This window comes from Tursiops truncatus, chromosome 18 (genome assembly GCF_011762595.2).
Source record: "Tursiops truncatus isolate mTurTru1 chromosome 18, mTurTru1.mat.Y, whole genome shotgun sequence".
Classification (NCBI taxonomy): Eukaryota; Metazoa; Chordata; class Mammalia; order Artiodactyla; family Delphinidae; genus Tursiops; species Tursiops truncatus.
The window spans coordinates 54428019-54500107 of NC_047051.1; positions in this window are offsets into that span (position 1 = coordinate 54428019).

The following is a 72089-nucleotide window of genomic DNA, read 5'->3' on the forward strand; positions in this document are numbered from 1 at the left end:
TCTGTGAGTGAACAAATTGGTGAGTGGTACCAAAAAACATTACGAGGGTATTATTCCATCCTAGGTAGTAAAGTGGAAGGTCTTATGTGAACATGAGAACAAGGTAGTATGATTCATCATTATAAATCATCTTAGTTTTGAATTGCCATTGTCAACCAGCTACTTGAAATTAATTTCATCTTGCTTCTGATACCTCCCCAATCTTGCCACTTGTTCTTCTACTTTCTTCTTTGACTTATGATTACTTTTTATAAAGTGTTAATGAACTATAAAGTAGACAGTTTTATATGGTTTGACATACGTATACAACTGCAAAATTATCTCCACAATCAAGGTAATGTACATGTCCATTATTCCCCCAAACTAGGATTTATGTTTGATTTTTTTCAATTTTCGTATCTCAACAATGTCATTTGTTCTCTACCCTAAATATAGCAACTGAATCCATTAATGGTAAATGTTTCTTCAAGCTTTATGGAATGTCAGACCTCTTCTACAAGGGATAACGTATGCAGCAGTCATACATTCACTACTCATGTATCAAACAAAGACAGGTGATTCTTGTTATTTGCAGCAATTATGTTCTATAAAATTATCATGGACACTGATCTATTGCTACTGGCAAATATGTATATGTATGTAATCTGCATATCTCACATAGATTATAATCTTAAATCATAAAAACAACTCATCCTTGTAAAGTCTATTTTCTTTATTTTAAAACAGGGAAAGTAAGTGACTTGCTAGAGACCATCCCACTAACAGGCACCAGAGCTGTTTTTCACACCCTGTCCAACTGCCCAAGAGCCAGAGCTTCTTGCACTAACTACACTGCACTGCCCCATACCGTCTCCATTTTTTTGGTCATCTGTATATGAAAGCTGAAACAAGAAGGCAGAGTTCAATCCTGTTTGACCTCAGCTAGGAACATATGAATCAAGTGATTCAAATTTTTCATGCTCTGTGCATGTCTGCAATGATTACCAAAGTATAACGAATATTGATTTTGGGGTCACAGATATATATTATAGTGAGCAGGTAAATACACAAAAGTGGAATTTATAAACAATGAGGATAGATTATATTTAGTGAGAGGTCTGTTGCATGGCCACCAAGAAAGCCATGTTTCAAAAGAAACAACCACAATCCATGACATCAGCACTCTTTAGATACATCTGTTCTTTTTTCTTTATCTCCAGGATGATTACATAGAATCCCTTAGTATATTATAGTTATCCATACTGAATATGAATTTGTCACACCCCTTTACATATTGTGATTGACTTCACTGAGAACAAACCCATGGCTAAGCATGGTCTCTAGCCTAGACTCCTAGACAGGAGTCTCTGCCCACTATCATAACTACAGATTAAATCCATGGACTATGCAAGATGATGCTCAAGATGATGATGATGATGTTGAGGATGATGATGATGATGATGACATTATTTTTAAAGTTAAGCAAATTAAATATTCATTGCTTCCTAGAATAGAAGCAAATGTCTCATAGGTGACTTTTAAATTAAGAAATGTTTTGACATTAAACTAATTATATATGGCCACAAGCAAATTAACACAGGTACTTTTTTAGTCAACACCTTTTATTCAATGTACACAAGCAAAAATAAACAGAACTAATGTGTCCATGTCACCAAATTGATGGAAATTTTGCTATAGATTTCAGATGTAATTTATAGCTATGAGATAGAATATTTACTGATACGAAGCCATGTTTTTCATATAAATTGTTCTAATCACTGATATGTAATCTCATTTTTATATAAATTGACCTAATTGCTTATATGAAATCTGATAAATGATAAATTCATCATAAGATTTTTTTTTTTACTTCATTGAAAAGTCTTGGGATAACTTTATTTCAAAATAGAGAATAGGAGAAGACAACCATATTTAACACAGTATATTTCAATGTGAACATTTTTGTCAAATGGCAACCCTAGTTATTAGGCCAAGAAAAACAACAGCAAAGGAATAAATGCCTTCTTATATATTCAAGTGCTCCCTGGGGACTGTGGCCTTCAGTTGAGAACTACTGATCCAGATAAATGTATGCTTTACTTCTCTATTCTTATAGTTCTTGATCTCTCATCAGTATTTTTTAATCTTTTAGGAAATTATGTTTATTCTTTCTTTTATTATCTAACTCTGAATAATGTAAAAACCAAGGGCCCTGTTGTGATCCTTCTGTTTTTCTCCATCTAAACACTGTCTTTATTTAACTTCACTCTAGCACATTTTGAGTTACAATTACATACTGATGAATCTTTATGAATCTTGAATTATTTAGTGTATAGCATAAGACACCTTAACAAAGAGACCCCAAAATAAAATAATTTCAATGAGGTAAAATTTTATTTTTCACTCATATTACAGTAGAAGAGAGTTGAAACTGGTAAGAGAACTCTAGTGCATAAGATATGTTATGTCCCAAGCAGGCAGAAGAGAACACTTCCTAACTAATTCTATGTGGCCAGCATTACCCTATCAAAGCCAGACAAAGACACCAGTGAAAAAGAAAACTACAGATTAATAGCTTATGAATATAGATACAAAACTCCTGAACAAAATATTAGCAAACCCAATCCAACAGCATATTAGAAATATTATACACTATGAACAGGTTAGATTCATTTCAGGAATGTAAGGATGGTTAAAAATCAATCAATCAATCAATCAATATAATATACCACATTACTGAAATGATGGGAAAAAGAAAAACACATAATTATCTCAATTAACACAGAAAAGAAGCATTTGACAAAATCCAACACCCTTTCATGATTAAAAACAATCAGAAAACTAGGAATAGAGGTAACTTCTTCAACATGGTAAAGGGTATTTGAAAAACCCAAAGCTAACAACATATTCAGGCAAACGACTGTAAACTTTCCCACAAAGGTTAAGAAAAAGACACGAATAATATTTCACCACTGCTATTCAAATTGTACTGGAAGTACTAAAATTCAAAAATTCTTAGAGAAAACATAGGAGTAAATCTTCATGACTTTGCATTTGCCAATGTAATTTTACATATAATACAAAAAACAAAGGAAACAAGAGAAAAAGAAAATTTTGGCTGGATCAAAATGAAAAGCTTTTGTGCATCAAGGACATTATCAAGAAATTTAAAAAAAACCCTACAGAATGGGAGAAAATATTACAAACTATATATCTGATAAGACTTTAGTATCCAGAATATATAACAAACTTTCACAAGTCAACGATGAAAGAGCTAAACAACTCAAGTGAAAAATGAGGGAAGAGTTGAAAAAACACTTCTCCAAAGAAGATATACAAATGTTGAACTAGAAATGGGAAGAAGCTCAATCTCATGAATAATTAAGCAAATGTAAATTGAGATACCACTTCACACCCACTAGGATGGTATAATAAAAAAAAAGAAAACAACAGGAAAGCAATGTGTTAGTGAGGACATGGAGAAATTGGAACCCTCCTGCATTGCTAGTAGGAATGTAAAATGTTTCAGTCACTGTAGAAACATTTTGGCATTTCCTCAAAAAGTTAAACATAGAATCATCATATGACTCAATGATGCTACTCTTAGGAATATACCCAAATGAATACAGTTACATACAAGTGCTGTTAAAAATAGCCATGCGGTATTACAGGTGATAATCGCCTAGTCTCACACACACTTCTCAGTTGAGGAAACTGAGTCCCAGAGACTTCCTAAAACGCTCACAATCAGTGAAAATGCAAAAAAAAAAAGCCAATTTAGTCTCTATATTACTGCTGAACACACAGAAAGTGAATTGCAGTTAAGGTCCAATATTTACAAAAAGATACCAAACACTCCTCATGTTCTTATGATAACCAGCAGTCCACCAAGATACCTTTAGTAGGGCTTTTGAAAATAGAGCGGAACAGGTCTTTATAATAAAGCCACTAAGTCCCTACCAACTTCAGAAGGGGAAGGGGGAAGAGGCCTTGTCAACAGTATTTTAGGGACACTATATTTGCTGAAAGGTTACTCTCTCCCTCTTTGTAATTATGTTCCTGTAAACATAGATCCTGGGATCCTCCAGGAAAAAAAATTTGGGAAAATTAAGCATGCCTATAAGAACCATAAACAGGCATTTCCTACCCCATTTTATATCAGTGTGGGTACAAGATTTAAAAATCTACTCTTGTTCATTTTAGAGCAGGGTGATAGGAAATTGCAGAGAGAGGGAAGATCAGAAAGAACGGTTGACCCAAGAGTTGCCACCACTCCTATCATATTGTGAGAGAGTACATGATTTTTTGATGGATCAAATGGACACTGTGGAAAGAAGCTGTAGTTGATTAGTGCTGTAGTATCTTAACAAAGGATCGTCTCAACAGGTGAGAGTTTGTAGCAAAAAAAAAAAGGCTAGGACTGAGAACCACTGGTGATGGGAGCTGAGGTTGGAAAGGAGGAGAGGGAGAAGATGCTGGGTCAACACCAAGTCTTCCACATCAGCTAATTGGGTGGTTGGGTAGCTTTGCAGGTACCCATCATGAACCTATACATGCACCCTACAAGAAGGACAAAAGTGGGATGTTTATCATTCAGAAAATATTGACAGCCAGTCAACGTAAGTCAGAAAAGCAGTAACCACCACCAAGAGGGAAACTGCATATTCACAAGCCTGATAATTAAAAAGATGTGTGTCCAGAGGAACTAGTGTCAAGAAGATCAGAGAAGGAGGAATCCCAAATTCCTTGAGCCTGAATTTAATCTGCATTGGAAAAAAGCAAAACTTTAAATGTGCTATATAGTTGGAGATTTATACTGTCTTAGAATTAGTTTTAACAGCCATAAGTAGCTGGAGAAAAACATAATATGCCCCAAACATATCATAGCTTAAGTAGAGTATATTAGTTATCTATTGTTGCATAACAAACTGTCTCTCAGAACAAAGATTTATCATCTCAGTTTCTGTGGATTAGGAATTAAGGAGCTGTTTGTGTAACTCTGGCTATGTCCTTATGAAGACTCAGTGAAGAATTTGGTTGGAGCTTCTCTCATCTGAAATCTTGGCAGGGGCTACAAGATATGCTAAGATTATGGATAGGGCGCTTAAACAATTTTGAGTAGAATAGAGAAAACTCTTAGGCATATGGAGAAATGAGATTGATTGAATATTTATATTGTGTTATAAAATTACGTTAATTTTGAAAAATAGAGGAGGAATAAGAAAGAAAATTCTTTCAGTTCTCTGACTCAGCATTATCTTTTGCAGTTTCTATTTCTTGAATTACCTTTTCAGCTACCAAAGCTATTCAAATTACCATGGTAATATATGGTAATTATTTTATTTTATTTTATAAATTATTAGAAAAATACACATTAAATGGTCAGAGAAATGTTCCAGTGGATCCTTTCAAAAGAATTCTGAATAGAATATGCAAAATATAAGGTGGACTATTTTGATTAGTATGCATCCCATTATTCTTAAGCTATAAAAATAACAGCTATAACTCTACTGACAATGCTTAGCTTAATGTCCCATAAAACTTCCCTTTCATATTTTGACAAATATTCTAGATATGTATCCTTTGCATAAATTCTTACCAATTAGGTTCTCTTTTTCAAACCTCTAAACACTAAATGGATAAAAATTATGCATTACCTTAGCTTTGGCTTAGTCAAGTGAAGTGTTTTGCTTCTTTAGTGCTGCCAAAAACATACTGCTAAATACTTAGACTACTCATCTTTATTCAATTTTCCACAAAAAAGCTAGCATTTTACCAAAAATTCAAAAAAATGTTAACTTACATCTGGTAATATATCTTAGAAATATGGTTATGACCCAACAGGATAACATGGAAAAGTATAAATCTTAAAATATATTATATCTTTTTTTTAAAATTGCAGTAAGAGCACTTAGCATGAGATTACCCTCTTAAATTTTTCAGTGCAAAATATGGTGTTAACTAGAGGCACAGTGTCATACAGCAGATCTCTAGAATTTATTCATCTTGCATAATTGGAACTTTAAGTTGAATAGCATCTCCCCATTTTCCCCTCCTCCCAGCCTCTGGCAACCACCATTCAACTCTCTGTTTCTATGAATTTGACTACTCATATAAGTGAAATCACACAGTGTTTGTGCTTCTGTGATTGGCTTGATTTACTTAGTATAATGTCCTCTGTGTTAATCCATATTATTGCATATGGCAGAATTTTCTTCTTTTTTAAGCCTGAGCAATATTCCATCACATTTTCTTTATAGTTTTGTTGAGATATAATTGACATATAACATTGTATTAGTTCAAGGTGTACAACATAATGATTTAATGTAGGTATAAACTGTGAAATGATTACCAGAGTAAGTTTGGTTTACATCCCAGCAGCTCATACAGTTAATTTTTTTTCTTGTGATGACAACTTTCAAGATTTACTCTCTAAGCAGCGTTCAAATGTACAGTATAGTATTTTAAGTTATAGTCACTGTGCTGTACATTACATCTCAGAACTTATGATTGGAAATTAGTACCTTTGACAACCTTGATTCCCTTTCCCGACCCTCATCTCTGGCAATGCCAGTCTATTCTGTTTCTATGAGTTCAGCTTATTTAGATACCACATGTAAGTGAAATCATACAGTGTTTGTCTTTCTCTGACTTAACGTCAGTCAGCATAATGCCTTCGAGGTCCATCCACGTTATCAAAAATGGCAAGATTTCCTTCCACTTTATTGCTAAATAATATTCCCCTGTGTGTGTGTGTGTGTGTGTGTGTGTGTGTGAGAGAGAGAGAGAGAGAGAGAGAGAGAGAGATGTTTTTATCCAGTCATTTATTGATGGAAATTTAGGTTTTTTCCATGTCTTGGTGCAATGAACATGAGAGTACAGATAGCTTTCTGAGAACCTGATTTCAATTCCTTTGGATATATACCCGATATGGAATTACTGGATTATATGGTAGTTTCTTTTGAAAATTTTTGGTGAAACGTCGTACTATTTTCCACCGATTCACATTCCCACCAACAGTGCACAAGGGTTCCCTTTTCTCCATACACTTGTTGTTTTTTGTTTTTTTATAATAGCCATCCTAACAGGTGTGAGGTGATATCTCATGGTGGTTTGACTTACATTGCCCTGAGGTTTATTGATGTTGAGCATCTTTTCATGTGCCTGTTGGCCATTTGTCTGTCTTCTTTGGAGAAATGTCTATTCAAGTTATCATTTAATGGGCACATATACCATGTTCTTAGTTTACAGAGAATAATAATTAAATAAAAATCTTGCTTGGTTAGAAGACTAACTGCTGGGGAAAATTTTTTCTAAAATATAGTCATGAGAAATATTAACTTAAAAATGATTTTAACATGAAGAAGTCTTGAATAAGAGATTTTTATATTATTATTTTGTCCTGAATCATATGACAGACCAAATAAATTATAAGACACATTTTATGGAATAAACTCCTTTAAGATCCATTAGCATTTAAATTCCCAGAAAGGGAGGTGAAAATGAGGCAGAATGTCTGAAGACATAATAGCTAATAATACTCCTGAACTGATGAAGATATAACTTCACAAATTAAAAGAAAAAGTCATAAACATTGAGCAAAAACATTCAAATGAAAGCACAGCTACTCAGATTCATCATTTTAAAATTGCTAGAAAGCATAGATGAGAAAATCTTAAGGAATCTAGAGAAATACTACAGGTTACTTACTTTGATCTCATATTTCTCCAAAAAATTGTTGCTAGAAATCAATGAAATAGTATATTTGTAATCCTACATGGAAATAATTCCAACCTTACATTCTCTATCAAGTGAAAATATTCATCAAAGATAAGATAAGATCGGGCTTCCCTGGTGGCGCAGTGGTTGAGAATCTGCCTGCTAATGCAGGGGACACGGGTTCGAGCCCTGGTCTGGGAGGATCCCACATTCCGTGGAGCAACTAGGCCCGTGAGCCACAACTACTGAGCCTGCGCGTCTGGAGCCTGTGCTCTGCAACAAGAGAAGCCGCGATAGTGAGAGGCCCGTGCACTGCGATGAAGAATGGCCCCCGCTTGCCACAACTAGAGAAAGCCCTCGCACAGAAACGAAGACCCAACACAGCAAAAAAAAATTAATTAATTAATTAATAAACTCCTACCCCCAACATCTTCTTTAAAAAAAAAAAAAGATAAAGACATTGTCAAATAAATAAAATATGAGAGAACTTGTTTCTAGTAGGCCTGGTTTTTAAAACTAATAAGATGATTTTTCAAACAGAAGAATTAGACAATATGGAAATTTGGAGATACTGAGAAGAAGGAGACTATTGAAAAGAGTAAATCTAATAGAAAATTGCCTGTGTAAAATCACAATATAACAGAATTAAAATATAGGTCAAAGTCACATAAATCAGGAGGAATGAATAAAGTTAATATTTTCTAATCTCTTTGATTTTTTATGAAGGATATGGAAGTATTGGGTGATATTAACCTTGGATAAGTCAGAGCACATGCTGTTATCAGTAGAATAACAAACAAGAAAATAGTAAAAGATAGAAGGATACGTATTAATAGTGGGTGTTCCAGGAAGAAAGAAAGAAAGAGAGAGACAGAGAGAGAAACAGAGACAAAGACAGAAAGAAGGTAGAAAACACAAAATCTCTATTCAGAGACTTGATGTTATCCTAATTTAACTCAAACATCAAGGTCTTTGATTATTCATGTAGAATTCATTTTGGATTTGTGAGAGCCTCAGGTCACAAATTTTAGCATGCAACTATTATAGTTTATTTTTTTGGTAATACTTTTTGGAATATCATTGTTTTACTAAACAGTTCTCTCCTCTTGTAGGTACTCAATGTAATATTCTAGGAAAAATTTTAAGTTTAGATATTAATAACTAATAATAAGTATGTATCAAAGCCCCCAAATTTCAGTTTTATATTAGAATTGATTCTATATTGAACATTTATTTGTGGAATAAATGTATGTGTTCATTGGACACTTTTTTCTTAGTAGTCCCAATGGATTAAAAAAAAAAGACACCCCTATCAGTGTTGTAATGATACATGCAAATCCTTCCCTTGTTTATAATACATGTATCTTGTAGTAAATCTTGTCGGAGAGCATAGTTTCTATAATGTATTAGCTATGGTGATAACAGACAATTTAAACAACTTCTCTGTTTTCATAAAAGGATTATAAAATAGTGCCTAGTTCATAGAATTTTAAAGATTTATTAGATTATGCATGTGCAGTGCCTAAGTACCCAGCAAAGTGCCTGTCATATGGTAAATCCTCAAGAATTGCTAATTTATTTTATTTTAATTCTTATAAACACCAGCCTCTCCTCACATCAGGCAGTCATTGGGTTATTAACTTACCATCTCAATGTGGTTTTTTTTCACGTTTTGATTTCTACTTATTATTGTATTAATCTTAGGAATGGTGAGACAATTCTTCACTGCTTATATGCCTCTATCTCATTTACCAATAAATTGAGAGAATGTATGAAGAAGTAAGAAAGGTAGAATGAGATTAAAACATGAATTTACATTGAGCAGTCACAGAAGAATTCTGACTAGTTTTCCTGAAAACTCTTCTTTCATTGAGGTATCAATTTTGAGATATCAAAATTGACAGTCTTATTTTTATGTGGCATGTAGTCCTATTATCTCATCCAAGATCTTTGGTCTACTTGAATGCTTTTAGTCTACTTGAATGCTTTTGGTCTACTTGAATGCTGGATATGATTCTACCAAAGCCTCAAACAAATTTCACACAGAAAATAAGTTTCAGAGCCATAATTACAGATATAAAGTCTTTGGTCCTGTTTTCCACTCCAGGGGACTTAACTGCACTTTTTAACGTTGGCCATTCTGACTGGTGTGAGGTGGTACCTTGTTGCAGTTTTGATTTGCATTTCTGTAATAATTTAGAGATGTTGAGCACCTTTTCATGTGCCTTTTGGCCATCTGTATTTCTTCTTTGCAGAAATGTCTATTTAGGTCTTCTGTCCATTTTTTGATTGGGTTGTTTGTTTTTTTGTTGTTGAGTTGTGTGAACTGTTTGTATACTTTAGAAATTAAGCCCTTGTTGGTCACATCATTTGCAAATATTTTCTCCCAGTCTGTAGGTTGTCTTCTCATTTTGTTTATCGTTTCCTTTGCTGTACAAAAGCTTGTAAGTTTGATTGGATCCCATTTGTTTATTTTAGTTTTTATTTCTGTTGCTTTGGGAGACTGACCTAAGAAAACATTGGTACAATTTATGTCAGAGAATGTTTTGCCTATGTTCTCTTCTAGGAGTTTTATGGTGTCATGTCTTATACTTGAGTCTTTAAGTCATGTTGAGTTAATTTTTGTGTATGATGTGAGGGTGTGTTCTAAGTTCATTGATTTATGTGTGGCTGTCCAGCTTTCCCAGCACTGCTTGCTGAAGAGACTGTCTTTTCTCCATTGTATATTCTTGCCTCCTTTGTTGAAGATTAATTGGCCATCAGTGTGTGGGTTTATTTCTGGGGTTTCTATTCTGTTCCATTGGTCCGTATGTCTGTTTTTGTGCCATTTCCACTCTGTTTTGATTACTGTAACTTTGTAGTATTATCTGAAGCCTGGTGGGGTGGAGTGGTTATGCCTCATGCTTTGTTCTTTTTCCTCAGAATTGCTTTGGCAATTCTGAGTCTTTTAGGGTTCCATATAAAATTTAGGATTGTTTGTTCTAGTTCTGTGAAAAATGTCATGGGTAATTTGATAGGGATCACATTAAATCCGCAAATTGCTTTGGATAGTGTGGCCATTTTAACAATATTAATTATTCCAGTAAAAGAGCATGGTATATCTTTCCGTTTCTTTCGAGAATATTCATTTTTAATTGCTGAGACTTGGAGGTAAACATCAGGTTTTAATAATTTTTTCTTAGAAAACTTAAAAACAGTGCACTACATATTGATGAAGGCATTACAATGAATATGAATACAAATACGTCAAATTTTGGTTTACCATGTGATCTTCACATATAAAGGCTCAACAGGAGTAAGTCTTTGAAACAAAGTCACTCTCATTTTTTCCTTTAATGGACTACTTATTCAACTTTATTTTATCCTTAGTTAGTCATGTTTACATTTCCAGTAGTATTCAAAGTCTCAGATATTGGGTACATGTACATATTAAGTCATTGCAAGGACCACCAAAGCTTTTATTCCAACCGCTCTACTGAAACTGTTCTCAGCAATAGTTTTCACATTCTTAAATCAAATAGGTAGTTTAAAATCTTTATTAAAATTACATAGCTACTAAGAGACTCAGAATGTCTGCAATATCGCTAAACCTCTAAATAATTATGCTGTAGATTTGCTCTAATAAAGATTTTTCTATGTTGTGGAAGTGTGATTAGATATCATTCTTAGAGTGATAAAGGAAAAATCAAAGTTTAAAAGCTGTGATGATGTGTGGCTAGGGTCAGTTAGACTTGTAAAGACTATATTTAAATAATGTGGATCTTTGCTGTTAGAATTGTGTATGTAATGTAAAGATCAAAGGACATGGGTTTTTTTGGAAATTAATTAGTATTGATTCAAAATGTTAAGGAAAATAGAAGCCTTTGAGATTCAAGCATCTGACTGTAAATATGAGGGCCGTGGTGTCACATATCCTCTAAGGGGATTTTGAAGAGAGGACAGGTTTGCAGAAAGTGAAGGACAAAGTAGATTATGAGGATGATTTAATGTTATCTACTCAGAGATAGAATGACAGCATTGTTTATTATACAAGGCTGGGCACTTAGAAAGTGACAAGAAATTCTAAAATAATTAGAATTACATTAGACTAAAACAGTTTTTTTTTTTTTTTACTTGATGAACATAGAAATCATCCTTTTTGCATAAAGAAAATTTTTTCAAAAACATATACATTTTATTAAAGAGCAACATCAACAACAAATCTTTTTATATTGTGTACCTAGACAGGTAAACAAAATAATTATTCTTGGAACACATCACCTACCTTAATCAATTTCTTACCCATATCTGTCTCTAATAATGTGTTGCTATTTTTTGAAGAGTGTTTTTTTTTGTAATTTGTTCTTTTACATATATATATATATATATTTTTCTTTTTCATAAAAATGCCAACCAGTTTCTTTCAAGTTACATTTTGTGGTTAGTGAACAAATTGTTGACGCTTTACATTGACTTTTCTCCTTAGACGATAATATTTTAGTCACTTTTTTTTTTTTTTTTTTGCGGTACGCGGGCCTCTCACTCTTGTGGCCTCTCCCGTTGTGGAGCACAGGCTCCGGACGCGCAAGCTCAGCGGCCATGGCTCACGGGCCCAGCCGCTCCGCGGCATGTGGGATCTTCCCAGACCGGGGCATGAACCCGTGTACCCTGCATCGGCAGGCGGACTCTCAACCACTGCACCACCAGGGAAGCCCTTTAGTCATATTTTTGAGCTATAAGTTCTGTATGATAAAATACAAATGCTTTAGTATATAGTTCATTGAGTTTTGACAAAATATGCCATATATAAAAAATAAGCCAGTTTATGGCTATTATGAATAAATTATAATTTGAAATTAAACATTTAATATTTATATACAGCATAATCTTCCACTTTTAGCCAAATGATTGTAGAATGTAGTATGTTCAGTTTTCCAAATAGTCACTATAATATTACAATGGAACTTTCAAAGAAAACCTAACTCTAGTATAAGCTAAACAAAGCAATGCACATATGACAGGTAGTCTATTATTTATCGTAATGTAGATTTTATTCAGCAGCACAATTCTGAACATAGCATACCTTCCAGATACATAACACATTGAATATGTATCAGCCTGTAATGGGAGTTTCTAACAAAAAAACAAATGTTTGACCTACATGTCATATCAACTAAATATCCAAGTCAAATATACAAAATTTTGCCTGTGACAACTTTTGTTTCTTCACTGAATGGTAACTTCAACAGCATCTGCATTATAAAAATCCATGAAAATTGATTTGTCACATTAAAGAAAACTGAAGCAAATTATGGAAATTATTCTAAGCCTACTACTGCTTGATATCTTAATTAAGACAGTATTGTATAATTAATGTCACAGATATATTTTCAAGTTTATGAATTTGTGACTAAGTGAATCTATTCCTAAAACAGAAATTATGACCTTTATGTGGCTTATTCCCAAATTTGACCTCTAGCATGCCACTTTTGCACATACTACATGGACCTTCTGCACCAAGTGTTTTTCTTATTCACTCATGCATTCTGCTCCTTCTGCCAGAAACACCTTTCTTCCTCCCTCACCTCTCCCATGCTCCTGGGCCACTCCCAAACCACTGTTCATATCTGACCACTCTCACTAGATGAGTTCCTCTGGCTTTTAAATGCATATTTAATAGTTTAATTATATCAGAAAGCCTTTCCTGCTTTCTTAAACTGAAATGCCTTCACGGATGCTATAGTCCTTGTCTGTATCATTCACCATTATTTGTTAATTAATTGCTGACATATTGGAGATAATCAATCATTATTGTAAAGGAAGTGATCCACAATTTACACTAAAATAATATTTAATGCAGTTTTCCTTGAAAGAATTATCAGAGAAGGTAGTGTTCTTTTTGTACACTGATTCATTCCTTTAACATTTCATTTTATCACTTTTATTAAATCATCATCAATAAGAGCACAGTGGTAAAGAAATACATGTGCATTATGGTCCAGATAGGAAAATACACATTCCAAGACCCCCAGTGAACACCTGAAACTGAGGATAGTACCAAACTTTATATATACTATGTCTTTTTTTTTTTCCTGTACTAATGGGTAGGTAGAGTATGCAGCATGGATATACCAAACAAAGGACTGATTCATGTCCAAGGCAGGATGGAGCAGGGCAGCACAAATTTGATCATGCTACTCATAAGGGTGCTCAATTTAAAGCTTACTCATTGTTTATTTCTGGAATTTTTCATTCAATATTTTCTGACCATGGATGACCACGGGTAACTGAAACTATGTAAAGTGAAACCATGGATAAAGAGGAACTACTGTAGACATAAAAATATTATTAAAATTGTTGTTTCAAAATGCATTGTGATAAAATTTACCACAATGACATTTAAACTATAAACTTGTATTAGTTGTATGAAATTATAAGTGAACTAATAATTTTAGTTTCTTGAAGGATGAGAATATATCTTATCATCAATAGCAATGGCCCCAAGATTGGGATTTTAATAGCCAGAAATATTTTTTAAAAGACTACATGTAGGGCTTCCCTGGTGGCGTAGTGGTTGAGAGTCCGCCTGCCGATGCAGGGGACACGGGTTCGTGCCCCGGTCCGGGAAGATCCCACATGCCGCGAAGCGGCTGGGCCCGTGAGCCATGGCCGCTGAGCCTGCGCGTCCGGAGCCTGTGCTCCGCAATGGGAGAGGCCACAACAGTGAGAGGCCCGCGTACTGCAAAAAAAAAAAAGAAAGAAAAAAAAAGACTACATGTAAAAGGATGGCAATTTTGTTTTACTAAGGAATGAAAGACATAAACAAAATTCTTATTTTATCTAGTTATAAATGGTAGTGTGTGTGTGTAAAATTTATCTCAGAAAGTAATATATAATATATGAATATGTATGTATACAGATTCATATGTATATTTATCTATATTCACAATTTGTCAGTGATACATGATGTTTACTCTCAACATAAGCAAATCATAAAGAAATACCATTTTTCTTGAACTCTAATGCTTTTTGTTGATCGATCTGTCTCAGTAAGACAAATGTATCATTTGAATTATAATTTTACGTGAATGTATGTGTGAAAAAGAGATACATAGAGAGAGAGATGCAGAGAGAGAGAGTGCACACTTCAGCTCCTCCCAGTGGACTCCTGATGTAACTTTCTTCACCCCAGATTAACTGTTAAAATATTCCTATAGAAAAAAGTGTTTTTTATTCTATCTCAAAAAAATAAATAATAAGGCAAATTATTTAGTCTTTCTGTCTTTCCATCTAAATTCATATGGTCACTAGGGATAGTAGCGGACATGTGAAACACACACACACACACACACACACACACACAGACACACACACACACACACACACACACACACACACACACTGGTACATGCCACCCACCAGCACACTTAGTAAAGTTTCAAAGTCATTATCCTTTCTCTTTGTTGACAGGGGCATTATCCATGGTGGTTCACAGTTGAATTTCCAGTGCTAAACCCTGTGTTGTTCTGACACCATTCTACCTATTAATATGGTTGATATTACAATTATATTAGGTTTATCTGACCAATCCTGTTTATCTGAGCAATACTGGTCTTGTTGAGAGTAAAATATGAGACCATAGTATTTTACTAGCTAATGATGGAATTATATCTTATGAACAAAACAGATAAACCCTTTCTGTCTTTATTCTGTACAGTTCAAAGAATTTCTACTATTATTTTGTTCTGTTGCCACATATAAGGAATTTAATTCAACATCTGTGTCTAATTTTGTAAATAAATATAAAATGTATAAAAATAATATACTCTAAGGGCCAAACAAGTATCTATTATCTCTTTTTTAATGAAAACAACTTCTTTTGACATAATTTTTGAAGAGTTTTTGTTCTTAAAATATTGACTGCTAAATAATCAGCTAGGTTAATAATTCTCTTATGAAATTAAACCTCTTTTTGATCTACAAGTTTGAGACAAAAATATTCTGCCAGATAAGGAACAGTCTGTCACCTCATTAATTCCTCACATCCTTTAGTGAACCAAGCCACACATCCTTGATGTCTAATTTCTCAGGGAGATGTGCTGAATTTAACCTAGACCATGTACTGTATTCCGCTTTAATCTCACTCATCCTTCTTTATTATTAGCACAAACCATAGTAAAGAGTACTCTTTTATTTGCTATCATTAACACTTTCACTAAATACGTCTGAACTTTGCCTTACAAGCAAATAGTAAGTTTGCACTTCTTCATCCCCTCACAGAAGTTATGTTGTGACATTCCCAGTGCATTATATCAGATGATACATGATGTTAGTTTGTTCCATTATTAATGACGTAATCTTTGATCCCTTGGTTATTATGGCCTCAGCCAGATTTCTCTTCTGTAAATTTATTATTATAATAAGTAATTTTTAAGAGATATTTTGAACTATAAAACTGTCTTGTTCAGCATAAAGCTTTTACCCCCATCTTTAGCATTCACTGATGATTCTTTGCTCAGTCAACCTCGATGGCAGCAAAGTGATGATTTTGTAATTCCATCATTGCTTCTACGTGATTGCTTATTACACTTATGGTATTCATCTGTAAGGAAGGCATTTTCCCCCACACTCCCCATCCATTTTACATAGTGATATTGGAAAAAGTTGCACTGATTCTATACCAAAATTTGGATAGAATTGGCATCATTTTTTTTTTTTTTTGGCCGCACTGTACTGCTTGTGGGATCTTAGTTCCCCAACCAGGGATTGAACCCATGCCCCCTGCAGTGGAAGCATGGAGTCTTAACCACTGGACTGCCTGGAAGTCCCGAATTGGTGTCATGAATACACTAACTACGTCATACATAAAATTTTATTTTTCCATTTATTTTGCTTCGCTGTGGCTACTCTAAGCAAAATTAGAAATAATCTTGCATTTAAAAATTTTTATTTACTACATAGTACATTTTTATGTTGCTATGATATATTTTGACCAATAATTACTGAGCATAATAAAATGTGTTTTTAAAACTCCAGTGGGTTCTTTTTTTTTTTTTTTTTTTTTTTTATCCAGTACGCAGGCCTCTCACTGTTGTGGCCTCTCCCGTTGCGGAGCACAGGCTGCGGACGCGCAGGCTCAGTGGCCATGGCTCACGGGCCCAGCCGCTCCGTGGCATGTGGGATCTTCCCGGACCGGGGCACGAACCCGTGTCCCCTGCATCGGCAGGCGGACTCTCAACCACTGCACCACCAGGGAAGCCCTCCAGTGGGTTCTTTATTTAATCTCATATAGTTTAGAAGTTATTTGTAAAACACTTTTTACTGGTATGTATGGGTAAAAGCTCTTAAGTTTATCTTGGATAAATAGCATTTTATGTTTCATGAAAAATATTTTTTCTCACTTTTCTGTATGCTTTGAGAGTTATTACAATGTGTTTCACTGATAAAATTTTCAGCAACAAGATTATCACCACAATTTCACTATGTCTTTATCTTAATTTTTTACAAAATATTTTAGTAATGGCCCTCCAAAGATGTCTACAAACACTGGAACTTGTGAATATGTTACCTTACAGGGAAAACAAGGATGTTGAAGATGTGACTAAGGTTAAGGACCTTGAGATAGGGAGATTATCAATGTGTGCCTTCACTAAACACATAAGTCTGGAAAAGCAGAGAACCTCTCCCTGCTGAGGTGAGACTAAGGGGAAGATATGATTACAGAAGAAGCAGAGAGAGTCAACTTTGCTGTCATTAGAGATAGAGGAAGGGGCTGTGAGCCAAGGAATGCAGATATCCTTTAGAAGAATGAAATTCTTCAGGCAGAGGAAAGATTTAGGTCAGAAACATGATCTACATAAACAAAGGAAAAGTGTCAGAGAAGGAAAAAATGAAAGCAAAATAAAATCCTTCATTATTCTTACTCTAAATTGGTCTAAAATATAACTGTTTAAATTAAAAAATAGTAACTGCTGTTTTCTGAATGCTTATGTTCTCCTCAAATTAATACGCTGAAGCTGTAGTCCCCATTTCGAGGTGGGGCTTTTTCAAGGTAATCAGGCTTAGATTAGGTCACGAGAGTAGGGCCTTTTTTTTTTTTTTGCAGTATGTGGGCCTCTCACTGTTGTGGCCTCTCCCATTGCGGAGCACAGGCTCCGGACGCACAGGCTCAGCAGCCATGGCCCACGGGCCCAGCCGCTCCGCAGCACGTGGGATCTTCCCGGACTGGGACATGAACCCGCATCCCCTGCATCGGCAGGCGGACTCTCAACCACTGCGCCACCAGGGAAGCCCAGTAGGGCCTTCTTGATGGGATTATTGCCCTTATAAAAAGAGGAGACAAGAGATCTCTCAGCCATGTGAAGCTATGGCAAGAAGATGGTTACAAACCGGGAAGAGGGCTCTCATCAGACATCTGATCTGCTGGCGCTTTGATCTTGAACTTCCCACCCTCCAGAAATGTGAGCAATAAATGTTTGTTGCTAAAGCTAATCAATCTATAGTATTCTACTGTAGCAGCCTGAACTGACAAAGCTAGTAACAATGCCTTAGAAGATTATACTATATATATAGTTGAAATGAATGACCAAAATTTTAGAAGGGATGGAATGGAGGCATTTGAATACTCTATTATAATGTATGTGCACAATATATGAAGCAATATCGTGTTATTTTAATGTAGTTTTAGAATAGTTAAAATTATGTATTAGAAACTCTAAGGCAATCACTAAATTTTTTTATAGAAACACAACTGACATGCTAATGGAGGAGATAGAATTGAATCATAAAAAATAATCCATTAAAACCAGACAAGGCAAGAAAATGTTGGTGGTGGAGGAGAAGAAATGGAATCTATAGAAAACAGTTACAAACATGGCAGATACTAATCCAACTACATAAATAACCTCTTTAAATGAGAATGGAGTAAATGAACCAACTAAAAAACAGCTTGTCGAAAAGGATAAAACATATTCAACTATATTTTCTACAAGAAATAAGCATTAAATATACAGAGAAAGGAAAATTAAAAGTAAATGAATAAAGAAATATATACCATTCTCACATTAATCAAAAGAAAGCTAGAGTAGTTATATTACTTCAGACAAAGCCAAATTCAGAGCAAGGAAAATTATCAGATATAATTATCAGGGACAGAGATATTATAGAAGATAAATACATCAATTCTCAAAAAAAAATCCTCCTAAATGTGTATGCACCTAACAAGAGACTGTCAAAAAGCTTTAGTCAAAGACTAATAGAACTGGAAAGAGAAATAAACAATTCTACTATCATAGTTAAGGACTTTAATACTCCTGTTTTCAGTAATTAACAAATCAAGCAGGGAGAAAATCAGTAAAGATATAGTTGACCCAAATAGCACTGTCAGTGAAATTGATCTACTTGACATGTAAGGAATATTACAATCACCAACCAGCAGATTACAGATACTTCTCAAGGTCAAATGGAACATTTACCAAGTTAAACCATATTCTAAGATATAAAACACAACTTAACTTAAAAGGAATAGAGATTATATAAAGTATATCCTCAGATCACAATGGAATTTAACTAGAAATCAATACCAGAAAGATAGCTGGAAAAGTGTCAAATATTCAAAAATTACACAACAAATTTCTAAATAACACATTGGTAATTTAGCACCAATTAGCCCAAGAGGAATTTAAACTATTTATAACTAAAAAAAAAATAATATAAACCTAGTCAAATTTGCTAGGTCCTGCGACAGCAATGGTAAGACTAAAATTTATGGCATTAAGTGCATATGTTATAAAATAAGAAATTTCTAAAATCAATAACCTAAGCCTTTACCTTAGGAAACTAGATAAAGAATAACAATTCAGGTCTAAAACAAGCAGAAGAAAATTAGAGCAAAAATAAATTAGAGCAAAACTCAATGAAATTGGAAACAGAAGACAATATGGAAAACAATGAACTCAAATGCTTGTGTTTTGAAAAGATCGATAAAACTGATAAAACTCTATATAATTAATCAAGAAAAGTAGGGAAGAAGCAAATTGCCGGTATAAAAAATGAAAGCAGGTTCATTAGTAATGATCTCATGGACATTAAATGGATAATGAATACTACAAATGACTCTGTCTACAGATTTGGTAACTTAGATGAATTGAACCAATTAGACCAAGTGTGGGCCAATTAATTTAAGCAAAATGGGGTAGATAGAGATGAACAAAATGATAATCTGGTAAATGTCTGATTCTTCAAAGCTAAATCAAATTGACTGGGCCAGAATGCTAGTCAACTTGCTGCTTCTAGGAGCTTGTATTTTGAAAGTCTTGAATAGATTTGTGATTGCTTGCCTCAGTTAGCCAAAAGAAGCAGGCAAGTTAGAGGCAATAAGATTCAAATTCTGGAAAGATGGTTGAAAAATTCCAAGTTGATAAAATTATATTCAAGGATTTTAGAGCAGTGGTCCCCAACCTTTCTGGCCCCAGGGACCGGTTTCGTGGAAGACAATTTTTCTGTGGACTGGGAAGTGGAGGTGAGTGGTTCAGGCAGTAATGTGGCAGATGGGGGGTGGGGGGGAGGGTTCAGGTGGTAAGCTTCGCTCACCTGCCTGCCTCTCACCTCCTGCTGTGTGGCCTGGTTCCTAGCAGGCCGAAGACCCGGGGTTAGGGACCCCTGTTTTAGAGCATCAGAGAAAGAGGTATGTGTCAAACTAGAAACAAAAATTTGAGTCGGAAGAAATACCAAGAACCAGTGAGCTGTGAGCATTTAAGCTGCTGGAGAGTTATTATATGTAGTCAGATATAGTTGTCTTACAGAATCTGGGTGATGGTAGATCAAAACAGACCCAGATTCACATGCCACAAGGAAGTTCATTTTGCAGAAAGCGTGGTAATCTAATAGAGCAACTGCTGCAATGTATTTTGAATGGGATAATAGATTCTGAAGTGATTCAAATGGAATAGCAGATGAGGAAATACTCACAATCAGGCTATTGCACCTTCAAGTTTGAGAGGAGGTGACATGCTAGAAAGGAGATTAACAGAAGCAAAGCAGAGCCATTACCTCAGTTCAATTAATACAACAGGCAAATTACCAAGACAAACTCCCAGCCTCATGGGGATAATCAGAATATCAGTTATCCAAACTAGTACACAAAATCCAAACCAGGGTACTAACAGAATTGTATAGTAGTGAATAACAGAGTGATAAGTTAAATTTCCTTAAATTTCCCAGTAACCAATGCAAAAATGTGTTCTAAAGACAAAGATGGAATTAAACCTGCAGATTCCACTCAATGAATTACAGCTGTGTGAATCAGTATACTGTAGAGACTAGAAAATACCTAGAATAAGAAAATAATACTGCTGTTGTTTCACATTCTTTTACCTGGCCCTGCTATTCTAATGTTTTTTTTAAGTGTGATATTATACACTCTACACTGAATCCTTTGTGGCAGAATTTGGAAATAACTGAATAAAGGTGCTGTCATTATATTGTACTTATCTTTACTGGCAAATAAGTTAATACGTGTGATGAAGTAGTATAAATTATATTCTACTTATTCTACTTATATTCTACTGACTTATTCTACTTATACTCTACTTATGTAGAATGTTTCAGATTCCCATTTTATCTGTTCCCATAATCTTAACTCTACATATCCAGACACAGTAGGCCATGATCATTAATAAATAGAACATAGACAGCATAGCAATAAATTAAAAATGGAATGAAACTTTATCAAGTGAGGTTACTATTGGATGAATTCCAAAAAGCCCATTAGTTAGCCACAACTTTTCTATTACGCCAGGAAACAAGGAAAAAATTTCGCTTTTTCAGTGTTTAATTACAGTTATAAAACACTCTTTTTCACTTGTGCACAAATCTTGGTAAAATGTTGCTGCTAGTCAGGAGGAACAGATATCTTAGTTAATTTTAGTGATTTTAGTGCTTTTGGTGCTCTTCTAAGTATGGGACAATGCAAGAATCCAAGTTCATAAAAAATTTCTCCTGAACATATCTCACTATCTGAAGGCTTGTTCTGCCAGTTTTCCCAGAGCACAGAGTGCCTCATTGCCGATCTCTGCCATGAACTCTTTCGGGATGGTTTTAAAAGTCAGCAACTATAGTGGCTAATGACTCAGTCCTCGTAGAGCCTGATGGCTAGTGACATTCTTTAGTTGGCAGACTGCAGGAAGATTATCTTTACAATAGTACAGAAACCAGAATTATGTGGGTCGAATTAACATGACACCTTTTGGAACAACGTGAAGCAGCCAGAATTGAGACATGATTAACCATCTGTATATTCTGACAGATAGATAATGAAGGGAAAGAAAGGGAGATTAAATCAAGATTAGATACATGTTTTGCACTTGGGCAACAGGGTTTTCATGGCACTCTGGTGCCATTGATCGAGAAATGGTTTTGAGTTGAAACGGGTTTGTAGGGAAGGAAAACAACAATTATCTTTAGAAACGCTAAATTTGAGGTTTTTGTAGTGATTACTTTTAGTAGACTATAGGGGAAAAGTACATGTATATATTCTCTAGTTTATATCTCTCTCTATCTACATCCATATCCAAATCTACATCTCTACTTTTATTTGTTTGAAATTGTACTTCTGTTCAGGTTTTATTTACACGACATTTTGTGTAAATAGAACATATGTAATTCCAATGGTGCAAGAGATAATTACCTTCTCTCCATATGTCAGATAGATCACCCAATGTTTTGCTGATAACTTTGAAATCCATGATTACATATAAGATTCAAATTAAGTCCTCCTAGATGAATGAAAATGACTGAAAACTGAGTAATTAAATGATTTAATATGGGTAGAGAATGGGCATAGGTGAAAGTCGGAAATTTGCCTAAGATCAGTCCTCCAGAAAAATTTGGGGAAGAGAAAACATCTCAAGGACTATTTGAAGCCATAGTTGACTGATACATTTTTCAGTGCATCTTCCCTGATAAAATATAAGGACCAGACATTTTATTCAGCAAATCTATCCTCATAAAACCATTTAGAAGTAGAAATAAAAGTTACCCAAGTTCTACTGATTTCTAGACTGGTTAAATTTTTTTTTTCAATTTTTTGACTCTGATTTTAACATTGTTCTTTTTGTAGATTTATAGCCAGCTATATTTAACATACAGTGTCTTATCTAGAAAACAACATGAATGGTGATGGCTACACTTTCCCTTGGTTTTTAAGGCTTGAATCTATTATTTTTGATAAGAATTTTGTAAGTCTACCAACAACAACAACATACAAGATACCAAGAAATATTTTAGAGAAATTAAACCAAGCTTAACGAAGCTTCCAGCATGTGATTCTGATCTCAATCAATATATATTATGTAGCTCTTTTTTGCATGTTATCACGTCACATAAACAAACAAAACAAATACACCACAAAGCAAAAATTCTGCTTAAATGGCCAAACATGCTGGGAGCTTTATTTGCAGGAAAATGTAAGTAGGAACTATATTGCATATTGTACACAACAAATACTAACACCAACCTCAAAACATTTCCATTTATACTTAGAGTAGGTCCCTAATATCTCTACTCTCTCTAGCATTTAATTTTCACAAAACCACAGGTCTAATTACAGGCATATGCATCAAGATTCTTATGTAAAACAACCGCACCCATTTTCTATTTTCACAATTTTTAACTCTACGTATTATCCCAATTTAACAAATTCTAAGAGACCAACTTCACTTGAAGGCTTGGGCTGGAAAATTCATAAATATTTTTAACTTCAAGGTTTCTTTTCCAAGTCAGTTTATAAATCCATTGAATTGGGGAAGTCATAGATTTAATTAAGCTATTTAAGTTTAATAATTTTTTTCATTTTTTGCCTTATGTTACTTATATATTCAGACGAAAGGTACTGATTCAGCACATAACACAAGTTTGCATAATGCACTATGCACATGAGGGGATAATGATGGACAAAACAGATATTGTACCCTCACTGATCTTAAATTCCAATGAAGGCTGACAATTATTCATATTAAGTTTGAAGAGCGCTTTGATAAAGGAAGAATGGAGTATATAGGAGTAAGCAATAGTAAGAAACACTATAGTCTGAAGGATGAAAAAAGACCAGAGGAAGTAATATTTCAATTGTAATTGACAACTTGAATAGGTGTTGATAAGAAAAGCTGATGTTGTTGTGTCTGATTTGAGATGTTAGGAAATTGAAAATGTTCCAGGAGAAGGAAGTTAATCCCTAGAGAAAAGATATAACATGACACATATTCCTGATAATATGGCTGCATGACAAATTACTGGAAAATTTAGTGGCATAAACAAGCATTTATTACGCTCAGATTTTGTGGGTCAGGAAAATTTGACTTACATGTACGACCTTTGATGCTGGCTGTTGGCTTTGGACTCCAGTTTCTCTCTATGTGGGACATTCCATGTGGTTTCTCTATATGGACACTTTTGGGTCTTCTTACAGCATGGTGGCTAGATCCTTAAGGTGAGTAGCCTAAGAGAGACAGACTCAGAGAGAGAGAGAGAGAGAGAGTGAGAACTAGAGGGAGATATATAGAGAGAAAGGTGAAAGCCGTATTCTTTTCAAGGCTAAGCCTTGGAAGACATCTAGGATTGTTTCCACTATACTCTACTGGCTAAAGGAGTTGCAGGCTCCCACTTAGATGCAAATGGAGATAACATAAATGCTGTGTCTTAATGGGAGGATTGCCAGTCATGTGTATAACAGTCATCTCAGACAATGCATTCTTCCATAGTCCACTTGAGCAATTTAACATGTTTAGAATTGCTGAAGCACCGTGTGTAAGAGGAAGGGAATGCTTTATGAGATACGTGGAAACATATTGACTTTATTCTAAGGGTTATGGAAAGATACTAATGACTTTCATGTAGGAGAAATTTTTCATCAGATTAATATGTTGCAAAGATCTCTTTGGATGATTACTTTGTAAGAATGGAACAAGTTTAACTATTCAGAATATTGTAGGAGTGTATTTGAAAAACTTGTAGAGGTTAAGACAAAATCAGAGTGCTGAGGAAAAAATAGATAAAACATATTTTTAACATTTAAAATGGGAAGGATATGTGGTTAATTGGCTGTGAGGAGTTAGGAAAAAAATGGAGTCAAAATAACAAGCAGATTTCTGGCGTAACCAACTTGATGAATCTTGGTACCATATAAACAGGCAGAAGAGTAGGAGTATATTTAAAGGAAAAATTATGGGTCAGCGACTTAAATGCTGTGTTTTAGGTAAAGATTTTGAGTAAGAAACAATGTTTTGGGCTGGAACACAGATTAGTTGGAAATGAAAATAAATGTAGATTTAAGGAGTTCTCAGCATACAGAGAATAATTGAAACCATGGGGGCATAAGAGATGGTTTTGGAGGAGTACATAGAAATGGAAAGAAAAAGGAGTCTACGGAAGAGTCTTACAACACACCAACGTTTAAGGGCTGATGAAAGCTAAAATGTATTCGCATTAGCATTATTATGTTCCAGCATTCTAACTACTTAACACATATTGTCTTGTTTAATCTTACAGCTATCACATGAAGTAGGTGTCATTCTTATTCCCATTTAATAAATAAGAGCAGAATCAAGAAAGGCTAAGATATGGTGCATGGATTCTGACTCGGACATTTAAGTCCTCAGTCTGTGCTGTTCTTGGCCATTGCTATTCCCTGCTAAGAGAAGGAAGTGAGATGAGGTGAGAGGATGAATAAGACAGATGTCAGAGAGACAGAAAGAGTACCTGTACCAAATAGTGTCATCAACAACACGGAGAAAGAGCATTTCAAAACAGAATAATGTGTTAGTAGTTTTGTATAACTTTAAAACTCTCACGATAATTTGGTGAATGGAGAGCTAGTGGAGTTGTGGGGCAGATATAGCATATGTGAGAAAAATAAAATCTCATTTTGTCAAAAAATCTTAAAATTAATTTCATTATTAATATTTAAATGTTAAATATTAATATTATTCTTGAGACATAGATAAATTTATTTGAAGTTACCCAACCACAAATTTAACTCTCAGAATTTGAAGGAGTTAGTTATATCACAATAGAAATTGATAACTTTCAAAAATATAATTTCTTTGAAATTATAGATGGGCTCTACCCATCTGTAATCAGATTTCTGAAACTAGGACTGGAATTCCACAAAGTATGTGTTATAGATTCTTCTTGTCAGCTTGCTTCTTTTTAGATTTTATCCATAGCAGATACTAGAGAAATATTGGAAGTCAGAAGGGAATACTTCTTTCTTGTCATTCCTGTGAGCTTCTCCCCAGCATCAGCACTTCATACTAGCAGTGGTTCCGGCCTCCAACTCTTTCCGTTACTCCTAAAACCAACCCTTTTACACCTGCTTTGAGGTTCCTAAAGCAAATGGGCCACACATGCTTCTCAAAGCCTGTCTCAGTCCATTTAGGGCTGCTGTGACAGAGTGACTGTGATCATAGACTGTGTGAATCATAAACAACAGAAATTTATTTCTCACAGTTCTGAAGGTTGGAAAGGCCAAGAGCAAAATGCAGGCAGATTCTGTGTCTGGTGAGGGCCCACTCTTTGGTTCATAGACAGGATTTTCTTGTGGTGTTCTCATGTGTTGGAAGGAGCAAGGGAGCTCTCTTGTGTTTCTTTTATAAGGGCACTAATCCCACTTATGAGGGCTCTGCTCTCATGACCTAATCACCTCCCAAAGGCACCACCTCCAAATACCATCATATTGGGGGTTAGGTTTCAACATGAATTTTGAGGGGACACAAACATTCAGGCTACAGCAAAGCCCAAATCCTAGCTCCATAGTTTTTTTTTTTCCCTGGCATTCCTGATACTTTTAATTCCCATTTCTTCTTTTTCATTCTTTCTACCAACCATAAGGGTAGTAGTTTCTTCCCATAGTAGTTTCTTAGTCCCTCATATTTCCGTTTTTGCTTGTTTCAACTCTTGTGTAACCAATTATACCACATATTCTCTTTTCTAATACCTAATGTGTCTGTGTTACTTACTGGACCCTAGTAGTAAGTATTAATAATGATTGCCGATAAGAGTTTCTGTTGTCTCTTCAAGTATTCCTGAAAATACAACAATAAAGACAATGTTTCCCCAAATTGTGCAGTTATTAGCTTTAGGATAAACAAAAAAGTAAAGGAAACATAATTTCACTAGATTGAAATGCTCAGGTATGGAATAGGCATATAACCTAAATACAGATCTTTGATTTAACAAAAATTGTAATATTGAGTGTATGGGGAAGGAAGAGCAGAGGGGATGGTAAGGTTTGAGAACTAAATCCTCATCTTCCATTAAAGGAAGTCAATAAACAAAGTCTACAATTAAAAAAAAAAAGTTAATGATTCCTAAGTATTCTAAAAGTAATGTCTATATATAATAATTTTTCAGTCAGGATTTAGATAAATAAATGTTATAATATCTAAAGATATTATTAGCATTCATTATCAGAAATGGAGAATTAAGTTTTAATTTAAGATTAACTTATTTATTCCCTGGATATACCTTACTGGTTTATAGTTGCAACCTAGTTCTTTCCTGATTACTGACTTAAATAAGTCAGCCTAATTGAATGTATACATGACAAATGACAGTAAATCCTATGATGGTCTTACTATTTAAAGAAACAAAATATTCTGCATCATCTTATTGAAACTTCTAAGTCACTGTTTTGTTGAAGATTATTTGAAGGGCTTTTTGCACTTTACTAACTGACATTATACCAAGTTCAAAACACTATATAGAAGATATATAAGAGTATATGCTAAACTGTAAATTGCTTATATACACTTATAATTTGCTCATTTAACTACATTGTGATAACCAAATTCTGTATCATTTTATAGTAAAGTTTAATCTCTCAGTTAGGTCAATAAAGATTCACATTGCTTCTTTGTGACCACCAATGTATCATTTAGTAATATTCATGGCAATGGTGGAGCCTTTGAGAGAGAGAACTAATTAAAGAACATTTCTTGAAGACAAGGTACTTCTGATATAATGTATTGCAGAATTACTGAAGGAATCCTTAGAACTGAGAAGTTATATTGAGATACTATTCTGATACGATATTATATAAAATATATTAAATTCACTTTGACATTTTAAAGAAGAATGAAACAAAAGAGCTTCCTATTATGTGTACTGAAAATCTTTTATGACATAATACTCTTATTTCTAAAATTATGATTAAAACTGCACGTCAAAAGTCAAATCTTTTCAAAGAAACTAAATTACTGAGTAAAGAATTTGGAAATCTTATCTGATATTCTTATGAAAAATTCTTCTGACCTTTGGTTTGACATTGAAGAGCTTTCTCATTTTCTAAAAGCCTCTTTTGCTATATTCTTTTCATGAAAATGGAATGATAGGGAAAACATCCAACAGAAAATATATGTTCAATGTGCTATGAGAGTAAAGTTTCATATGTTTGTGTGTGTATAGTTTTATTTTATGTGTGTCTATATATATTCACATAATACAATTCAGAATAAACTTATAAAATTAGAATCTAAAATACTTAAAATATTATCCTAGTTTTCTTTGCTCTGTACAATGCATCACATGGAAATTTTCCAGGTCATAGTTTTCTTTAAATGAGTAAATTAGATATACTTGCAGCTGCAAATAGAAGAATTAGTCTTATTACTTTTAGGTTAAAAGGATAATATTACAGAAAACAAAATATGAGCTCTGTAACTATCTTAAGAGAAAGAACTTTAAAAATTGGTAAAACCTCTGCAAAAGAGGTTTAATGTACTGGCTGTGCATTAGAATCTCAATGTCTCTGATCTGGTGGCAAAGAATTAAGGCTTGGAAGTACGTATTTCTATTTAGGTATGCAGGCTTGTCCATGCTAATTTATCTTCTTCTTTCCCACCCTTACTGAAATGAAGTAAAATAATCAAAACAAAGACAAAAGACAACATGGGGGAGACATCACCAGAGGAGAGCTTTAAAAAGACATTTTGGATGCAGAAAATTGAAGAGGGAGAGTTATTTTATGTAACACAAAATATTAATGAGAATAGCAATCACTGCTTCATATAGTCCTTGGGATTCTCAGAATTTAGATAAATTTAGAATGATGCACGTAGCCAAAAACTGGTGAACTGCTGAAAATAGGAATTGCCCTTTGTCCTCTGCCAGATGGGAAGCAGCTTATTTATTTCACGAAAAATGTTATAAAAGGTGCTCTGGGTTCTAGAACCCAAGCACAGTAAAAGAAGCCTTTACTTGTACTTCAAGTACAAGTACTCCAAGCTTTACTTGTACTTTCTCTTCCAACTCATTGTCATGCACAGGTTCGGTAAAAGAGGAAAGATTGCCATGTAACCACAGAGTGTATGTCAAGTCTTCTCAAAACAAGGAAGGATTGCAAGAAACCACTGTACAGGGGGAATTGCACAAAAGAATTCTCTAGAGATAGGATATTAAAAGCAGCAGGAAAGACTTATGTCTGCCACTTTCTATTACTGAAAATTGTGATTTACACCATAGCTTGCTGTTTTATACTTTTAATCATGAAAACAGCCAGTCCAATTCAGTTTTAGGAAGATTGGTTTAGATGAGAATATAGCCGTAATTAGTTTTGGTAAGGAGTAGGTAGGGCATTAACAATTAATAATGGTCACAGACAGCCTTTTAGTGTGTCACTCCCTGAGAACTAAGTGATCAAAACTAAGGGAGACAGTTCTTTAAAAGAATATATATCATCAGGGGAAATACAGAGAGTATAACGCTAGATCAATCTCCATCAACTCTGTCCCCTGTACTTCCTTAAAAACATCTGCAGATTATACTCCAATAAAGATGTTTAAAAAAAAAATCTGCAGAAGTACTATCTTGTGTGCTTGCATTATCCTTGTTCCATGGTTGTACCTGCTGATGAATTTTGCCCGGGGATCCAGAATGCGCAGAGAAAATTAAATGCATATTATTTCAATCAATGAAAAGGAAAAATAATAAAATGAAAAACATGCTGACTACTCTCTACCAATCCCCCATATCTTCTCTGCTACTTTCTGCTCTGTCCTCTAAAAAATGGAGACCCTAGCCTGCATCACCTCCATCTCCTCCCTTTGTTTAGAGTTAGGTTCTGCTGTGAGAGACAGATTTGCTTACTCTGCAGTAGAATAAAAACAGTTTCCTCTGGGGCAAAAGTCAGGCGGGTTTACTTCCCACTGTAAGTGTTTCTGGCTCCCTAAAGCCAAGACCCTTCTTCTTCAATACAACCTACTTTGTGGGGTGCTGGGTGCTGTCTAGCAGATCCTTTGTGATGACCTGATTTTGTATAGGTGAGTACAATTGATCACTTGTTACTGACTAGGCTAAAATTCTGCAGGGAGAGAAAGTTATTGATGATTTACGATACTTTAGCTAACCCTCCTTGCATCATCCTGTGGGATTGGGTCTGAGGGAACCAGAATAAAAGTGATAACGTTCCAGCTACTGCTATTGCCATGAGTGATATCAGTAGCTGGAACACCCACCCAGGGTCTTTGTGTTTTCTGCAAACATCTGAAGTTTTTAGTTTGGCAGGCAATATTTTAGTTTTTAAGTATAAATAAAATCTCATACCTGTTATAGTTCCTGACAAAAAGATCAAAAACATATCTATACAACAGTAGGGCATTATTTGCCCTTTTATCTTGGGTTGTTATTTACACAAATGGTGTAAATTTCTTTTTGAAGTAAAATTCTTGCATCTTGGCACAAACCACAGTGGTGGATCAAAGCGCTGAATGATCATTGTATTCTTCACCATGTGCTTACAATTAAAACAGATAAATAAAACAATATCAATTCTGCCAAAACTCCCCTTAACGATACTATTACTAAACCATTTATGCACATATATGTACATGGCTATCGTTGTGTGTTTTTGTCTATAGATTATTTCTTGCTCGAGATGGATAGTCAAATTACTGTGTGTTAAAATCACTTGGGGGACTTCCCTGGTGGCGCAGTGGTTAAGAATCTGCCTGCCAGTGCCGGGGATACGGGTTTGAGCCCTGGTCCGGGAAAATCCCACATGCCGCAGAGCAACTAAGCCCATGCGCCACAACTACTGAGCCTGTGATCTAGAGCCCGCGAGCCACAACTACTGAAGCCCGCACACCTAGAGCCCTTGCTCCACAATAAGAGAAGCTACCGAAATGAGAAGCCCGAGCCCCGCAACTAAGAGCAGCCCTTCTTGCCGCAGCTAGAGAAAGCCTGCGCACAGCAATGAAGACCCAACGCAGCCAAAAATAAATAAATAAATAAATAAATAAATTATTTTAAAAATCACTTGGAATAGTTCATATATAATGTACTATTTTATATTATTAAGGATCGTTTTAATTTTATGTTAATCTGACAAATTATTTTTATGGATTTAGAATCAAAACAAGAAAAGAAGACTAGATTGAATCCATGGCTTTTTTACCCTGTTCTCTCTTCAGAGATAACCTTTTAAACACTACACACATACATAAATACATATAGATGTATATGTATAGTAGGTATGTGTGTACCCCCATTTTCTTAGGTTAAACTAAAACTACTCTACGCGTTTTCTAGAGATTACTCATTAGTAATATACAAAATTTTACTTCCTCTTTTTTTTTTTTTTTTTTTTTGCGGTACGCGGGCCTCTCACTGCTGTGGCCTCTCCCGTCGCGGATCCTCCCAGACCGGGGCACAAACCCGCGTCCCCTGCATCGGCAGGCGGCCTCTCAACCACTGCGCCACTAGGGAAGCCCTTCCTTCCTCTTTACAGCAGTTTATTTTTCCATTTTGTTGAGAACTGGCTGTTGTCTGTTCTGTTGATTTATCATAGTTTATTTAATCAGTATGCCCTTGATGGCATTTCATGTGTCCAGTTATTTGTTATTATGTTTTGTTTTTGCTATTACAAGTAATAGTTCAATTAAAGTTCTTATGCATTTAGTTTTATATATTTTTCAATGAGTTTTGGGAATAGATTCTTAAAATTGGGATTGCTACACGAATTTTATAGATTTTGCCATATCCCCTTCCATGAAGGTTACATTTCCATCAATAATAACTAAATTATCTGCTTCCCCTCAGCCATGTAACAGAATATGTTATTAAACCATTAGATTTTTACCAATCTGAAAAATGATATTTCAGTGTAATTTTAATGTGGGTTTCTCTAATTATGAGAATTCACTTCACTTAAAACATTGTTATATTAAACCCCACTCAATATAATTATTTCAGCTTTTGAGAAATGTTCCTACCTTTTCCTTCACATTTTAAACTTTTCTTTTTATTCTCTGATTTCAGTTGCAGCCATAGATCAGTTTGGACATGCTAAGGTTATTTAATTTGTTTTTCTTTTTTAATCACAGACAATTCGTCCATGTAGTTTTCATGTGAAGGTTGAAAATTTTGTAAAACAATAAAGATGATTTAAATAATTATGGATTTATAAATTTCACTGCCAAACCAAGCTGTGACAGGCTTACACTTATTTCTTACAAATGCATTGGAGCCATTGTTTCTAAATTCACATGTTTACCTTTTTGTTTAATTAATACCTTGTTTTATCTGAATAAGTTCTCAAGAAATCTCAGCTCTTATATGTCTGAATGGTATGTTGTAAAACACAATTGAAAGTTAGATTGGCTAAAAATAATATTTTTAGTTTAAAAATAATTTTTTAATACTTAGAAAATGTTCTATTTCTTTTCATCATTCAGTAGCACTGATAAAATTTATTATATTAGTTATGTATATACAGTTTTTGTGTGTATATATGTAACATTTTATGCCTTTATGCATTTCATAAAATTCAATAGGAAACAAATTTAAACTGTGAATCTATAGTATCCAAAAATGAAAATTATACAGAAAAATTGTCCAAGGTTTGGAAATTGGTGTAAAAAAAAAGAGATTACTGGGTATTCTTTCAGTGGAGGTCTGGGTATTGTCTAGCAGACTCCTCACAATTATCTAGTTTTGTATAGAAGTGTACAACTGATTGCCTTTGTTATTAACTAGGCTATTTTCAATTCTGTAGAGGGAGAAATAAAATTATGGAAAATGGAAGGTATACAAATGTTTTCTGACCATTACAATGCAAAGAATCATTCTTCATAACAATGCACATGATTTTTTCCTATAGAAAATATACATCTTTATATGGTCAATTTCTCTTAAACCAGTTTTAATGTATTATTGGGATCCTCATTAACTCATGAATTTAATGAAGTCTTTGACACATGTCCTGTCTGTATTTGCATGAAAGCCAAAGTTTTTACTTTTGAAAAATATTTTAATAATAACCATATATGTAAATTAGAAACTATTTCTTAGAATATTGCCTATATGATATGGCAGAGAATTTCGCCATGATTGCATTACTCATTGTGATTAAAATATGGTTTATGATGTATTGAATACAACTTGAATTCAAACAAATAAGAAACACTTTTCCCAACTGTTACTAGTTCCTCATGAACAAATACTAAGTAAAAAAGTTGCTCTAAACACGTGCACTTTAGGTGCTATATTTTCTCTTGGTAATATTACATGAAATAAAAACAATTTTTTAAAAAATAGCAGCAGTAACCAACACTTTTTATTACTCAGAGAGTGTATTTTTTTATGTCTTGATAAGTAAAGTTTAGAGTGAGTCAGGAATTGTGTTCTCGGATAAAAATGGCTCAGTAGCTACATATCCAATATCTGTTATTGTTGTTTAGGGAATTGTCATAAATAAGCTGAGAAGTGGTAAGGGGCTTACCTATATGATTTACATTTTTATGCTGACTGTATAATATACTTAATATCATCTCATTTACTTAAAAGTCCTGATTTACAAAATTTTTTTCAAGAAGGATGTCAATAACTAGGCTTTCAAGAATTTATTTTAAGGCCCTTAAATTATGAAATTTACATATAATCTCTGGTAGTTTTTTTTCTTTCCATTATACATTTAAATACAATGCCCATGTGAACAGTAGCAATAAATAGAGTCCTATGTTTCTGGCAGATTCTCGTATTTGCCCTGGATCAAGTTAATTCACTATAGCAGAAAATTTCACCTAGAGGATGGTAACCACAAAATGCTTCTGTGGCTTAGATCAAGAAAATTTAGAACTAGTATATGATATTTCAGCTAGTAGTGAATTCTCTCTGTATGTGACTTTCTCAATTTATAATATTTAATGGTGTAATGATGTAATGGTGTAATGGGTTTAGTATCCTATTTTATAATAAGGTACTGTATAATATAATCATACAATTGTCTACAATTAAAATATATTAGAGTGATGTAATCATATATGTAAAAATGTATGTCAGTTATCTATGTTTAATGATTGCATGGTTATATATGAAATGATGCCAGAGATGAAATAGTTGAAGAACACTGGCCTATTTTAATGGAATCTGTATAGAATACTGTTTTTATTGTCTTCTCTGGAGGCAGGTTGTAGAAACTGACAAGGAACAGTAATTTGGAAAGGCTTAATAAAGAAAATGACAAAATTGTTAATGAAAAGTAGATCATACTAGAGGTTGATTAAGATCCAAAAATAAATGTGTTTGGCCTAATTAGAATAAATCACACAGATTAAGAAAACTCTAAATGTTAAAGTTAATATAATATAATACTGAGATTTCTTTCAGATTCCTTGCATGAAATGAAAATTAGAGTAAGAAGTGGTTAAAATGTTAATAGGAAAAAATAAAAAAAAATATTAATATTTGGGAGAATCATTACTATTTTGTACACTTATTTATCACAAGCATGTTATAAGATCCTAATCAGGAGGATAAGGCCTGTAGTAAGAAATTCACTTTACCATGTAGCTACCTGCCCTTTGGTGCACAAGTCTGATTAATGGGCTCTAGACTTTCTCTTCCATCTTCTTTACTATCTTACTACAACTCAGAAAAGGTAAATAGATATCATTTTTTGTTTTGAAGATGAGAATTAAGAAGTTCAAAAGATTATATAACTTGTGTAGAACCAATCAGGTAATAAATGACCAATTTAATGGCAAAATCCAGAGTGTTTTGTTTTGTTCTTAGTATCAAGTCATTTTCCCATGTGCCCTTTGTCTATTAAAGTAACCTGCATTTAGTGGGCACTCAACACAATTTGAATGATCACATTTTAACAAAGTATAACAAATATTTCTTTCTTTTTCAATAAGTTTACCTAATGAGTATATAATTCAATCATGTAGTAATATTTGAGAATTGTTATGCAGCTACTTTTAATAGCAAAATATAAAATAAGTATAATAAAAATGTTAGTAATAATTGGAACTGATATTGAGATTAGAGTGAAAAAAATTCAAAATTCTTTGAACTCAATCAAAAAGAAACATCAAGAGGCAGATATAAATGAAAATATTTTCCTTTTTTCTTGGGTATGATGTTATATATTGATTTTGGAGGGTTAGATATGTAGACTTTTCTCTCTCTCCCCGTCTTTCTCTTTCTTCTGCTTCTCTCTCTCTTTTTAGTAATAATAATCAGTAATAATAAGCAATATATGCTTGATGTTTCTTACGTAACAGAGCATTTTTTAAAAATAGAGAATTTTTTATTTCAGTGAGAATGAAACAATCTCATAAAAAATTGATAGCTGATTTTTCAAAGGCTTTACAACTGCCTGCTCAGATTTTAGTAATTCGTTGTAGAGCTCACATACAGCAGAAGGATGAAGTTTCTAAATGCAATAATTTTACTGATAGAATTGCAAAAGCTGCTGTCAGAGCCTGACAGACTACAAATATAGAGGCTTCACTTTTAATACAATAAAAAACATTTATTCATTTTCAAAAATATGCTTAATGAAAGAAAGTGGGCACATGGATTATAAAAGAGACATAAAAATTTGACTGGATGATGGGAATTAGCTAACAAAATATTTCCTATACCACCTATTTTCTTGGTTAGTGTTGTGTCATCAACAAAATCATCTGAATAAAAGATAAATTTTAAAGACGCCAGACTCTTACTATGCCTACCAAGAAGATAAAAGCATTCAAAACATATTAAAGATGCGCTATTTGTCAGCATAGGTTTTTGCAAGCCACTCTCAAGGTAAGCACAGGAGGTTTTTCCTGACCAATGTTACTAGGAACTTGCTAGCAGTTGGATTTCATAGAACTAATGCTTGTAAAAGTAAAAGATTTTTGTCTCTAGACATACATACATATGGTATATATGATGTCTTGATGGCCTGAAGTCTTTCCTTCTTCAAAAAGCGATATTCAGTCAGTGTTGAAGTCTCTCTTAATACACATAGTTCCTACTTTGGGGATACCAGAGCACCCTGCATAGGACTGAGAAAGTCACTTTATTTCTACTGCTGTCAAGGATTACACAAATGTTTGCAGATTGCTAGACAACCTCAGTGCTCTGGAAAAGTTTAGTATAGCAAATGAATCCAATTCTAAAAACACATCAGCTAAGATTCTGCAACTACTATACTAAGATGTCTTAGAGCTTTACCACTGGCCTTGTTAAAATTTAGAGTGGTACCTGCAAGCAAGCATGGAGTTTCTCCCTTGAAATTTATGTTAGGCAGACCTATAAATTTGGGTCTGAGACCATGTCCTGTACCTGATTTAACTGAATCCTCTTATATTATATACTTTAAAAAAGCTTCTCTCATTCCTAGGAACCCTTTCAAGTGTTGCTGATTATCTATCTGGCAAGCAAAGTGAAAAAAATCAAAACTGGATTCATATTTACTATGTGAAGCTAGCACTTCAGGAGGACTGTTCTGTGCTTCCTACAAAGGACTTCAAATGTAAGTTTTCTACATTAACTGATAGTGGTAGGGAACTAAACTGAAAGGAGGAATTCTAGCAAACTGATCGCTATTGTCATAGACTACCTTGGTGTCCTATTCACAGTAGGTTGTTTTCAGTTACTTTACTGAACAATCAGTTTATTAGAAAATAAACATCATTTGTCACATTACTGTTTTCTTCCTGTACTTCCAATAACAGTTCCCACAGTCTCATTTCTGATCAGCTCTAACTTGTCCACCCAGTTAAGCAGCACCTGGACTTATAAGTCCAACAGTCTAATTACTGAGACAATAAAAGTGAGACTGTATTCATCAGTAATTTTTCATAATAACAAAGTAAAAGTGATTAATATGCATCTAGGTATCAGATCCTAAATTTGACACAGAAATGTTTTGGTAACTGGTTTGATTGGAAGGACAGTGTAGAAAAGAAATACTTATAATAATAATAATAATAAAGCAGAAATCTGGCAATTATAGATGGAGTCTGCAAAAGACAGTTCTAATCACTTTATGAATTTGGGGATGCAAGTTCACTCCAGTTGCAATATAGATAGATAAACAAAGGTGAAAGTCTGTTATTCATGGAGATATTTTTAACTGTTGTAATAGTATAATTATTGATTTATATTCAATGCAAAAAATAAATAAAATCCAAACATGAGGTTGTCACCTGGACTTAAAACCATTAGTCCTATACATTGAACATGGGAAGTTCAAGCTGTACTTTTCTGTTGTTACCTCATTATAAGACTGTGATACTAGGTGATGGCCATGAATGTCTTCACATTTCATATCTAGGAAAAAATATTTGGAAAGATAGAATAATGGCTAGAGGACCTAAATAAAAGTCATATGGGCCTAGATAAAAGCTATATAAATGTGATGGCATGTGACTGACTGAAACTCAGGAGATATTTATTGGACCTTGCAAAGACTTAATTATAAAAATTAGATCATCAGGCTTCAAAGTTAAGCTACTCTTGAGGCTTGTATTGGATAAGACTTCATAAGGAACTATCAAATAATAGATTGTTAATCATTTGAACATGAAAGCAATGAAAACATTACAACAATGTGAAAAGTTAATGTATGACAAAGAAATATTTTTGTACATTTTGAACCAAAAATCTGATTTACCTGTTCATCAGTGGTGTGGTATATTCAAAGGTTATTCCCAAAGGCAAATAATGTGCTGACTTTTTAAAAAATTCAGTAGTTCAGTTATTCTGTCACTACTCTGATAATTGGTTTGATTTCTATTTTACTATGAGCTTGCTGGATATTTAGATGGTGCACATTGCCCAAAAAAGGGCAATATAATATAAATTATCTGGGATTTCTATTACTATAAACTGCATAATTTTATTAAAATAATTTAGGAGAAATTATAAAGATTCCTCAAGGTCTTAACCTGTATAGGAAATACAGAGCATATGTTAAATTTGAGAAATGACAATTCTGCTATGTTAAAGCTGTTGTCCACATCTTCTGGCATATAGGGTTGTGAAAATCAGTATATGATATGACTCAGAAGTATTACTTCTGAGTTGAATCATGTATAAATCCAGGACCAGAAGACATAGTACTTAAGTACTGATATATTCATTTAAAAACTGTTGTATTCCTTCTATGTATGTGGCATTCTGCTGTTTACTGGGGATTCAGGGTTGAGTGAGATATGTTCTGTTTCTATTCTCAGATGCTAATGGTCCACTAGTAGCTGCTGACAGGTATTGCAATTCCTCATTCAGTGGTAGTAGAAAACTTTATTTTTCCCTACGTTTATTAAGATAGTTAACTGTAACATAGGAAAATTAAAGAATTTAAAACAAAAAACAACACATTAGAAAGATGGTAAATTTTCTGTTTTTAACCACAATTAAAAAAAAAAAGAATAGTCAATCTTTTTTGGAGAAAAGCTTTCTAAGAGCTAAACACACACACACACACACACACACACACACACATATATTAGAATTTATAGGGCTTGTTTGCGTTTTTCCCATAGTGATAGTGGTAGTTTTGTTTTGTTTTGGTTGTTGTTGTGTTGTTTTTATTTTTGCCTAAAATGGCTGTTTGTCCTTTCTCTGGAACAAAAAATATTATGAAGACATAGACTTCCCTGTTATTTTGTTAAAACATCATTTCTGGGCCAAGAATTTATATTGGCCTCTATGTTACATAATACCAAGAATGAACAATAATTTAATTATATGTAACAAAAATACTCGCTTCTGGAAAATAGGTCTGTGAGTTAATTAAGTTGCTTTTGTATCACGATCACAGGTTACTCATCAAGGCTTGCAAAACTCACTCTGCTCTCCAATCCCAAGCTATTATTTAATAAACATCCTGAGCCATAAAACCCTATAAATATCTTCCTTCAGTTTCCACATTTTGAGATACTATAAGAATATGTTAAGATTTGTTTTCCCTTATTGCAGTAGACCCAATAAACTTAGCTTTCCTTGATTAGTAGGTTTTCTTGGTGGTCTTCTAAGAGATTTATGGTCCCTTGCTTTCCATAAACTATTATTCTTAGAACCAGAAATCAGATACTGTAATAATCAATTAAGTAAGGCATTATAATCAGACATATCCTATTGTGGCAGGCATGCACACATACACACACACACACAATCACAGTTGCCTGAGTTTTATCAACCATGAGTTTATTGCTTCAATTTGCTCAAATGAGGGGAAACATTCTGAGACTTCGTAATCAGAGGAATTATTGCAGTTAACTTTTATTTCTGAGTATGTGATTATTTCCCACCAAATGGAACCATAACTTTATGGATTCTACCAAATATTAAATGTTCGGCTTGGGAGATTAAGATCCACTTTAACAAAAAGAAAGCCAGGACAAGTTTTTTTGGTATAGGCCTTATAATTACACCAGGAAAAATACAGTTGGTTTACTCTATGTTGAAAGCGCCAGCTACTTTTTTTTTTTTTTTTTTTTCCTCCTAAAGGGTATTAAAGCGTGAAACTGATAGGGCTACTAGATTTATGTTTTTTTTTTAACATCTTTATTGGAGTATAATTGCTTTACAATGGTGTGTTAGTTTCTGCTTTATAACAAAGTGAATCAGTTATACATATACATATGTTCCCAAATCTCTTCCCTCTTGTGTCTCCTTCCCTCCCACCCTCCCTATCCCACCCCTCTAGGTGGTCACAAAGCACCCAGCTGATCTCCCTGTGCTATGTGGCTCTTCCCACTAGCTACCTATTTTACGTTTGGTAGTGTATATATGTCCATGCCACTCTCTTTGTCACGGCTTACCCTTCCCCCTCCCCATATCCTCAAGTCCATTCTCTAGTAGGTCTGTGTCTTTATTCCCATCTTGCCCCTAGGTTCTTTGCCCCTAGGTTCTTCATGACCTTTTTTTTTCTTCTTTTCCTTAGATTCCATATATATGTGTTAGCATACAGTATTTGTTTTTCTCTTTCTGACTTACTTCACTCTGTATGACAGACTCTAGGTCCATCCATCTCATTACACATAACTCAATTTCGTTTTACGCCAGCTACTTTTAATCTTCCTTTTGTACTTAATGACATTTAAAGGGTTTGAGGAGATCCCTATTAATATATAGTTGAGCTAGAGAGATGGAAGAAATGATAGCTGTTAATTAGCCACTGGGACAATTCATAATAACATGAACATGCTAGCCTACTTTTAACACAGCTGAATGTCTTCCAACTTCTTTCCCACTTCCCCCTCCTCAAGAATAAATGAAGAAAGAAAAGAAAAGAGAACAAAACAAAATATGTTTATTTTGTTTATTTGTTTGTTTGCGGTACGCGGGCCTCTCACTGCTGCGGCCTCTCCCATTGCAGAGCGCAGGCTCCGGACGCGCAGGCTCAGCGGCCGTGGCTCACGGGCCCAGCCGCTCCGCGGCATGTGGGATCCTCCCGGACCGGGGCACGAACCTGTGTCCCCTGAATCGGCAGGCGGACTCTCAACCATTGCGCCACCAGGGAAGCCCCAAAATATGTTTTTAGGACAAAATCTTTGTTATAATTTCTCCCCCCAGATTGCTGGCCCTAAAAAACAAAAACAGTTTCCTACTAGTGTCTGAAAGAGAGGAGCACTAGTGGCCAAAACCTGGAGAAAATGGCAACGAAAATCTTATAGGTAGAAGAAATAGACATTTACTGTAATTAAAGGAATAAAGAGATTGTAAGAGCAGTGGGCACAAGGAGAGAGAGCCTGCACTGCTACAGGCAGTGGCTCTGTTTATACCTGAGTATCAAGGAATGTTCTAAAGAGAATAATTGGAAATAAGTAAAAATGTCCTAAGGATATGTCAATGTTTTATTCTCTTTTTGATTAATGTAATAACTCTCATTTCTAATTCATGATATAACTAGAGGTCTGATTCTGTTCCACAGTGTTTCAGTGGCACTAATTATTTCTGGAATTTCCCGGTGAGAAATCACAAATGAAACATCATGTGGTGCTCATTAAACCTGTGCTTAAAGAGATTCTTTAGCATCTTCAATGAATCAAGATGCATAGCATACTGGTTAGAAAACTGTAACGCATAATAGGTGAGCCTCATAAAACTACATAATTTCATCGCCTGATCTTTTTATTGTGGGAAAATGAAAATAAAATAAGTAAACCAATATACAACATATAAAACATACAAAATAATAACTCCTCTCAAAAACAAACTTTAAAGATCTTTTCATATTCTAGTAATAAAACCTTTTTTACTTGATATCCTGTTTTGCTGAACAGATAGGGAATTTTGATATTGAAAGGCTTCTGTGAATTCTGTTCAGAAAGATCTGAACAAAGATCACATTTGTATTCATCCTACAAATGTGTGGTATAGTTATTTATTTGAATAGATGTTTGTTAATAAATAATATCACCAAACATCAACCTATACTTGAAATGTAATTAAGGGAATTCTTTTTGACTTCTAGCTTCTAAATAATGCTAAGTATTTTCATAAATAATTTCAATTCTATCTCTCTTATTGCAGGTTTAAATGCATATATTTTAAGATATAATGATCTTTAACCATCTTAAGTGACTAAGATACAGTATAAGCATAGTTTACATTATTAAAAATACTTGATTTGGGGATTTTCCATATTGTTTCATGCAATTCCTGATTTGAGCAGATATATTTATACTTAACTAGATCATTCTCCTCATTGTTATTATAGAAATGCAAGATAAGTTGAAGAAAATTCTAAAGGACACAATTATCACTTCAGTGGTGATATAGCCCTCTTGGATGAGTGACTTGAACACTTTAACGCCTTTAGTGTGATTAACAATGCCCATATATGATACCATTTTTATAAGTATTATTTCTTTCTTTAAAAACTGACGACCTCATCTTTAAATACAGTAGTCTTGTGTTCTTGGTCTTTCAATGCATTTTAAAATGTTCTACACTGATAATTCACCTAATTGCTTACACTCAAATTTAAAATTTCAGATATGTCATATGATAGAAACCAATATTATTACTGATTTCAGAAGGAATCAGGAAAGTATCAGATACTTTGTTTTTCTTCTGCCCTTAATATAATATTTATAAAGGTAAATTGAGAAGTAGGATATAAGAATGTAAAATTTCTTTTCTTTCTTCCTTTCTTTCTTTATTTCTTCCTTCCTTCCTTTCTTTCTTTCTCTTTCATCTAGCTATCATCTATCCACAGAGAATTCATTGGACATTTTTTAATTTTAGTAATATAATTTGAGATCTCTTTATTGAAAAGGCACGGTGTAACTGAAAAAGAATTTCCATATAAGAATATTTTTGGATGCATACTGAGACTATTATGCTATTAGAGTCTATAATAGGTAAGAACATATAATAATATGATGGAATAGTAAAAATATATACTGTATAGTATTTAATATGATATATCCAATGTGAATTTTGACATGAGGCATTGCAACAGAGTCTAGTATACATACACTACAAAAATATTTGATGTTAAAATAAATCCTAACTTTCCAATTTTACACTCTCCTGTCACAATAGATCATTATAAAGATTTTTTTAAGTAGAGTCCTTCTAAGCCGTTTTGAAAACACTATCAGATTTTTAAAATAATTTTCTGCTTGTCACATGTATCTGTGATGATAAGCCATTTCTAGTTCATATATGGTATATTAAATAATAGTATTAACCATGAAGTAATAATAGCTAACATTTATTGAAGGTTTACTGATGGTGGTGGTTAAGCACTGTTCAAAGTGAATTAGGAACATTAATTCATTCATGTCTCACAAAACTCCGTGGAGTACGTACTGTTTTTACCACTCTAGTGTACAGGCAAGGAAACAACAGAAAGTAGTGAAACCACATAGTTCTACTGCAGAGGCTTTGTTCTTAACCAAAATATTCTCACGACTTTTCAAGTTTAAATTCAAAAACTTAGTACTGTTTCAAATGTGAGAGCTATGGACAAATTGCATCAAAATAACCTCAGCAACAGATTAAAATACCATTTTGTGGCCCGAAACACAGTTGTAATGAATCAAAGTCTTTGAGGTTGGCACCTGGTGATCTTTGTTTTAAACTAAGCTCCCATGTATTGAGGTACCTTAAAATTTGAAAACATTACTTTCTTCTATCATTTGAGAATCCTCTCATTGTGGTACCCAAATCTACCTTCAACTAAGTCACTCCCATGAACCCTTGACTCCAGTTCATATTTCCTGTATGTATTTTTGTTTTGGCATTTTTTGGTCACATCTGAAATTTCCCCTTTATCACTGTGTAAATTTCCTCTTTATAACTATTTAAATTTAAATTTTAAAATATTCTAAATGTATTTATAATTTAAATAGGATTGCATAGAACAATGTTATCAAATATATCTGATTCAATAAGAAAATGTCAGAAATGATATTTTTTTCTGCTGCCACTGAAATAGCATGATTCAATGACTGAGAAAAGTTGAGGGTTTAGAGGCTAGTATGAAAAGTGATAAATTTACTCTCAAAGTGTCCATAGTGGCCAGGTTTGGAAACATCATCAATTAATTCAGTACAAGAATCTTGAGGGGAATTTTCCAAGTAATGCAAATGTTAGGGCATGAGAAAAGACAGTTACTAGAGTCAGAGTATTAAATGCTAAAGAATACCAGAGCAAGGGACTACAGTGAATGGCGAGGATAATAAACTGTTATTGCTTGGAGCTTTGCTGGGGATAGAGAAACCAAATGGAAACACAGATTAGGATTTCAGAAAAGGTGTCCCATGAATTTTACCCCAAATATTTACTCTGAAATTTGGAGCTCAGTTTTCTTTTAACTAAGTAGAGCCCTCACTATATTCAATATGTAAGGGACTCAAAATGGAAATACAATTAAAGGTATGAAAATGTGTATTGAAGACAGTTGAAGAAAGAACTCTCAAAGAAAACCTGGAAGCTAGGATTGCCAATATTGAAATTTTCTGCAGTTTTCAAGATGTCAGGCTCATTTCACACAAAGATTACTAGCATCCATAGGCATATTTTCCCTTCAAAATATGTAATTATGTTGCCACAATTCCTCACTTGCTACGGTTGAATGTTTGTGTCCTTCCAAAATTCATGTATTGAAATCCTTTCAGAGGTGATTAGGTCATGAGAGCAGCGCCCTCATGAATAAGAATAATGTTCTTACAAAAGAGGAGAGAGCTCTCTTACACCTCCCACCATGTGAGGTCACAGTAAGAAGTCAGCAGTCTGCAACCCAGAAGAAGGCCTTCTCCAGAACCGGCCCATGTTGGCACTTTGATCTTGGACTTCCAGTCTCCAGAATATGAGAAATAAATTTCTGTTGTTTATAAGCTACCCAGTCTGTAGTATTTTGTTATAGCAGCTTAAATAGATTAAGATACCTCTTGATGAGATATTGCTCTTTCTTGAGCTTATGTTACAAAACATAAACCTCAGCAAAATCCAGATGTTCCCTATGTATGTAAAATTAACAAAATCCAGATGTTCCCTATGTATATAAAATTAAGACAAATTTTCTTTTCCATGTCCTTTTTTGAAATTTATTCCATTTCCACCCCTTACTCAACACCAAATGCTGCCATCTCTGCCATGTTTTTTTTTTTTTTTTTTTTGGTTTTTTTTTGTCTGCTTTTAGCAGCAATATGGGTCTATATTGTACCATCTCTTTGCTTCTGAGAACATTTTACTTGGGATCACTACTATAGAGGCTGTGAATCTGCTTGTGATACATATGTAGGTAGGATGCTGGTTCTGTGATTTTATTTTTTCTGGCCTTTCTGGTAAGATGTGCTTCTGTGAAGTGTTATTTTTTAAAAATAAGACACATATGTGGTTGTATTCCAGGTAAAATTATTTTAAAAATCCAATTAAATTTGAATATCAGATAAACAACAAATAATTTTTAGTATAATTATGTCTCACACAATTGCAATTTTTAGACTAAAAGTAATTTTGTTGTTTATCTGAAATTTAAGGTTAACTGGGCTTTCGTACCTCTGTTTGCTAAATCTGGCAACTCTAGTCACATTTGAAAAATGACTTGGTTTCAGTTCAACTGTGGTGATTATACTGCAGCACTACTGTTTCCAGCAGGAGAGGTCTAAGTTGAAGGTTAGTAATTAATGTGTATTTTTAAATTTCCCATTGAAAAGTCAATTGGCATATATTTTTTTCTCTGGAAATTTAATAGCTGGAGGTACACATGCTATTGCCTTTTTTTTTTTTTTTTTTCAATTTGGATCTTTCTGTTTTAAGAAGACTATATAATTTGGGCAATTTTTATTCTAGTATATGAGGCTCATTGCACAACTAGATTGTACTCTGTTGCAAAGAAGGTCAGTCAGAGACTTCATCTATTAATATGGTAAGAAGCTCTACCAACTTGTCCATTCAAACTGTGCAAATACTAACAATAGTATATTACCTAATTATCTTCTAGTTTCTGTGTATGGTCTCAGTATTTCAAGTATTTGAAAGAGAAAAAGAAGGAACAACACCCTCTCCACTATGTGAAGAAAGTAAACGGAAAATGAAACAGAAATAGGATAGGGTATAGGAAAGGTCTTAAAAGGAATAGGAAATACTATATTTTGTTTAAGTGATATAATAAACAAAAATGTAGTTAGATGTGAAGAAAGAAGAATCCCTCTGATATCTTCTATTTCTTCTGTAGAGTGGGAAATGAGATGGTCTAAGGAAGTTTTGAGGAACACGAAGGTTTAGAAAAGAAACTGTAGAGAGATGAAGAGCTGCCAATTTGGAAAACCTTTTTGATTTTCAGTTAAACATTAAAGTGCAAATGAAGTAAGGACCATGAATTTATTGTAATCTCATTCTATAAATTTATGAAATTATTTTCAGCAATTAGTAGAGGCAGAGAGAAGATTAATTGAAATAATTTGAGACGAACCTAAATGTCAGTGAGCAAGCATGAGGATTAATATCATTGCCATGGAAAACATCAACTTACTGAGCATGGATATAAACTAGGTAGACATATGTAAAGCCTGCAGGAAGTTGAAGGATAAATATCAAGTAAAACAATAATTGTATCTGAGGCATCTTTATGAAGACTAATAAGCATAATCATAATAAATTGATGTAAATGAAATGTTGAAGATATGTAAATAAAGAGTGAAATACCTGAATATGAAATAGTTTGTGTGATTACAATTGCTAGACTATTACTAGGAGTAGGTGACCTTGGTGGAGAAGTATTACAAAATAATTAGACACCTGCTTAGGATTTATAGAATTATTTTATCCCAACATTTTCCCCAGAAATGAATGAAAAGTTTAGAGTTATCTGGGCTTTTTTTTTTTTTTTTTAACATCTTTATTGGAGTATAATTGCTTTACAATGGTGTGTTAGTTTCTGCTTTATAACAAAGTGAATCAGTTAGACATATACATATGTCCCCATATCTCTTCCGTCTTGCATCTCCCTCCCTCCTACCCTCTCTATCCCACCCCTCTAGGTGGTCACAAAGCACCCAGCTGATCTCCCTGTGCTTTGTGGCTGCTTCCCACTAGCTATCTATTTTACATTTGGTGGTGTTTTATGTCCATGCCACTGTCTCACTTTGTCCCAGCTTCCCTTTCCCCTTCCCCATATCCTCAAGTCCATTCTCTAGTAGGTCTGCATCTTTATTCCCGTCTTGCCCCAGGTTCTTCTGACCATTTTTTTCTTTTTTTTTTTTTTTAGATTCCATACATATGTGTTAGCATACGTTATTTGTTTTTCTCTTTCTGACTTACTTCACTCTGTATAACAGTCTCTAGGTCCATCCACCTCACTACAAATAACTCAGTTTCGTTCCTTTTTATGGCTGAGTAATATTCCATTGTATATATACAATGGAATATCTGGGCTTTTAAAGCCTCAATTTTTATAGTATTTTTATTTCATTTTTTTACTTCAATTTTTGTAGGCAAAACTTTTACTATGATGTATACGTTTTGTACTTTGGTTGCTGTTTGAACTGTCTTCCATGTAGGTAGATGCAATTGACGATTCCAGATATATTTTCCGCCAATTGGCAAGTACCTGTTTTCTTGTTGGCCTTTAGTCTTGTATAACCATATGTTGAGTCGAATAGTTTTCTATAACATGGTTTGCATAGATGCCTTTAATTGCCACTCTTTGCCCTGTAATTAAGAGAATTAAGGATAATTCTGCCAGAGTCATCTCCACTTAGTTTAATTGTCAATATATATTTTATGAGGATGACTTTGGGTCATTCCTCAGTGATTTATTAAATCTGGTCTCATTTTTATAGGTGGAAGATTCCACATCCTAGTGTGGAATTATTATTAATAGTAATAATAATAATTGAACTCAGATATAGAGAGTAGAATGGTCATTGCCAGGGGCAGGGAATGGGGGAAGTAGGCAGGTGATGGTCAAAGGATACAGAATATCATTTATAAAATGATAAATTCTGGGATCTATATGTATATCAAGGACTTCCCTGGTAGCTCAGTAGTTAAGAATCCACCTGCCAATGCAGGGGACATGGGTTCAATGCCTGGTCTGGGAAGATCCCACATACCATGGAGCAACTAAGCCCGTGCACCACAACTACTGAGCCTGCGCTCTAGAGCCCACGAGCCACAACTACTGAGCCTGTGTGCCAACTACTGAAGCCCATGCACCTAGAGCCCGTGCTCTGCAACAAGAGAAGCCACCACAATGAGAAGCCTGTGCACCGCAATGAAGAGTAGCCTCTGCTCGCTGCAACTAGAGAAAGCCCATGCGCAGTAGCAAAGACCCAACACAGACAAAATTAATTAATTAATTACAAAAATAATAATAAAGTAAATGTAAAAATATATGTATATCAAAATGCTGTGTATCTTAAATAGTTACAATTTTGTCAGTTATACCTCAATAAACGTGGGAAAAATACAAATAAAGTATCTGCCCAAGAAATTCTCATTTTGAAAGAACAAGGAAATTATAATTGATCTCATTGTCAGATGTAGCCTCCTTATCAATTTTAAATATCATTCTCTCATCTGTTTTATATGTATTAACTGATTTCCTCAGACTTGTGCTTTATGTTTTCTCGGATGTACAAGACTTATCTACTTGATTTCTGATACTAAAACTATAGGATGATGTGTTTCTTTTCTTTTCATGTTTTTCTTTTTATTTCTTTCCTGAGGCCAATAAGGGTCATGGTGTGTGATGTTCCTCCTTTACTTATTGCATAACTACTCAGTATCAGACAAGTTTTTAAAGTAGTTTAAAATCTGCCTATATTCCATAATATAATTATCTTAAATCATGAAATATCTCTTCAGGCTCAAAATTCACAATAAAATTCATGATAAGATTTTATATACAAGAGTTTCATTTCCCATTTTACTTTTTATCTATAAGAGGTAATTAATCAGAATTGTAGTTTCCCCTTCTTCTTTATTCCTGGGGGTGGGAATAAGGAAAAGGTGATGAAATTTGTTCTAAAAAGATTAATGATTGACTAACATTCTCTTTCTGACACAATATGTGTGTGTGAATGTGTGTATTTCTTGAGAGCTCTTTATTAATCTCAGTTCTTTTAAAAAAACATTTATATATTGATTCTCCTAAGTGTTACATCACTTTCCCCAAAAGGATAGAAAATTGACCAAAATACTTGAAGCACCTTTGTCATCTTAAAAGTGTGTGCTGCACCCAGATAATCTTATCACCTCCAACTATTTTATTTTCTCCTACTTCCTCTTGCTTATCTGTTTCCTTTTCTAACAGTAGATTCACTAGTCACAAAAGAAGTGCCATTTTCATCAAGGTGGATTTTAAAGCAGCTGAATCAGTTCTTATTTGTCAAACTTTTTATTTTTTAAGTAGGTTTTTCTGCCCCAAGTCTCTTTTGAGCAAAAACTACATTTCTTGTAAACTATATTTACATGTGCTCAGAAGGTAATATATACACCTTGCAAAGTAAAGAAATGCATTATTTACTTACCAAGCATCAGGAGAATGAGACATACACATGCCTAAGTTTTATCCAGATTAATAAAGCCTTTTCTCTATTAAGAGCAAGCCATTCTTTGTCAAGCAAGTATACATAGTATGCTTTGCTAGCTTTTGAGTACAAAGGTTTCATTTTATAATACTTTCTGCAAATTTTTATACTATTAATAATGTCTTCATATATAGTAGATGAAATATTTTATGATATTCATGGGGAAAATGCTTTTCTATGCTCCCTATTGTGAGTGTATTATAATAAAATCCATAATTCAGAATTATATGTGATTGTGTGGATTTACTTCAAACTCTTGTTGATATAGGGAAATTCTAATGATGCTTCTATAACTAGGCCAGAAACTGAATGATTTGTTGTTAAACTTAGTTTAATCAAAAGTTTTCTAAATATAAATAAAATAGAAAATATTCCCAAATAACATTTTGTAATTTTATAAAAGTTCTGCAAAACCCTTTGAGAAACTAAATGGAATTACACGTTTTATCTTTATGTCTACAAGTATTAAATAAAGAATCTTTTTTATTTAAAAAAAGGCAAAGGGCTTCCCTGGTGGTACAGTGGTTAAGAATCCACCTGCCAATGCAGGGGACATGGCTTAGAGCCCTGGTCCGGGAGAATCCCACATGCCATGGAGCAACTAAGCCCGTGTACCACAACTGCTGAGCCTGCGCTCTAGAATCCATGAGCCACAACTACTGAGCCCGAGCACCACAACTACTGAAGCCCACACTCCTAGAGCCCGTGCTCCGCAACAAAAGAAGCCACCGCAATGAGAAGCCTGCGCACTGCAACAAAGAGTAGCCCCCACTCGCCGCAACTAGAGAAAGCCCACGAGCAGCAACGAAGACCCAATGCAGCCAAAATAAAAAATAAATAAATTTATAAAAAAAAAATTTTAAAGGCAAAAATGAGAAAAGGGAAAAGTGAAGAAGGTCTATACCAGATATATTTGTAAGTGATACTTGTACATACAAATACATATGTGCATATTCACATATATACATTTATATAAATGTTTAAATATCTATCTAAAGCTAAAAATCTTAAGGTAATTAGAATAATATGTACAGATTATTAAAACTGTGTTTGTGCAAAAGTTTGATTATGATGTTGGTTGTATAGACATAAGCTTTAACCAGGTAGCAAACACTGTGAATTTCTAATTATTTTTTATTCATTTTTAAATGAATTTATTTTTTAAAACGTCAATTTTATTAAAAAAATTCCTCAACCATCTCTTTATATTTACAGTCATTTTAGTAATATAAATGTATCTACCCAATGAAGTCTAGATAAAATAGCACAAAATGCATTACGTTTTACTTTTTCCCTTTAAAACTATTTATCAAATGTACTAGAAGGTGTTTTCATTGTAGGTTTCAGTGGTTTGACTACTCAATTAAATAGATGACTTCTGTAGTCCACTTTATTACTTTAGGATTGTTTTTATCTTTATAGCAAGGTCCTTTTTCAATTATTTTCTAATAGAGCTATATTCTGTGTAAGAAGAGCCTCATAGAGATATTGGTATACAAAACCCGTTCTAAGTTCTAGTATGCATAACTCATTACCAAAAAAAAGTTTATTTAGGAAAATAAATGATAAATGGTATAAGATGGGAGGAATTAGAAGTTAGAAATAAAAGGCTATGACCTAATTAATTTTATTTTGAAAGTTACTACTCCTTAAAGAAAAGAACGATTTTTGGAGAACATGTATAATATTGAAACATTTTATGATTACATTGATATCATAAAATTATAAAATAAATTAGGGTCACAAAGGAGCTTCTAAGGTTAATCTTATTTTTAAAGTTTAATTTACTAATATAGAAGATATTTCTTCATTTTGAGTCATAGACTTAAAACTCAGAAAACTTTTTATTCTTCATTATATAAACTGTTCTTGGTAATATAAACTACTGTATACAGAGACTAATAACAATGATTATACTTTTAAATACTATTTTTTAAAATACCTGATTGGGTTAATAATTTTGGATTTGGTTGTTTCATTAAACATTTGTTAATGATAAGGGCTGGTGTGTGTGTGTGTGTGTGTGTGTGTGCATGTGTGTGTATGTATTTTTTGAAAACAAGTAATATATGTAGGGAACAATTATATGGGTGTCACAGCAATTTAAATTGAAATAAATACTTGTTGGTACAAGTGAACTTATGCTTTGAATAAAGTAAAGACAAAATAGTGAAAATGGAGTTATTAGGAAAAATAAGGGATCATGATAAATCTATGTCGTTACCAATATTCTTCAATAATGCTGGTCACCATTATTAATAAATGCTGTTTGAAGCAATGACTTTTAAAAAATACCACCTGTAATTATTACTGAAGGATATAGATCAACAATTAAGCGAAAAAATTTTTGGCTAAAATTGTACACAAAAAAATAGAGTAAGCAAACAATACTAATTTACTTATATGTTGGCCAGCATTCCAACATAATGCTTCAAAAGTTGTGACACCCAAAGTACAAGCAACATAAGCCAATAAAAACAAGCAGGACTACATCAAACTAAAAAGCTTTTACACAGACAATAAAATAATCAACAAATCAAAAAGGCAACCTACAGAATGAGAGAAAATATTTGCAAACCACATATATGATAAGGGGTTAATATCCAAAATATATAAGGCACTTATACAAGTCAATAAGAACAACAACAAAAACAATCCAATTAAAAATGGATTTAAAGGCTCGGTTTTTAAAGGCTGCTTTCCTTGGAGTGTTTTCTTGGCTAGCAGCTGAGGTTTTGTAGAAAGAAAACTGAGCCAGAAGGGCTGGATTCAATCTAAACTCTGCTGATTTCTAGATGTGTGATCTGTGAAAAAGTCACAAACTTTCCATGTCTTAGTCGTCACATTTTCAAAACAGAGTTAGTAATATCTCACAGAGTTTTCATGAAGAAAAACGGCATAATTTATATTAAATTCAAAGATTACTATTACTATTTTGCTATTGTTATTATTACTAAAACAACACCTTGGATGACTGATGACTGGTACTTACCCAAATATAATTCATCATACCAGTTCTCTGGATTACATTTTTAATTTAAAAAGCAAAAAATATCAAGCCACAGTGGAGTATTTGGAACACATTAGAGAAATCAAAAAGGAAATGGCACTTTAACTATTAATTAGATCATTACAGATAATAATATGGCATATGATGGGAAAGGGTTTGCTAAGGCTAAGAAGAGCTTTTAGAGCTGGAGCAAAAAAGAGCCAACATTAATTCATGCCAAAAAAGCAAAAGGAACAAAAGGAATTAAACTAAACTAAACTAAAAGCTACCATTTAAAGAAGCATGTGCAATTGTGGGGCTAGGAAGCACTTGCCCCATGAACAATTATGATTTTTGAGACAATGGTTATTTCCCAGCTAATATTCTTTAATGCCACACTCCAGGGAGTTTAAGGCATTATAATTCTAACACTGATTCACATTTAAATTCTGGTTTTTGATATTCGGGAATGTCTATAAATATACAGTGAACATTTAAGTACCCCAATTCTTCACTTAATCTTCAGACTTAAGGAATAGTATCTTTTAATAACACACTCAAAGATTCAGTGGATCCCCAGAATTAATCTAAATCTTTCTCCATAATCCTTATAATGTCAGAACATCATAGAAAATATATTAATCCTAAGACTTTTTACTAAAAAGGAAAATGAACTTTAAAAAATTGACAGAATAGGGCTTCCCTGGTGGCGCAGTGGTTGAGAGTCCGCCTGCTGATGCGGGGCACACGGGTTCGTGCCCCGGTCCAGGAAGATCCCCCATGCCTCAGAGTAGCTGGGCCCGTGAGCCATGGCAGCTGAGCCTGCGCGTCTGGAGCCTGTGCTGCGCAACGGGAGAGGCCACAACAGTGAGAGGCCCGAGTACCGCAAAAAAAAAAAAAAAAAAAAAAAATTCACAGAATAGCAAATAAATGTGTATTTTAACATAGATATGGATTTTAGAGTAACTATGCAAAGCCTATTTAGATATTTAAACATTAATGTTCGTGAAAAACAAAAGTTAGAAACAAAAAAGTAACTTTTTGATTTTTTTTTTTTAAGATTTAATTTTATTTATTTTTGGCTGTGTTGAGTCTTTGTTGCTGCACGCGGGCTTTCTCTAGTTGCAGCGAGCGGGGGCTACTCTTTGTTGAAGTGCACGGGTTTCTCCTTGCAGTGGCTTCTCTTGTTGAGGAACACGGGATCTAGGTGCGCGGGCTCAGTAGTTGTGGCTCACGTGTTTAGTTGCTCCACAGCATGTGGGATCTTCCCGGGCCAGGGATCGAACCCGTGTCCCCTGCATTGGCAGGTGGATTCTTATCCACTGAGCCACCAGGGAAGTCCCTTGATTGTTAATAAGCAAAGATTTAAGTGTTTTATGCACTTGTGTTCAATTTTATGAAATTAAATTAGAAGTTAATGCTCTGGCACAAGGGTAAATTATAGTAACATATGATGAGGTATTTGATCCTGGTATTCCAAGATGTCTTCTTCCTTTATTCTTTCCTGGTGTTTTCTTTTTCATCTCTGATTTTTAAAAAAATATTTTAGTGTCCCAAATAGGGGATATCAATAATTTCAAGATTTATTTCTGACTATAAATGAATGCTTTGTTGGATTTCTAATGGCTTGCAAACCCAGATCCCTAATGTAGACAATACTTGCTATTAGAATGAAATAGTAAGCATGAGAAACAGTAATGGAAGTGCTTTGGGCTTTGCCAGTTTGAAAATCATTAAAGCATCATTTCAAGCTATAATCCCCAAGTGAAAAATCTTAAAAAAATTAAAAGTTATAAATAATTCATATTCCTCGGGAATTTATAACATTGACTAGACTTTATAATGCTTTGGATAGTAAACAGTAATAAAGATAAATTCATTTCCCATTATTTATTATAGTATATCCCACTATACATTATAGGTCTTAAAAATCTGGAGACAAATCCAAAGGTGAAGAGATAACAAATGATGCTACATACATGCTTTTATCATTGTGATTTGATAACATAAGTTGCTGAACTGTGGAGTGGTTTGTTAATTGCTTCTCATGTTAATAATATAACAGGGTCCTGGAGAACAAAATCCTTTCATCATTTTAGAAAAATAAATCCAGTAATTGACTTTTTACAGAATGATTCTCCAACAAAGACAGACAAGATCAGTTTAGAGGCAGTGATCCGCACCAGGATTGTAACAGCCAGAGCTCTTGTAGCTAAGCTACCATTTGTCCCCCTCAAAAACTGTTGAAGTTGTCTTCTATTTTTTAAATGCGTTTATTTAACACTATACTGTGAGCCTCATAAGCACAGGAGTAGAGGGGGAAAATACACACAAGAAAAGCAAAGAAAAATGCCTTTTGTTCATTAACCTTCTCCGTGTTTTCCTTGACAACTTTATTTTCCCCTTTGAGTCTTGTTGCAGATTAATACATTTAGCTGCTACTTTCCAACATTAATACTTCCGTCTATGAGAAGAACACAGTCCCATTAATTCTCTGGATTTTGCTTCTACTAACCTTCCTTCCTTCCTTCCTTCCTTCCTTTCTTCCTTCTTTTCTTCCTTCCTCTGTCTCTCTTACAGTAATGTACTCTCTTACCATTTTATCTTATGCGCTGTGTCCTCATTTATGACTTTTTCATTTCTCTTTTCTCGCATAATTCTGAATTAAATACAGTAGTTTTTATGGGTGGAAAGAATTTTTTTTCATTTTTTATTGAAATATAGTTGATGTACAGTATTACATAAGTTACAGGTGTACAACATAGTGATTCACAATTTTTAAAGGTTGTATTCCATTTACAGTTACCACAAAATACTGACTATAGTCTCCATGTTGTACAATACATCCTTGTAGCTTATATATTTTATACATAATAGTTTGTGCCTCTTAATCTTCTACCCCTCTCTTGCCTCTCCCACCAGGGGCAAAGTAGTTGTTAATTCTCCATTTTTCAAGGCTCTAAAGTATTGAATCGTTTAATATTTTAGACTTTAAACCATATAGCATGTGTCCTCAATTTGTACTTAAACTCTAGATTTAAGTTATCTCTTCAATGAATTTGAGCAGTCTAAATTCAATCATTCTTTTCCTTATGAATTCTTGAAAATCTTAGGTAGCTTGTATATTCATTCCCAGATTTTATATATTTTTATAAAGTCAAATTGAACTCATCTTTAATCATAATTTTACTATTCTATTTTTAAAGATTCCTTCTTGGACTTCAGACCTTCCTTCTGAGATTTTCTTCTTCCTAAATACTATATTTAGTATTTGTTTTAGAAATTCCTCTCTATTTTCTATTTGTGTCCCATTCTAGATTGATAGCTAACTAAGAGTACAATTCAAGGCCAGTATGATTTTTTAAACCTTTTTAAACACAATATTTCATTGTCTTACCAATTCTGTTAACATATGAAGACCCTATGATTGAACTCATCATCATGTAGGTCTTCAACTTTTCCTTTCATTTATTTTAAATCTCTCCTCCTTCATCCCTGTGGCATCTGTTTTACACATAGACAGACAGACAGATAGATAGATAGATAGATAGATAGATAGATAGATAGATAGATAGATAGATAGATAGATGTAGGTATAGATATAGATATATATTATTCTTGAGTAAATTGTGTTTCCTGAATCTAAGGATGCCTTTCTTAAACATTCCTATCGTGCTCCTAGTCATTATCTCTTTCAACATTGCCTCTCACGTTAGATGTATTTAGATGTTCTCATTCCATTTTTCAGTCTCTTACTGTCCTTTACATTTTTTTGCCTTTATTTCCCTGGGATATATTTCATAGGATTAGTTCATGTATATCTTTCAATTCACTTTTGTGTCCTGCAGCACTGGAATAACACAGCCGAAGTTTCACTTTGTAAATTAGATACTACAAAGGACAATATTTCTTTGTACACCCTGAGACTGCCAGATTTAGCAAATAAAAATACAGGACAAGTTAATTTAGAATTTCAGATTCACCAGGAATATTTCTTTTAGTATGAGTATGTCCTGTGCAATAGTTGGCATATATACTAAAACGTACATTTTTTATCTGAAATTCAAATTTAATTGGGCGTCCCTTACGTTATCTGGCAACCCTGAGGATGTTGGCAGGCTTCTGTGCTTCAGCACAATTGGTCCCAAGCAACTTCCTTTCAGTCAACAGAATTCCTTTACTTCAGTAGGTATATTAAAAGAGCATTCAAATGAACTGAAATTTCCCATAAAGATATTTGAAAAACAAGGATACCCATAAATATAAAGCACCAACGAGGTTTAAAGCATTGGAATGAGACAGAATGGGCAGCTGTGCCCACCTCACTGGTGTGTATAGGTGTGTTAGTTCCTGTGGGGAATGAGGATGGGAAGGCCTCAAGGACTAACATGCTGGGAACATTTGGGAACAAATTCATCGCATTATACTAGTTATACTTTAGCAACACAAAACGACAAGGCATATAAACAAAAACTGAAAAAAATTAAGCCCATTCAAATAAAGAACTCAACCTTTAAAAAAATAAATGGAGGAATTTATAAAGTTGGAAGAAGAAACAGAGTTAGTTTGAAAAAATAGATATCAAAAAGGGAGAGCATGCCAAGACCTAAAGGGTGTTCAACAGCTTCACTGCAAATATGGAAGTGAAAATTAACCTCAGAAAGGTCTTCTTCACTATAGGTTGTAGAACAAGAAGCAACTGCTGTCCCAAGTTAAAAATATATAGAAGAGGGGCTTCCCTGGTGGCGCAGTAGTTGAGAGTCTGCCTGCTAATGCAGGGGACACGGGTTCGAGCCCTGGTCTGGGAAGATCCCACATGCCGTGGAGTAACTAGGCCCGTGAGCCACAACTACTGAGCCTGCACGTCTGGAGCCTGTGCTCCGCAACAAGAGAGGCCACGATAGTGAGAGGCCCGCGCACCGCGATCAAGAGTGGCCCTCGCTTGCCACAACTAGAGAAAGCCCTCACACAGAAACGAAGACTCATAATAAATAAATAAATAAGCCAAAAATAAATAAATTAATTAATAAAACTCCTACCCCCAACATCAAAAAAATAAAATAAAATAAAATATATAGAAGAGTCAAATGCTGTAGTTAAGGAAGATATAGTTTCCATCTTAGCACTCCTAGTTATTATAAACCACTACTGATAACAAAATTAAATGCATGTAATTCCAATTTTATAACATGAAGTGACACAGATATTTTATTTCTAAAGTACTTAACAAATACAAAACCTCCCAAAAGATAAAAATTTAACTGTTTCTGTAGTCTACTCAAATAATAACTTATTTTAGCTGTCCTAATATGACTCATTGTTTACACCACTGCCTACAGACCTAAAAACACTAAAAATAGATTATAGGGGAAGTCACCATGTGAATCTTTGAATTAAAAGCATATGTATATACATTACATATATGTATGATTAATGCTTTCATATTATGTTACTGTTGTTGTTACAGTCCTTTTACTAGGATTATTTCAGCATTGGAAAAGTGTATATCTAAAATTATAATGTGTGTGAGTATGTGTAGGTGTGAGTGGCATGTATGTAGGATGTTAATGAGGGGGTATGTTAACAATATATAGAGAAAAATAATATGGAAAATAGGTCTCAGCTACTTGCTGAATCATTGTGAAAAAATAGTAACAGAAAACTTTTAATTATTTATGCAGTGAATTCCAAACATCTTATTCTATAATAGCACATATATTCTAAAATTTACCAGATATTTAATTGATAGGGAATTCTCTAATAATTTCTTCAATTTTGTTTGCTACTGAAAAGAGATGTCTAAATACAATAGATTTTATTTGGAGAGGAGGGTATCTGGAATTAATGTGTCATCTCATTATTAAGAGTATTTTGTCATTTCTCATTATAGAAAGGCTCAAAATTGATTATGAAATTCAAATTTGCATAGAGGTTGTAAAATTATCCATTTATATTGAGTAAAATCCATGATTGTGAGTTATATTTGCAAATTATAACGTAACCTTTTAAGACATTTTCTGTCAATGTTTACTGAGTACCTATGCAATTTTTTAATGTGACCATAATTCATATATATCCCAGATAATTTGCTCCTCAGGAGGGTATATCATAGGAAAATAGACCCAATTTAATGAACTGTTTTGGAGATAGGATAGCATAATGATTGAAAACCCAGACTGTCTTGTCAAGCTGCATGGATTCAAATCCTGCTTTCATCAGTAACTATTTGACAGTAGGGGATTTTCTTAATCTTCTTTTTGCTTCCCTTTCATTGTCTAAAATATGGAAGAAAGAGGAGGATTTATTTCCATGGTTTTGAGTCTAAAATCTCAGAAGGCCAACATGGTATCATAGTTAAGAGTATAGAGTTTGGAGCCAGATAATTTGGATTCAAGTCTCAATTCTCCAATTTACTAGTTGTTTAGCTTTGGCGAAAAAGTAATTAACTTTCTCTGCATCAGTTTTCACCTTTGTAAAAGTAGAATAATAGTATTAATTAGCTCATACACTTATTTCGAAGATTATGTGAGTTTATTCATGTGAAATGCTTAGAACAATACCCACTTTAGATAAATCATGTAGACTATTCCTTAATCTTATAAAGATTAAGACTAAAGGAAAGTAAAGAAAGCTCTTATCTATACCTACAAAAAAAAATCAATGCTTAATTGTTATTACCTATTGTATTAGTTCCTATTAGCTGTGGTAAAAAAAAAAAAAAAATGACCACAAATTTGTGGCTTATAATACCAGAAATTTATTATCTCACAGTTCTAGAGTCCCAAAGTCTGAAAACAAGTTTTAGCAGGGCCACTCTCTCTGTGGAGATTTAGGGGATAATCTGTTCCTTGCTTCTTTTAGCTTCTGGTGGCTGTTAGCATGCCTTGGCACCTGGCCACATCTCTTTCTGCTGGTCTCCATATTGCTTCTCCTCTGGATGTATGGGTGTTTATCTCCCTCTGCCTCTTTCTTGTAAGGATATTTGTGATGACATTTAGAGTTCACCCAAATAATCCAGGATGATATACTCATTTCAAGGTCCTTATCTTAATCACATCTGTCCAGACCATTTTTTCAAATAAGGTAATATTTACATATTCTAGGGATTAAAACATAAATACAACTTTGGGAGCTGATATCAGCCTACCATGGTTAAGAAATTTACTTGCCCTTAGTTAATATTTTTCAATATATTGTATATCAAATTTTGTATAACACTACCTTTAAAAGCATTTTTGGAGAATTAGCACAAGGTGATATAACATATGCATGAGTTTAGGATATGAACTTTGAAAATAACTAAAAATGTTGAGACACTGCATCATATATACGTTTCATCATTGTATTTAAAACATAGATATTCCAGTAATGGGAAATGTATAGTATGCTAAAGCATTGGTGGTTTTTTCAGTCCTTGACTCTTTATAAATTAAAATAATACATATGGAATAATAGTGAAAATGAGTCATTTGCTTACCATTGGGTCTTAATATGCCAGTTTTACTCAGCTATAACATTTGCTTAATATTTAATTTTTCCAGTCACTTACCTTCTACTGAATTATAAAGTAACTCATGAGACTTAATGCAGTTTTAAATGTAAAAGGTATAGTGAATGCTCAATGTTATATAGAAATTAATTTGTAGGTTGACTTGAACTTCAATTTAAATCTTTTCTAACGAGCGATTATTAAACTGGAGCCCGTGAACCTCTGTAGTTGTATGACTAATTTTATTCAGAAGTATGTATTTTCTGAGGAAAAACTCCAAAATATTTACCAGTCCTTCAATGGTGTCAGTGGTCCAAAAATTTTAAAACCATAGCTCTAAGGCCATCAAATGAATGAACACTTCAAATTTTATGGTGGCATCATCTAAACATAATTATTTCATTCATTCAACAAATTCTATTCCTTGTTAGATAAAGACCTATGCCAGCTGTCTGGATTATAGGAAATCAATAAATAATAACCCTCTTTCCACCCCTGAATTGAACAGGTGAGAGAGAGGGGCAAGAGTCAAGAAGATGCATCTGAACGCATCATTCATATTTTTCATAAAGCTATTTGGAGAAGGTGGCCTTACTCTGTGCCCAAGTGAGTTTGCTAGTAACCCCCCTGAATATAACTATTCACCCCAAAACCTCATGTCTCTCCTATGGCCACAGAGTCAAGCATACATAACCTCAAGCCAAGAGGACCACTGCCAAAGGCTAACATCTTCAGCTCCCTCTCCCCTTCTCACCAATTGGATAACTCACGCCTCCAGGGTGTAGATTATATCAGAAGAGCCTCTTCAGGTGGGATAGGAAGGGTGGGAGGGAGATGCAAGAGGGAGGAGATATGGGGATATATGTATATGTATAGCTGATTCACTTTGTCATACAGCAGAAACTAACACACCATTGTAAAGCAATTATACTCCAATAAAGATGTTAAAAAAAAAAAAAGAAGAGCCTCTTCAAGGATGTTCTTACACATAGCAGCCTGAGGAGAGGAATTTAAGTGCTCTTTTTCACCATTCTCCACCTTTTTTCCTCCTATTGTGTTTGACTTTAAACCTTAAATCTATGAGAAGATTATCAATGCATGGGAACATTTCCACTTTTACTTTCTTAAGTCTCCTCTCATAGCCTTCAATTCTCAAAGCTTCCTGGATGCTTTTATAGGACCACCAATGGATCATTTTCCTTCTGCCCCAACAATACTACAAAGTGGGCCATAACAATTAATTAATTAAACTAACTTAGCCATTCTGTATCTAAGACAGAAAATTAACTTGCTATTTTACATTATAAAGAACATTTTTCTAATCATTTTATCCCATAAAACCCATCAGAGGTGTTTCAACAAATTTAAATAACATTGTAAACGAACGCCAATAATAAAACTGTGATAACGTACAGAAGCCATAAATGTGAATATAATGTTTTTCATATATTAAAATTCTTACTAGATATTGAAGTTTAAATATTAAATTTGTTTTCAAGTTCCTAAGAATTAAAACCCTAGAAATTACAATCAAAATCAATTTTTACTGCATTAATAAATAAAAATTCAAAGAAATGAAAACCTAAAATTCAGATATCCTGATTTTTTTTTTCTGATCATTGTAAGGCAAATGTTTTTTCCAGTGCCTTGATAAAGGTGGGAATTCTTTTGACTGCTAGGGGGTGCTATTTCACACTATGATAGAAGCAGTGTCCTCAGGATCTCAACAAGAGAATTTGTTTTTTCTGTGTATCACATTTAAAGAGTCCAAATAAAGAAAAGACACACGAAAGATTTTTACAACACACCTTCATACTCCAACACACAGACATACACATTCACATACATGCGTACACTCACAAAAATTAGAAAATACAGAAATGCCTTGCCCCTAGGACAGTTATACCAAGAAAAATTATGTCCACAGAACATAAGGTTGTAGAAGACTCAGTTACATTTGAGAAGATCCATGAATACCGAGTTCAGCTTTACCAGTCATTCTAAGAGAGCATAGTATACAATCTGAGACTTTAAATGATATTGAAAGAAATCTTCCAGTGTGCAGCTAATTAAGATATTCTGTTTATTATGCAGGGGGAAATTTCAACTGTGAATACTGTCTGTTTTCCCAAGGAGTGGCACTTGTACTAAAATTAGAATTTGTTTTTCATATTCAGCATATTTAATTCCTTTCAACTTAGGTTTAGCCTTGAGTGACTTGTCCCTAGTGTTGGAGTTCTGAATTAGTACTATTTAGTGACATCCAAACCATCAACTCTTGTAAGCAGGCCTTCAATACTTGGCCATTTGTCTTTTTCCGCTGCCCTTTGCTGTGAAAACTCATAAACGTATACACACTACTATATATAAAGAAATGTATCTCTTAAAGAAGCTTTCTCCTTCCTCCCAATTTTATTTACTATTTATTTATTTATCAGAAGACTCATCCTCAGGACATTTCTGAACCAAGACTTATGCTAATATTTCTGAGTCTTAGATTTCTAGTGAGATATGCTTAGTGTTTCATTTTCACTTGCTGTTACTCCTTTCAAGAGCCTCAATTTGTGTTAGTTCAACCTGTAGCTTAAGTAGAAACTTTTCATTATCTATATCATGAAGTCTACCACTGTTTGCTGGATTTGAGTTAATATATTCCTTCCCTTTCTCATTCACTTTCTGGCCCATACATACATGGGTTCATTCAATAATTTCTAATGTCCTTTTTTCCTGTTAGGTTTCTTTGTGCCTCAGTCACACTTTTAGATCTAATAACAAATAAAATACCTAGTTGTTTTCTAATGTCCTCTGTAAGAACAGTTAAGACATGATTTTTTAAAATTTTTAAAAATTTTTATTGGAGAACAGTTGATTTACAATGTTGTGTTAGTTTTTGCTGTACAGCAAAGTGAACCAGTTATACGTATATCGACTCTTTTTTAGATTCTTTTCCCATATAGGTCATAACAAAGTATTGAGTAGAGTTCCTTGTGCTATACAGTAGGTCCTTATTATATATTATCTATTTTATATATAGCTATCTATTTTATGTATAGTAGTGTATATATGTCAATCCCAATCTCCCAATTTTTCCGTCCACCCTTTTCCCCCCGGTAACCATAAGTTAGTTTTCGACATCTGTGACTCTATTCCTGTTTTGTAAATAAGTTCCTTTGTATAATTTTTTAAGATTCCACATATAAGCGATATCATATGGTATTTGTCTTTCTCTGACTTTACTTCACTTAGTATGATAATCTCTAGGTCCATCCATGTTGGTGCAAATGACATTATTTCAAAAACCGTGATTTTTTAAAATGCATATTTGTTTATCCTATCCCTCAAAATCCCACTTTCCTTTTCACGTCACTTTAGTCTATTATCTAATATCCTGCCTTTCTCCTGAAGAAATCACCCTCTTCTTTTGGGCTAAACAGGTATGCCACAGTTTCTGTTCTGAGAGACTACAGCATGATATGTTGAGTGCCTCTGTTATTGCTGCTTTTCATTCTTGTTGTTGTAGTGTCATTTTTGCTGCTATTTGTTTGCTTAATGAATTTTCAGGACTAATTCCTTTCTTTTAAAGACTTTTATTTAAAAGAGCAGTTTTCGGTTTACAGTAAAACTGAGTAGAAGGTACAGAGATTTCCTGTGTACCCCCTGCCCTACAATATACATAGCCTTCCCCGTTATCAACATCACTCATCAGAATGGTACAGGTTTTTACCAGGGATGAACGTACATTGACAAGTCATAATCACCCAACATCCAAAATTTATCTCAGGTTTTGCTACTGATATTGTACATTGACTCTTGGTACTTTACATTGGGTGTGGACAAAACATAATGATGTGTTCATCACTGTAATATCATACAGAGTATTTTCACTACCCTAAAAATCCTCTGTGCTCTGCCTATCCATCTCTCCCCACCTCCGCACCTTTGGCAACCACTGATCTTTTTATTTATTGTCTCTATAGTTTTGCCTTTTGGGACTAATTCTTTAAATTCTGCATTCGTTGTCACATATGGCCACTGATGTCTCTGCTCAGTTAGCTTGCAGGGCTACTAATGATCAGTTTTTAATGTCTTGAACCATAAATCTTCTGCTTATTGCCAGAGGGCCTGTGTCTATGTTTGGGCATGACTTTAATGCTCATGCAGTTTATAATTCTGCTTCCTGCTCACATAGGACCTCAAGGTAAACCACAAGTGAGAATTTGGGCTATCTCCCATCTGTAGGGGTCTGGATACATCTTTACCCTTACACTGTCTTTAGGTGTCCTGTGATATTTCAGAGTTTTTCAAAGCTCCTTATGGATATCTCATTCCCTAGATATTCCTTTAAAAGTTTTGACCAGCCTCTTATTTGCCCCAACATGTATCACAGCTTTAGGGAGCTGTGCTTTTAAAATGTTTTTCAATCATTATTTTCAACAAAGACCCTGGAGATAGGGCTACTCCCTTGATGTAAACTCCTAAATAGGTCAAATCATGACATCATTCTGCAACTGAGACTTTTCTAGGGAGCTGCCAGACAAGTCAGATAGTGGATTTGCTCCAGGTAAGGAACTTTTTGAGGAACCCCAAATCTGATCTGCCCCTACCTGTGGTTACAAGGCTGCTTATTTTCTCAGTTACTATGGTTATGCTCCTTGAAAGTTTTCAAGGCTGCTGCAGAGCTGGAGAAATGGCAATGGGATTAGGCCAAGCTATATTGCCACAAATCCTATTGTTCTTAATAAAGTTCAGCAGATGTTCTCAAAGAAACATGCCTGTTTGTTTCAATACTTTTGTTAATTTCCAGAGTTCTGAAAGTCTTGACTTTGACAATTTGTTGCCAATGCCTTTGTTGTTTTTATGAGGAAGCACATGTTTATAGTCCTTCACTCTGCCATTCTGGAAATCCCACCCCTCCCTTTCTTTATTTCTCTCCAGTGAAGTTCAATATATTCTTTATAACAAAGAAGACAACTTTTCCTAACTGGGTCAGTTAGTTGTATCTTCTTATGTGTAGTTGAATATTTTCCCACTAAAATCCTATATTAGATCTATCAGGAATCCTAAATAAAAGGAAATAATTATCCAGATATTTATGTGTATTTTATACACATTTTATCAACTAATCTTCATTAATATTGTTTGTGTAAGGCATTTCCATCCCCATTTTACAGATTAACATGGGAATAAACCTTGATTCTATCTATTGTTACACACTTTGAGCAGGTTATGTAAACTTCCTGATCCTCAACTAACCTGAAATATAAACATAAATACTGACTACCTAGAGTTCTGAAGAGGATTCCATGAGATATTGAAAGTATACAACTTAACTGAGTGATTGGCAAATGACAAGCACTTAAGAAAAAGCCTATATATTTCTGTGTGTATGTGATGTGTGATGTGAATTTATATTTTATCTTTGTGTGGTGTATGTGTTTAATATGTTATATTTTAGCTCCCTTTTAGTGGCTATGGAAATTTGTGATGGGATAAACCCAGAGTAAATTTCTGCTTATATTAAATGCCTTTGATATAGGCTGCCGTAAGTCTTTCTTATGTACTTATTCACTGATACAGCACAAATTCTAATGCATCTCACAGATAGCCATGGTTGACAATTCAGGGTATTTTTATAATCAGAATACATAATAACACAGCTTAATGCTGTTATTTCTTTGATTTTGGACTTGGCCCGCTGTGTTCCTTCTCTGTTTCCCTAACCTCTATCTAATCTTCAAAGCCCAGATTGAGTCACCTACTTAATGCCTTGCTTGGTATTCTTCTGCCAAAATTAATTGTTTTAAAAGTTTTTGTACTCTCACAAGTACCATTTAAATATTAATTATTTAAATTATATATTCTTATAATAATGGAATGGTTCATATATCTGTTTTAATTGGAGTAAATGATCCTTATGGCAAGAAAAGGGTCCTACTGATTTTCTACCACTATCAGCCCCAAATCCTTAATATCATGATCATTTACATTAAGTAAATACTTGATCGATATCTGTCTGTTAAAATATAGATTGAAGCCAAATTGCAAAGGACTTGCAATTGTCTGTTAAAATACAGGTTGAAACCAGATTGCAAGAAGTTGAAGCATATAATTTTTATACGCAGTATCCCTTTAAGAAAATTACTTCTTTTGTTTTTTGATATCTTGTATGTCGGAAAATGACAGAATACTGGAGGGGAAAATCATATTGCACAAAGACTGCTTTAAGCATTTCTAATACCTAACTTATTGCCCTGCATAGAGTTATGCATGTGCATATTTGTGAGGAGATGTTTATAAATCTTTGTGCTGACAGTAAAATAGAAAGTTTTAAGTACATTTTGGTGCACACCTGGTATTTTCTTTCTGAACTCAATAAGAAGGTAAATGAAATTGCACAGCCTGTGTGTGAATATCCTATATACATAGACTTGGAATACCTATATTGAAGTTGTCAAAAAGAAAGAGAAGGAAAGAAAGAAAGAAAGAAGCAAAGAAAGAAAGAAACAAGGAAAGAAACCTAGTAAATAAATTTACTTTTGACTCTTAGACCTGTGGAAATGTTTTGCAGTGCAAAATGTCATCTTTAATGTGGTCTTATGCCGACTCTGTTTTATCCACAGTTGAATGTAAAGTCGTGGGCGAATGGAAGTGGCACTGAAAAGAAGGATAATAGCTTTACTCAAACATACTTATATTCCAGTTATGACTGAAAATGGAACTCTGCTGAAAAGATTGAAAAAAAATAACATAGTGTGAATATAATACAACTTTTGTCTTCTTATTACTATGAAATGCCAAGTTCCTACTGTTACTTTTACATACAATTTCCACATATTTATAAAAAATAACATAGGAACAGAAATGGTATCAAAGTGAAAGAGAAACAAAAGAGCATTTTTTTCAAGTCCAGCCTAATTTAACTGTGCGCAACTTTTTGATCTCAGAGTGGATTACTCTTTATGCTTCACCAGATATTCCAGGAAGAGCTTCTGTAAAATTTAGCTACATCTAACTTCTCAAAATCCACAGAGTCCACATCTATTTTAAGTAAATATTTTATTCAACTATTTGAATTGTATTTCTTTTCAAAGTGTTGTAATGTGGGATAATGTTATAAGTTGAATAGCTGTTTGATATAACAAGGACAGAAATGTTGGCCTTAAACTCTTAAAGATTTATAAAAATTAAAGAGAAGGGCCTCTATGCCATCTTCCTGTCATTCGAGCTAGAACATCACACCAGCACAGTCACTCATTTAGAATAAATTATGCCTTTTCTTTTTTAAAATTTATTTTATTTATTTATTTTGGCTGTATTGGGTCTTCATCGCTGGATGCAGGCTTTCTCTAGTTGCGGCGAGCTGGGTCTACTCTTGGTGCGGTGAGCATGCTTCTCTTGCAGTGGCTTCTCTTGTTGCGGACCACAGGCTCTAGGCACCCGGGCTTCAGTAGTTGTGGCACATGGGCTTCAGTAGTTGTGGCGCGCAGGCTTTAGAGTGCAGGCTCAGTATTTGTGGCGCACGGGCTTAGTTGCTCCAAGGCATGTGGGATCTTCACGGACCAGGGATCGAACCTGTGTCCCCTGCATTGGCAGGAAGATTCTTAACCACTGTGCCACCAGGGAAGTCCCTAAATTATGCCTTTTCAAGTCTAACAGAAAAAAATAGAGACTAGACTAAAGACTTGTTCTTTTTAATTAATCTCAAATTTATCCACTCTTTAAAATTTGATTTAAACCACATTCAACATAAATGTTTTTCTCTCTGACTTTCCTACACTTTACCAAGTTATTTGCCTCAAAATCTTAGAAGAAACTAAAAAAATGTTTTCTTCTTCATTTAGAGAATCAGCTGATGTTTCACATTATGAAAATATCAGTACAGAGACTATGTTCCTATAATTGTCTACAGGGTACATAAAAAAATCATAATTATGTTTCATTGTTTAATTTTAATACATTGTAAGGCCTTGAAACAAATTAATATATCTAAGTAGTTAGTAATTTTGTCAGTTGCTTTCATATATTGTTAAGCGTTCAAAGGAAGATTTAGTATTTTGAATGGATTGGGGTGAGGGGTCAATTGAGGTAGGAGAAATCATCACTTTATCTGTATTCCTAATAGTCATTAGCCATTTTCCTATGTTGTTATTTTCATTACTGACTCAATGTTCTCTCCAATTTTTTTTTTCCTATAAAAGAGTCCAAACATTTCATACTCATCTAGCAGTGCTGTATTTGGAGGGTCAGTGGTAAAAAATTAAAATTTATACCAGTGAAAATGAGGTTTTCTTTTTCAGAAAATAAAAATGCTTCTTCTCCATGCTGGGAGAAAGGAAGCTTTATAAACTATAATATGCTTAGGGACCTGATCATCATATCATCATAGTCTTAAATATTCAGAGTTAAGAAGGCAAATAAATGTAGATATGTGTATATATACGTATCTTATTTTGGAAGGTACAACTATTTACTCTTGTTTGTAAAAGACTGCTGTTTTAAAGTCAGCAATGCTGCAATCTGAACAGATTATATGTGGTTTGAGAACACGATGTAGAGAAACTGGATTCAGCATTATTTCCAAAATGGAAGTCAGATCTTCATCTATTCATTTGCTATCGAATAAAGTTGAAGACAGTGAGTCCAAGTACACAAGGAGTAAGTGTATTTATATTTTTTACATATCTATGGGAGGTTTATGTTCATAGGAATTTAAGAATTTGTGATATAGTAGAAAGGGGAAAGAAATTAGTAAGATTTGTGACTAGGTCATCACAAAATCCTTAGACATCCTATACCTCAACTTGACTCGATAAATATTAATACTTCTCACCCATGGAAACAGAGAATATTTAATTAAATATTTATTGTGTTTTATTTATTTTCATTTTTCTCTAAATTTAAAAAAAAATCTCTCAGGTTTCAGCTATGACATATAAAGGAAAGTTGTCACTCATGCCCCTACTACAGCAAGAAAAAAGGTTTTGAACAAACTGAAAATGAATGATTTTCCTTGGATCCATCAGGGAAGTAAGGTCAGAGTGTCAACCACTACCATGAAATCTGGAGATACAGGTGAATCCAGAGAGTCACAGCTAAGATACGCTTATATGAAACAAAGCTCCTAGAGTCATAAACTTGCAGCCACACTAAACAGTAATTTTGATGAATTGCTGGAAGATGAGTGTGGACTACCACAAGAGTGAGGAGGACCTGGGCGCTGCAGTGTTACGGGAGCATAGTCTCATGGGATGTGTATCCAAGAGCATCACCAGGTTCCACAGGTGAAGAGCCAAGAAAGATTCTTCCATGGTTCTAACAGGGTGCATAAAGAGTAATCATTGACAAATATTCCCAAATCATTCTCTGTTACACTTTTCTGTTTTACTTAAGGAGGGGGAAAAAGCTTAGAAGCACTATGAATGTCACAGCCCAGGGAGACAGGCCCAATAAAAAACTGAGATTTAATCATAAGATTACAGACTGCTTCCCCTTCCCACACCTTACCACCACAGCAACACTGCTCCAATAGAGTAACAGGGCATTGAAGGTGAGAGAATTTCAAGACAGACACTATCTGAAGAGGAGTTTTTTGTTTGTTTGTTTGCTTGCTTTTTAATTATATTGGAGTATAATATTTGAAGAGTTTTTACAGAAGAACAAAGGAAAAGAAGAGACAAAAACAATGACATTAGAGGAATTTGACACTCATTGTTTGGCACTTTGGCACTCATTGTTGCAGCAGACCTTAAACACAACCCAGCTCCTAGCTAGATTAACAGGAAACCTATTGTTAAAGACCTATTTACCATTGTTTCTATTATCAGATACTTCATGTTTGGCTTCAATTAAAAATTGCAAAGCATGCTAAAATACAAGTAAAATGCTGTCTGAAGAGACAAAGCAAGCATTAGAACCAGACTCATATTTGACCCATATGCAATTATCAGACAGGGAATTTAAAATTACTATAAATAATATGCTAAGGGCTCTAGTGGATGAAGTGGACAACATGCAAGAATAGATGGGTAAAGTAAGCAAAAAAAAAAAAAATTAAGAATCAAAAGGTTATGATAAAAATGGAATACTCAGTAATATAAATGAAGAATGCTATCAGTGGACTCATTAATGGGTTAGACACAGCCAGGAAAAAAAATCAATGAAGTTGAAAATAGGCCAATAAAAATTTCCAAACTAAATTGCAAAGAGAAAAAAAATATGATAAGAAAATATCAGAATATCCAAAACTGTTATCCCATTTCAAATGGTGCAACATGGGCATGATTGGAATATCAGAAGGAGAAGAAAGATGGAATGGACTGGAAGGAATGTTTGAAGTAACAATGGCCAAGAACTTTTCCAAATTAAGGACAAACACCAACCAGAGATTTAGAAAAAATGAAAGAACATTTTTGAGGATAAATACTAAAAACTACATCTAAGAATATTATAGTCAAACTGCATAAAAACAATGACAAAGAGAAAATCTTGAAAGAAACTAGAGAAAAAACACGAAGGCAAAACACCTTGACAATAGAAGAACAAGGATATGAATCACAGGAAACATTTAATCACAAACCATGTACGTAAAAAGAAGTGTAGTGGAATATGTAGTGGAGTATTTAAAGAGTTGAAAGAAAAAAGAACACCAAACTAGAATTCTATATCCAGCAGAAGTTCCATTCATGAACAAAGGAGAGGGGCCTTCCCTGGTGGCACAGTGGTTAAGAATCTGCCTGCCAATGCAGGGGACACGGGTTCAAGCCCTGGTCCGGGAAGATCCCACACGCCGTGGAACAGCTAAGCCTGTGTGCCACAGCTACTGAGCCTGCACTCGAGAGCCCATGAAGCCTGTGCACCACAACTACTGAGCCTGCGCTCTAGAGCCAGCAAGCCACAACTACTGAGCCTGCGAGCCACAACTACTAAGACTGCATGCCACAACTACTGAAGCCCACACGCCTAGAGCCCAAGCTCCACAAGAGAAGACACCGCAATGAGAAGCCCGTGCACCGCAACGAAGAGTAGCCCCCGCTCACCACAAGTAGAGAAAGCCTGCATGCAGCAAAGAAGACCAAATGCAGCCAAAAATAAAAATTTTTTTTAAATTAAAAAAAAAAAAGAGAAAGAAACACATTCAAGACACTGCCGGCAGACCTGTGCTGGAAGAAATATTAAAATAAATCCATCCTATAGCAGACCAATGATATAAGTCAGACACCTGGTTCTAACATACAAAAAGAAAGAGGATAAAAAAAAGAATAAAAGAAATTAAGATAAATCTTTTATCTTTCTTATTCTTAATTGATTTAAAGGTTAAATCTTTTTTAGAATAAGAAGAGTAACAATGCATTGAGTGATTATAGCTTATGAATAATTGAAATGAATTAGAGCAACATCAAAGGGGCTGGAGGAAGGAATTGAGAATACTATGTTATTAGGTTATAATCCTAGGGCAACCACACACACACGTGCACAACTAAAAAGAAAATTGTAATGCGTATGTCAAGAGAGAATACAAAATTGAAGCATATAAAACAATTAAAACCAGAGAAGGCAGGAAAAGTGGAAGATAATCAAATGTAACAAATAAAAAACAGTTGCAATTGTGGTGATACTAATGCAACTATGTAAGTAATCACCTTAAATGTGAATGGTCTAAATATACTAATTAAACATAGAAATTGTAAGAGTGGATACAAAACCAAGACCCACTGTGTGTTGTGTATGAGAAACTAACTTTTAATATAAATAGATAGCTAAGAAGCAAGGACTTCTTGAAGATATGACTTATTCTAGAACAGTGGTGGGAAATATACAAGATGAACCTGAAAAATCTTTCAGTGCCAGAAAATAAGGAAAGCTTCCAAAAAACTACAATGCTCTGCAGGTTTCCATGTATAAACAGCCAACTGCCTACAGTAGATATTAGCATAAGTTCTGGAGCTAACCTGACTATCCTTCAGTCTTAGTCTCTTTCTCTACCTAAATTGTGAGGTTGGGAAGTTTACTCAGCTGCTCCGTGCTTCATTTTATTTGCATAATTTAAATAATATTTTTTACCTCATAGGATTAATATTGATAATTTTTATTCTTAGTGCAATGTCTTTCTCAAAATTATGTCTTAATTAAATTGTCTAAGTACAATCTATAATATGTGTTTTATAATTTTGGATCATACTATCTAGTGTTCTGTAATCTGATTTTCAATTTAATATTATGATATGAACAGTAGGTTATTTGTAATATATTAAATGTCAAGGGGAGTCTACAAGAACTTTTGTCTTTCAATAATTCTTATATAGTACATTCAGTATATAAGATGAAAGCATTGTTTTCCAAATTTTTCAACCAACAAATCCAGTACTGTAAAATATAAGAACAGGAGAATAAAATCTCATTTTATGTCAGTCCTAATAGCTACATTTAATAAACATGGAATACTAAGTTTATTATTTCAAAGTATCTTGGTCCAAAGCCTATTTAATCTCTGTAGAATTATGTTACTATCCTTGTGCTGAAACTAACAGAATAGCTTGGAGGAAACTGCCAAGAGGTTAATTATCAACTTCTCTTGAAAGTCAATAGAGTTTTTCAGCAGCCTTTTCCCATT